Consider the following 69,371-nt stretch of genomic DNA (forward strand, 5'->3'; position numbering starts at 1 on the left):
AACCCCTGAGTTTACAGATTCATTAAAAATTCTTGCTAACGGACTTGCAATTTCTTTCTTTGTTTTCTTCTTATTTATATGGCTATAGAACCTTGTACTATTGGTTTTAATTCCCTTTGCAAGGTCCAACTCCTTTTGGCCTTTCTCACTTTATCCCTACATGTTCTGACATCAATAAGGTAGCTTTCCTTGCTGATCCCTCCCATCTTCCACTCCTTGTAGACTTTCTGCTTTTTCTTAATCACCTCTCTGAGATGCTTGCTCATCCAGCTTGGTCTACACCTCCTGCCTATGAGTTTTCCCCCTTTCTTGGGATGCAGGCTTCTGGTAGTTTCTGCAACCTTGACTTGAAGTAATTCCAGGCCTCCTCTGCCTTTAGAGCCACAAGTTTTTCAGTCCAATCCACTTCCCTAACTAATTTCCTTAATTTTTTAAAGTCAGCCCTTTTGAAATCGAAAACCCTAGTTGCAGATCTATTTTTGTTTATCCTTCCATTTAGTTTGAACTGAATTAGCTCATGATCACTCGAACCAAGGTTGTCCCCTACAGCCATTACTTCTATGAGGTCCTCACTACTCACCAAAACCAAATCTAGAATGGCATCCCCTCTTGTTGGTTCAGCAACTACTTGGTGAAGGAATCCATCAGCTATCGCATCTAGGAACATCTGAGCCCGATTATTATGACTAGCACTCGTCCTCCAAGTTAAAGTCTCCCATGATCACACAATTCCCATTAGTATTTACTTCTTTAAAAACATGAAAGAGGGCTCTATCCATATCCAGATCGGATCCTGGCGGTCTCTAGCACACCCCAAGCACTATCCCAGGGCAGGATCTAGTAGCTTTCTTCCCCAATGTGATTTTTGCCCAGACAGACTCTGTCTTGTCCATTCCATCGCTGATTTCTTTACATTCTACCTCCTCAGTGATAGACAATGCTACTCCACCCCCTTTGCCTTTATTTCGGTCTTTCCTAAACAGCACATCCCCTTCCATATCCGTACTCCAGTCGTGACGACTATTCCACCCTGTTTCTGGTCTCCTGGAGGCTCTGGTGGATGGGAATCTGGGAGGCAGTGACCATGAGTTGGTTGAGTTCAGGATCCTGATGCAGGGAAGAAAGGTAAGCAGCAGGATACGGACCCTGGACTTCAGGAAAGCAGACTTCGACTCCCTCAGGGAACGGATGGCCAGGATCCCCTGGGGGACTAACTTGAAGGGGAAAGGAGTCCAGGAGAGCTGGCTGTATTTCAAGGAATCCCTGTTGAGGTTACAGGGACAAACCATCCCGATGTGTCGAAAGAATAGTAAGTATGGCAGGCGACCAGCTTGGCTTAACGGTGAAATCGTAGCAGATCTTAAGCATAAAAAAGAAGCTTACAAGAAGTGGAAGGTTGGACATATGACCAGGGAAGAGTATAAAAATATTGCTCGGGCATGTAGGAATGTTATCAGGAGGGCCAAATCGCACCTGGAGCTGCAGCTAGCCAGAGATGTCAAGAGTAACAAGAAGGGTTTCTTCAGGTATGTTGGCAACAAGAAGAAAGCCAAGGAATGTGTGGGCCCCCTACTGAATGAGGGAGGCAACCTAGTGACAGAGGGTGTGGAAAAAGCTAATGTACTCAATGCTTTTTTTGCCTCTGTTTTCACGAACAAGGTCAGCTCCCAGACTGCTGCGCTGGGCATCACAACATGGGGAAGAGATGGCCAGCCCTCTGTGGAGATAGAGGCGGTTAGGGACTATTTAGAAAAGCTGGACGTGCACAAGTCCATGGGGCCGGACGAGTTGCATCTGAGAGTGCTGAAGGAATTGGCGGCTGTGATTGCAGAGCCATTGGCCATTATCTTTGAAAACTCGTGGCGAACCGGGGAAGCCCCGGATGACTGGAAAAAGGCTAATGTAGTGCCAATCTTTAAAAAAGGGAAGAAGGAGGATCCTGGGAACTACAGGCCAGTCAGCCTCACCTCAGTCCCTGGAAAAATCATGGAGCAGGTCCTCAAGGAATCAATCCTGAAGCACTTGCATGAGAGGAAAGTGATCAGGAACAGCCAGCATGGATTCACCAAGGGAAGGTCATGCCTGACTAATCTAATCGCCTTTTATGATGAGATTACTGGTTCTGTGGATGAAGGGAAAGCAGTGGATGTATTGTTTCTTGACTTTAGCAAAGCTTTTGACACGGTCTCCCACAGTATTCTTGTCAGCAAGTTAAGGAAGTATGGGCTGGATGAATGCACTACAAGGTGGGTAGAAAGCTGGCTAGATTGTCGGGCTCAACGGGTAGTGATCAATGGCTCCATGTCTAATTGGCAGCCGGTGTCAAGTGGAGTGCCCCAAGGGTCGGTCCTGGGGCCGGTTTTGTTCAATATCTTCATAAATGATCTGGAGGATGGTGTGGATTGCACTCTCAGCAAATTTGCGGATGATACTAAACTGGGAGGAGTGGTAGATACGCTGGAGGGGAGGGATAGGATACAGAGGGACCTAGACAAATTGGAGGATTGGGCCAAAAGAAATCTGATGAGGTTCAATAAGGATAAGTGCAGGGTCCTGCACTTAGGACGGAAGAACCCAATGCACCGCTACAGACTAGGGACCGAATGGCTAGGCAGCAGTTCTGCGGAAAAGGACCTAGGGGTGACAGTGGATGAGAAGCTGGATATGAGTTAGCAGTGTGCCCTTGTTGCCAAGAAGGCCAATGGCATTTTGGGATGTATAAGTAGGGGCATAGCGAGCAGATCGAGGGACGTGATCGTTCCCCTCTATTCGACATTGGTGAGGCCTCATCTGGAGTACTGTGTCCAGTTTTGGGCCCCACACTTGAAGAAGGATGTGGATAAATTGGAGAGAGTCCAGCGAAGGGCAACAAAAATGATGAGGGGACTGGAACACATGACTTATGAGGAGTGGCTGAGGGAACTGGGATTGTTTAGTCTGCAGAAGAGAAGAATGAGGAGGGATTTGATAGCTGCTGTCAACTACCTGAAAGGGGGTTCCAAAGAGGATGGCTCTAGACTGTTCTCAATGGTAGCAGATGACAGAACGAGGAGTAATGGTGTCAAGTTGCAGTGGGGGAGGTTTAGATTGGATATTAGGAAAAACTTTTTCACTAAGAGGGTGGTGAAACACTGGAATGCGTTACCTAGGGAGGTGGTAGAATCTCCTTCCTTAGAGGTTTTTAAGGTCAGGCTTGACAAAGCCCTGGCTGGGATGATTTAACTGGGAATTGGTCCTGCTTCGAGCAGGGGATTGGACTAGATGACCTACTGGGGTCCCTTCCAACCCTGATATTCTATGATTCTATGATTCCCTAGAATACCCGGGTTCACTTCCTGCTCCGGTAGTGCTAGTTCCTCCATTTTGTTACCCGGGCTCCTCGCGTTGGTGCACAAACAGCTTCATTTTTGCTGTTTGGCCTCGCTCACGTTCTGTACCCTATGAGGCACGGTCATTCTACAGCCCGTATCACCTATTGGACGGGTACCCACACTGCCCTTCCTCCTCATGTCCATTCTCCTACCCACGGCTGTCTCCTTTCTTACTTCGTTTTCTTCCCTCTCAAGGCTAAAATCCGGCGTGGAGATTACCTGGACATGTCCCAACCGACCATCCATCTCCCCCAGATTCCTAGTTTAAAGTTCTCTTAATCAGTTGTGCCAGCCTCCATCCTAGAAGTCTATTTCCCTCCCTACTCAGATGAAGTCCATCCGGAGAGAACTGTCCTCTGTCCATGAATGCCTCCCAGTGGCCACACATCCCAAAGCCCTCCTGACAGCGCCGCTGCCTAACCCAGCTGTGGATAGTCATAATCTTGTCACACCTTTGTTGCCCTTCTCTAGGAACAGGCAGAATCCCACTGAAGATCACCCGAGCCTCGATTTCCTTAAGCCCCCCATCCTCCCCCAGGCTTCAGAGACACAACACGGCACACCCCCTTCCCCCCCCCGCGCTGGGCTTGCAGGGGCCTGTCAAAGTGCAGCCCAGCAGCCATCCCTGGAGCTGGGCAGTGCAGGGGGCCGAGAGCGGCCGGAGGCTGGGGGCAAGCAGAGGGCGTGGGAGGAGGCCGGTGCTGCAGGCAGGGGGGCAGAGCAGGCCCAGAAGTTTGGCTGGCACCAGCATGTGAAGATTTATGACCAAGGACGGTCACTGAGTGGCGAGCCCAGGGGGGTGGGAGCCGGCCTCGTGCCGGTGAGAAGGGGGCCAGGCTGGAGTGGGGAGCCATGCTGCAGCGGGGCTGGGCTGAGCGGGGGGGTAGCACAGGGCCAAGGTGCAGAGACAGGGCAATGCCCATGCCCCACCCCGAGATGCTGCTGTGACGAAGTGGGACTGTTCTTAATGTTTCCTCTGAATACTGTAGGGGTGCCTCAGTTTCCCCTAGGCATTTCTTAAGTCTCTAGGTGGTGGGATAAGGGGGTGTAATTGTTGCAGAGCAAAGGGCCAGGGTACATAAATGGCCGACACTCTGTCTCCTGGCACCTGATGGCCTGGGCCCTTCCCCCCTGCAAGGTGAGAGCTAAAGGGTTGGAGAACAAAGGAATCCAGTGACCTCCTGGCCCGGAAAGGGACAAAGCCCAGGGGAGGAGGGGCTGGAGGGGGAGTCAGTTTGGGGCTGGCTGGGGATGAGGAGTGAAGGGCAGATGGGGTTGTCTGGCTCCCTGCACCCAAAAATGGACCCAGCTGAGGGATCCGGTTCTCTGCACCTACAAGCTCTGTGTTAGACCATGTTCCTGTCATTTAATAAACCTCTGTTTTACTGGCTGGCTGAGAGTCCCGTCTGACTGCGGAGTTGGGGGGCAGGACCCTCTGGCTTCCCCAAGACCCCGCCTGAGCGGACTCGCTGGGGGAAGCACATGGAGGGGCAGAGGATGCTGAATGCTCCGAGGTCAGACCCAGGAAGGTGGAAGCTGTGTGAGCTGTGTGTCCTGCAGACAGGCTGCTCACAGAAAGGAGACTTCTCCGGAGTCCTGACTGGCTTCATGGGGAGCAGTTCCAGAGCATCGCCCGGGGACCCCGTGACAGCTGCCCCCAGCAACATGGTGCAGGGATGGAGCCAGGGTGGCCCCAGCTGCCGTGCTCCCAGCACAGGATTGGCTCCATCCCTCCCACCGGTGTATCCCCCTGGGCCCCGGCCAGAAGGCAGCAAGGACGAGCCCCCTCCCCAGCGACACCTTCCTTTTCACCAGCAGCTGCTGAGCCTACCTGCCCCACTGCCCGCCCCCCACCATCCCCTCCTCCCTGCGCTGCAACCAGGGGCCTCCTGGGGCTGAAACCCACAGGAACAGCCTTCAGTGCTGCTGACACGCTCCCCACCCCCAGGGCTGTGCAATCCCAAGGACACAGATGGGGAAACCGAGGCACAGCACTGAGGGGCCTCACTTGAGGTGGGTTTTCCTGACTCACACTCCCAGGCCTGGCTGTGTCCCTGTCCTGCGACCAGCAAGACCAGCGCCGCCCCCACCGCACGGCACACACACAGTGGGTGCTGGGACAGTCACTTTTATTGGAACACCTTAAATAAGCCGTATATATTACTAGCAATTATCAATCATAATAAAAAACAAGAGTCTGCACGCACCAGGGCATCGTACACGTCGGCTGCGGGGAGCCCGGGGGCCACCCCAGGCAGGGACTGGGCAGCTTGGGGACGCAGCTGGGGGGGGCAAGCCCCAGCCACCATATTGCAAACAGACCTGCCCCGTTGGCCACTCCACAGCCGCCATGGAGGGGGCAGGGCCTGAACCAGGAAGTGATGGGGGTGGGGTGGGGGGGTGTATTTATCCCCACTTGCCAGGGACTGGCATCCAGCCTGCTTTGTGCCCGGCGGGCCGCAGGCCCTGCCCCCCCCCCCCCAGACAGGCAGGTTCCATGGGGGAGGGCATCGCGCTGTCTCCCCTGCTCAGCGCCCGGCTCACCCGTTACCCAGCCCCCTTACCCCTGTGTGTGATGGACAGAGGGGAGCCCCCAGTGCACACTGCTGCCCCCCAGGCTTGTGCTCTCATCGCCTCTGAGCACGGGGGCTGGGGAGCGGACGTGCAGGGACAAGCGACCAAGGAGGAGCCCCAGGCCCTGGAGTGACCCCCTGACTGCACCTGCTCAGGGGACACCCCTGCTCCTCTCCCCACAGCCGCGGGCAGGGAGGGGCGGCATGGAGGGCCGGCCCAGCCCACCTCCCCCAGCGAGCCTTCCCAGAGACTCCTGGGTGGCATCGCGCCCCGCTGGTCCATCAGCGCCACACCTGTGTCTGGTCACCAGAGCCCCCAGCTTTGAGTGGGGGTGCAGAGCCCCTCTGCCCAGCCACGTCCCCATGGTGGGACATGAACCGGCACCGCTCCCCCCTCCTAGGGGAAGCGCTGGCCCCGACGGGGTCGTGCGCACGAGGCCGCCATGTTATTGCACATCAGCCCAGCACGACTCGCCCACCCCCCGTGCCCCTGCAGGGAGCCAGCCCCGCACAGAGCCGGCTGCTGGGACTGTGCCCAGCCTCTCGCTCCCTGCACGAGGTCCCCCTCCTCCCCGCTCACACTTGGCCAGCCAGGACCCGAGCCCAGGTTGTGCGTGGCCTTGGCAATGGCTGACGGTCTCACCAACACGGCGAGCGGCCCTGAGGCGGCCCTAGGGGAGAAGTGGGGTCCCGGCCGGCAGGCCAGGTCCGGGGATTCCTGGGCTCCTTGCTCCGGGCCCTGCTCAGCGCAGGCCATGGGGGGAGCTGGAGCCGAGGCGGGGGGGGCTCGCCCATCTGTCCATCGCCCATCTGCCCCCCACTAGGACTGCGCCTCCGGCAGCTTGAGGCTGGGCTCGGGCGGGCGCTTGGGGTGGTGGCCCCGGTCCTGGCAGAGGAGGCTCTTGGCCTCGCAGGTGAGGTGCTGGTAGCGGGGCGGGCTGGGCGCGGGCCGAGGGCAGACGGAGGCGAAGCTGAAGCTGAAGGGGCCCAGGCAGCAGCCGGGGCAGGCCAGCACCTCGTCCTGCTCCAGCCCGGCGCTGGAGGCATGCCGGGGCAGCGTGCTCGAGTGCTCCGTCCGCTCCAAGGCCGCCGTGCGGGGGATGCTGAGCTCCGAGCAGCCGCGCTCCAGGCCGCGGCCCCAGCCGTGCGGGGTGCTCACCACCACGCTGTTGTTGTTGAGGGGCAGGCCGTTGGGGGGCCCCGGCGGCCAGGGCTGGGCGCCCGACGCCGAGGTGCTGATGAAGGTGCCGTTGGCGAGCGGCGGGGCGGGCGCCGGCTCGGGCTCGGGGCTGTCGGGGCTGCAGTCCATCTGCTCCACCGCGGGGGGGCTGGGAAGGGGCGAGCGCCCTGCCACCTCCCCCGTCGCCCCCCAGCTCTGAGCGGGGAAGGGGCTGTGAGGCTGGGGGCCCTCCCCACACGCCGGGGACTCCTGCCGCCGGCAGGCGCGGGCCAGCTCCCCCCACAGAGCCAGGCTCCCCCGGCGGGCCGGCTCGGGGGACGTGGGCAGCGAGCGGCTCTTGCCTGTCAGCACCAGGGGGGCGGAGAAGTCGCACTGCGCCTCCACCACGGGCTCGGGCGTGACGGGCGTGCCCAGCTGGTAGGGGGCGGGCGGCGGCAGGGCGAAGGACAGCGAGATGACCGACTTGCTGGGCGTGTCGAAGAGCTTGATCTTCCCGCCCTTCAGGTCCTCGCGCCGGGAGAAGGGGTTGAGGCGCAGCGGCATCTCCTTGGGGCGGGCGCCCGCGTCGGGCTCCTGGGGCGGCAGCAGGGCCGGGGACCTGGGGGGGAACATGTCCGAGCGGCTGCGGGCGAGGCGGGGGTCGGGCTGGAGGTGCGGCCAGCTCAGATCCCGCGGCGCTGGCTGCTTGGGGAGCGCGGGCTCGCTCGCTGCCTCGCCTGGCACAACACGGACAGCGGGTTAGCAGCCCCCCAGGCTGGGCCGGGCCCGCGGCCTCCAGCCCCTCCCGCCCGTTTGGAGAGCGCCTGGCTCCGTGCGCAGCCAGGGGCTCTGGGCACCGGGCGGGAGAACCCCCTGGGCACCCTGCTGCCCGGCCGTCTGCCCCGCCACAGCAGGCCTGGGTCACGCCAGCCCCCTGCCCTCCCGCCCCGCAGAGCGGGGCTGGCATTTCCGCCTGATCCCACCCCAGGGCTGTGGGGCCTCCCCATTAGTTCAGTGGGGTGAGAGACGGGTCCCCACGGGGGGGACAGCCAGCAAGCCGCCCGCGGACCCCTTTGCTGCAGCCCTCTCCAGCAAGCGCCCGGGGACAGGCTCAGCGTCCGCAGTGCCCAGCTCTGGCCACAGGGGGGCAGCACATGCCCTAAGGTCCCTTCAGCACCCGTAGTGCCCAGCCCAGTGCCAAGGGCTGCTGGGGGTGCCCGGGGGGGGGGGTCAGCAGGACGGACAGGCCCGGGGGAGGGGCAGTCACGGTACCGTTCGGCGTGGCCGGGGTCCCGGGCGAGGGCACGCTCTCCCCATCGCTCTGTGGGTCGGGGCCAGTGCCCCCCGCTCCCAGCTGGTGCTGCAGGATACCCTCCAGGCGCTGCGTGATCTCCACGAAGGCGGGTCGGGCCGTCGGCTCCATCTGGGTGCGGGAGTCGCCACATCACCGACGGCCACGGGCACCAACTCTCCCACCCGCCTGCCCGGCTTCACCGGGGCCCCGCCCCCGTGGGACTTGGGAGGGATTGCTGGGCAGGAGACGGGGGCAGCTTCCCCCCAGAGCAGGGGACAGCTTGCTTGTGCTGCCCCGTCCTGCACGCTGGGGGCGAGGGAGGGGAGAGCAGGCACAGATCCCAGTGGCTCTGGTGCCAGGATCCCAGTCCCATTCGGGGACAGGCTGGCCGGGGGGCAGGCCTTGGCACCAGGAATCTGAATTTCAGATGAGGGTCCCTGTTTGAGGCAATCACCCGGCTGCCTCGTCTCGGTGTCCGGGAGACGGGGGCAGGCCCAGGGACCCTGCCCAGGGGGAGGGAAGGGAAGAGAGGGACACGTACCCTGCAGCAGTGGAAGGCCAGCTGGAGGAAGGCCGCAGGGCAGTCGTCCCCCACCATGTTGCAGAAAGCGGCAACGTCCAGCCCAAAATCCTGCCCGGGGAGACGAGGGGAGGTCAGCAACTGAGCCCGAATCACGGGGTCCAGGGCAGGAGGCCTGCCCCCCTCCCCAGCGCCCCTCTGCATTGAGCTCCTGCCCCAGACGGCGCCCCAGGGGGATCCCAGCCACAGGTCAGGAAGTGCCCCAAAGCCCTGCCCCGCACAGGAGCCGTCCCTGGACCCGGGGAGCAGGGCCCGTGTCTCCGGGGGAGTGCGTGGCCTCCTGCGGTGCGTCTACACTGCACTAAAGGAGCCGTGGCACAGACGCAGCTGGCCCAGCTCAGCCGACAGGGGCTGCGGGGCGACGGGGAGGGTCCCAACGCCCACGCTGCTGTCTAGCCCTGCAGCCCGAGCCAGCTGAGCCGGCTCTGGGGCAGCGCCGCGGGTTTCTCTTGCAGCGTAGAGGTGCCCAGGGGGATCGGGGCCTCGGGGCGCAGGGTCAAACCAGGACCAGGAGTACAACTCCCCTGCCACGAGGAAGGGTCGGGGGCAGCCAGTGTCTCCTGGGCTCGGCCTCCCTCCCAGCACCGGGGACCCGGGCCCAGGAATTGCTTGGCCTCGGCCTTGCCTCCCGCTGTAGCTGGAGGCGGCTCCAGCTCGTCCCCGGCTCCCCGGACAGGGACAATGGGCAGGCTGGTCCGTGCTCTAAATGCTGGGTCCAGTTATTAGCACGGAGCAGCACGTCCCCCTGTCACCCCACACGTACACCAGGGGCAACGCAGAGGGGAGCAGCATCTCCACCCCTGGGCAACACAGCCACAGCCCGGGCAATGGGCTGGCACCCCCAGGGTCCTTGGGGCAGGACACCCCAGCTAGAGAGACAGCGACCCTAGCATGAGGGCTGCCCAAGCATCCCCACTCAGCCCCTGCCTCAGTCACCCACAGCTTGCCGGCTTTGCAGCATGACCCAGCTGGGCGGTGGGGTCTGCACAGCTCTCGCGGCATGTGGAAGCGCTCTCTTGGGGCTTGACGCCCATCACCCTGGTATCTGAGCTGGGGCGTGGCCCATAGGGAGGAGACGCACGCCGCGTGCTGGCGCTGAGTGAGCTGGGAGCCTGCGGAACTCCCTGCCGCAGCGCAGCGTGACTGGCGGGATCACTGACCAGTGTGGGCCAGCTGCAGGGGCCTCCCCTCAGGCCATGCTCACAGCCCAGAGACGCTCAGCGTGCACAGCCCGGCTGGCCCCGCGAGGGGACAGGAGGGGGCTCCCCACGCAGCCCTGGCCAGCCAGGGGAGAGGGCGTCTCGGGGAGCAGGTCAGTCTCTCGAGACGGGAAACGCCAGGGGGTGCCGGCCACGGTGCCTCTGCCCTGTTGGCGTTGTCTGAGGGGGTCCTGGCTGCCCGCAGAGAACACAAGAGCCTGGCCCCCAGGGGCTGCTCCCCGTACAGGTCCAGGTCACACGATCCCCTTGCGCTGGCTCACAGCTAGGCGGCCCCATGGGCTGGGTGCCCCATGGGCCGGGTGCCCCAGGGAGCCTGGCACCTGTGCTGCTGGCACATGGGGCAGAGTCAGGCTGCAGGGTTGTAGCGGGAGCCAGGCCGCATGCAGGCCTCTGCACCCCTGCCATGTGCCCCCCCGCCACGCTCCGCCTCGGCCCCCCGGCTCGCACCCAACCCCAGGGCAGGCCCTCGTCCCTCCCGGCACCAGGTGGCCCAGCCGAGCGTTACCTCGGTGCGGGGCAGGTAGTCCGGATCCGCGGGGACCCGCGCGATGGTCTCACACAGGATGATGCCGTAGGCAAAGACGTCAGCCTGCGGAGAGGAGCGGGAGGTGGAGGGTTTGGCAGAGGCGCTGAGGGGAACCCGACTGCCCTTCCGCTGGGCACGCATGAGCCAGGACATCCTCACGGTGCCCGCTGGGGCCACGGCCCCGCCGTACAGCACGGCACATCACGGCTTCCGCAGCCCCGGCCTCTCCCAGTGCGGCGGGGGGAGGGGGTGCTGGCTGTGGGGGGCTCCCGGCTACTCCAGCCTGGCCTCTCCCAGCAGGGTGTGTGTCGGAGGTGTGGTGGGTTGGCCAGGGGAGTGACAGGTTCAGGATGCCCTCCAGGAAACGCTGGAAGGACAGTGTCAGTGACCACTGTGATGAAGCGGGACTGTTCTTAATGTTTCTTCTGAATAGTGTGGGGGTGCCTCAGTTTCCCCTAGGCAGTTCTTAAGTATCTAGGGGGTGGGATAAGGGGATGTAATTGTTGCAGAGCAAAGGGCCAGGGTACATAAATGGCCGACACTCTGTCTCCTGGCCACTGATAGCCTGGGCCCGTCCCCCCTGCAAGGTGAGAGCTAAAGGGTTGGAGAACAAAGGAATCCGGTGACCTCCTGGCCCAGGAAAGGAACAAAGCCCAGAGGAGGAGGGGCTGGAGGGAGTTTCAGTTTGGGGCTGGCCGGGACATGGAGTGAAGGGCAGATGTGATTGTCTGGCTCACTGACCCCCCAAAATGGACCCGGCTGAGGGGTCCTGTTCTCTGCACCTACAAGCTCTGTGTTAGACCATGTTCCTGTCGTCTAATAAACCTTCTGTTTTACTGGCTGGCTGAGAGTCCCGTCTGACTGCGGAGTTGGGGGGCAGGACCCTCTGGCTTCCCCAGGACCCCGCCTGGGCGGACTCGCTGTGGGAAGCGCACGGAGGGACAGAGGAGGCTGAATGCTCCAGGTCAGACCCAGGAAGGTGGAAGCTGTGTGAGCTGTGTGTCCTGCAGACAGGCTGCTCACAGAAAGGCGACTGCCCCAGAGTCCTGCCTGGCTTCGTGGGGAGCAGTTCCAGAGCATCGCCCAGGGAATCTGTGACACCCACACAGCCCCCTCGCCCTGCCATCCCCCGGCACCCTCCATGTCCCACCACCCCCCATGCCCTCTGCACCTTGCCCCCACATTTCCCCCCTACCCTGCTGGCCCCCTCACCCTCCCCATGCCCTGCCGCCCCCAGCACCTCCCATGCCCCCCGCACCCTGTCAGCCCCCCCATGCCCTGCTGCCTCCCAGCACCTTCCCCCCCGCTGACCCCCAGGAGCCACCATCACACACACATCCCCCCGCTCCACTGTGGCCCTGCTGGCTGCCAGGCCGGCACTGCCCCTGGAAATGGCCGAGCCCAGGCGTGGCAAAGGCAAGCAGCCCCTGGTCCCGCCAGCCTGGCCATGCCCGGTGCCCAGCGCAGCGAGGGGAAGGCCCCAGGCGCAGGCAGCGAGTTACCTTCTCGTTGTACAGCTCCCCACGCAGCACCTCCGGGGCCATCCAGTACGGCGAGCCCACCACGGCCAGCGGCTCCTTCTGAGCGTCCTCGCTGGTGGGGCAGAGCCGCGGGGTTAGCCCCGGGCCCCGGCCCTGCCGGGCAACCCCGAGCCCCCACGGTCTCCTCCCCGACCCAGGGAAAGCCCAGCTCCCCTGCGTCCCCTGCCCAGCTGGGGCAACCCCCAGTTCTCCCCCCGGGTCTCCTCCCCCAGCCGGGCAAGCCCCAGCCCCACCGGGTCGCTGCCCGCAGCCCCCCCGCCCCCGGGTCTCCTCCCCGGGGTCCCTGCTCACAGCCGGGGCAGCCCCCAGCACCCAGGTCCCCTCCCCAAGCCAGGCAACTCCCGGTCCCCCTGGGTCCCCGCCCCAAGCCAGGGTCAGCTTGCAGCGCTTCAAATCCCTTCCCCGAGCCCTCCCCATCCCCCCTCCAGCCAGGGGCAACCCACACCACCCAAACGACCCCCCGATTTCCCTCCCCCAGCTGGCTCTGATCCCCAGGAGGGGGTGGGTGCCGCCCTGCCTTGGGGGTGGGAAGGGTCCAGAGGGGACTGCTGGCCCCTCTGCCTAGGCCTGCCCCGCTCCAGGGTGGGGGAGCTCCCCACGCACCTGTAGGTGGGAATCTTCTCTGCCAGGCCGAAGTCGCCCACCACGGCCGTGTAGCCGTTGTCCTCGCTCTTCACCAGGCAGTTCTGAGAGCCAGAGGAGAGGAGACGTCACGCCGCCTGCCCCGCCTGGCACCTGCCCCATGACACACTGCCCCCTACAGGCAATCGAGAGGGTCGCGGGCAGGGGCATTCCCACCCTGCTGTCCCGGGGGAGGGCAGCGAGAATCCGAGGGAGCGCAGGGGGTCCAGCTCGGCCCTCTCTGCGTGTGTGATGAAGTTGGGGATGTTTGTAGCGTTCTACACGAATAGCGTGTGCGCGCCTCAGTTTCCCTGTGTGCTGCATGTTTAAGAATGTGGCGGGAAAGGGGTTGTTGTTGTAAAGGACCAGGTGTGACCTCTCCAAGCAGCTGGGACCCCCAGACAACGGCCTGGAGATGGGGAACCCCAACAACTGCTGCCCTGGTGACTAAGAGGCCCACCCCCGCTCGGCAGTCAGCCGGTTCTGGCCAGTGGGAAGACACCGGGCTGCGGAGAGAGGACCCAGGAGACCTGACCAGCTGGTCCAGCCAGAAGGGAACAAAGGATAGATGAGAGCAGAGGAGACCAGGCAGCCTGTTTACCTGGGACTGAAGACAAAGGACAGGGGAGGAGCTGTTGGGGACGGGTGATATCAGATGCCCAGCTGGAGGGGGGGCGTCTCTGGGCTGGGAGGGGACAGCAGCCAGAGCCCACCTGGATGTGGGACGGCCCTAGATGTGCTGGGCTGAGGGAAGCCAGGCCTGAGGCCGGAGAGTTTCCTGTGCTGGGTTCAGACTTTCAATAAACCCTCCTGTGTTATGCTGGCTGAGAGTCGCTCTGGTCTAGAGATCAGGGGGATTATTCCCTCTGGCCGTGGAGGCCCCGGGGGCCCAGAGCGAGGCGACTCCCCGAGGGGGCCCATGGCAGAGACAGGCGGGCTAAGGCTCAGAGTGGTGCGGCTCCAGGAGGCAGAGGGGCTGGACCCCCGAGAGCAAGCGGACCCCCGCGAAGAGCAGTCGCACTGAGGGGGTCCCCCCAGGGACTGTACGGGGCCGGGACAACGTGCCCTTCACACCGTCCCGTCAGGGAAGCCCCCAGGCGGCAGAGCGAGGCTTGGGCTCAGCACCCTGCCAGCCCCGGCTCGTCCCGGGGCCCCCGCGGCTTCCACGGGGCCGGGCAATGGAGGGGCTGTTTCCTCCGGGACCCTGCGCCGTGGGTGAGCGAGCGAGGGCTCCGGGGGGCCGGGGAGTGCAGGGGAGGGGCTGGCAGCTGGGGGGGAGCGCGGGGGAGGGCACTGCCCACCTTGGAGGTGAGGTCGCGGTGGAAGATGCCCTTGGAGTGCAGGTAGCGCAGGCCGCAGGCGATGTCCAGGGCCAGCCGGATGCGCACGGCCCAGGAGAGCGGCACCGGGCTGTCCAGCAGCTGCTCCAGGTTCCCGCCGTTGATGTACTGCCAGGGAGAGGGGACGGGCAGCGTGCCGTCAGCCCCCCGCACCCCCACGGGGCCCGTTCCCCTGCCTTGCCCTGCCCTGTCGCCTCCCCCAGCCACCCTGCCCTGCCCACCTCCCCCATGGGGCCCGTCACCCGTCCTCCTGCCCTGCCCACCTCCCCACCGCCTCCCCCAGCCACCCTGCCCTCTCCGCCTCCTCCATGGGGCCCGTCTCCCCGTCCTGCCCTGCCCTGCCCGCCTCCCCACCACCTCCCCCAGCCACCCTGCCCTGCCCGCCTCCCCCATGGGGCCCGTCCCCCCGTCCTCCTGCCCTGCCCACCTCCCCACCGCCTCCCCCAGCCACCCTGCCCTCTCCGCCTCCTCCATGGGGCCCGTCACCCGTCCTCCTGCCCTGCCCTGCCCGCCTCCCCATGGGGCCCGTCCCCCCGTCCTCCTGCCCTGCCCTGTCCACCTCCCCACCGCCTCCCCCAGCCACCCTGCCCTGCCCGCCTCCCCCATGGGGCCCATCCCCCTCGTCCTCCTGCCCTGCCCTGCCCGCCTCCTCCATGGGGCCCGTCTCCCCGTCCTCCTGCCCTGCCCTGCCCGCCTCCCCACCACCTCCCCCAGCCACCCTGCCCTGCCCGCCTCCCCCATGGGGCCCTGTGACGATGTGACTCAGCAGGGAGGGGGGAGTGTTGACCTGGGAATGTGCCCTGGGGATGGGAGACCTGAGAGCCTGTCCCCTGAGCCAGGATGGGGACGGGGAGCTGACACCTCTGCCCAGGAATGTGAACAGGGGCTGCAGCAGGGAACTTGCTGGGGGAGTTTAGTTTCAGTTTGGGGCTGGGTGGAGGAACACAGGGAACCCCAGGGCTGGGGTCTAAGCTCCCTGCTCCCCCAGAAGGACGTGATTGAGGGGTCCTGGTTGTACCCACAAGCTCTGTTTTTGGACTGTGTTCCTGTTGTCCAATAAACCTTCTGTTTTACTGGCTGGCTGAGAGTCTCAGTGGATCCCAGGAAGAGGGGTGCAGGGCCTGGACTCCCCCACACTCCGTGACAACTGGTGGCAGCGGTGGGATCTACTGCACCCCGTGAACGGCGCTTCCTGCAGTAAGTGACTGGGGAGCAGTAAAACGAAGGGGAATTGACGGGGACCAGGCGTGCTGAAGATTCAGAGAGAGACGGTTTCGGGGGGCGGTTAACCCCTGGGAATGTGTGACCAGAGAGAAAGACTTTTGCAGTAACAGGGTCCCCCGGGGGATTGCAGCGAGCGGTCCCAGGGGCGGAGGAATCTGCAGCTCGACCCTGGCAAAGAGGTGGTGACCTCGAGAAGGACTGGCACACGAGGGGCTTTTCCTGGAAACCGTGGGAAGCTGCCCGGCCTGCGAGGGGCCAGCAGGGAGATGTACGCTAAACGCCTGAAGAGCGACCTGGTGGAGCTGTGCAGGCAGAGGGGGCTGCGCATCGGGAGGTCCACCAAGGAACAGCTGATTGCCCAGCTGGAGGAGAGGGATCGCTTGGATGACCCGATCCCTGTCCCTGAGGGAAGCTGCCTGGGGGACGCAGCGTGGGCCCTGGGGCCTGACCGGGCTGGGAGGGGTCAGACTGCTGCTGAGGACATCCCGAGACCCTTCCTACCTATGTCCGGGGGAGGGGTTGGGGGAAGCCCAGCGAATACCGAGGGCACCCTGACCCCGGCACCCAGCAGGGGATCCTCCCGGCGGAGCTCCCCATCCCTGGAGCGGAGGCGGCTGGAATGGGAGAGGGAGATGAAAATGAGGGAGCTGGAGGATCATGAAAAACAACGTCAACATGAGCAGGAGGAGAAGGAGAAACAACGTCAACATGAGCGTCAGGAGAAGGAGAAACAAAGACAGCATGAACTGGAGCTGGCCAGGCTGAGGAGCAGTGGGGCCCCGGCTGCGGCTGCGGTGAGTGCGGGGGGACCCAGGACGGCAAGGAACTTTGATAAGTGCTTCCTGGCCCAGCGGAAGGAGGGGGAGGACATAGATAGCTTCCTGACGGCCTTTGAGAAGGCCTGTGAGATGCACAGGGTTGACCCTGCAGACAGGCTCCAGTTCCTCACCCCCTTACTGGACCCCAAAGCCGTGGAGGTGTACAGCCGAATGACAGGGGCGGAGGCAGGGGACTATGAACTGTTCAAGCAGGCCCTGCTCCGTGAGTTTGGGCTGACCCCCGAGATGTACCGGAGAAGGGCTGGAGGCTCTGGACTCAGGGTGCTCAGTTTACAGGGTGGGCGCGGGGCTGTCCCTCCGGAGAGAGTGCCTTGTTCCCCTGGAGGTGGATGGGAGGAAGGTCAATGGATACTGGGATACGGGCGCGGAGGTGACGCTGGCCCGGCCCGAGGTGGTGGCCCCAGATCGGGTGGTGCCCAACACCTATCTGACCCTGACAGGGGTGGGCGGGACCCCATTTAAGGTGCCCGTGGCAAGGGTACACCTGAAATGGGGGGCCAAGGAGGGCCCCAAGGATGTGGGGGTACACCACCATTTGCCCACTGAAGTTTTGATGGGGGGAGACCTAGAGGACTGGCCAAGCAAGCCCCAGACCGCCCTGGTTGTGACGCGTAGCCAGAGCCGGCGAGGGGCACTGCGCCCTGACCTCGGGGAGGGTATCACACCAGAGGCGCCGGACCCTACCCTGGTGGGGAGGGAGGGCCGAGGGGCACGGCTCAGAGAGGCGGAGACCTCGGACCTGGCCAGCGAGAGGGAACCGGGCCCCATCCCTTCCCCAGCCGCTGAGTTCCAGGCCGAGTTGAGGAAAGATCCCTCCTTGCGGAAGCTCAGGGACCTGGCCAACCTCAGTGTGGTACGGACCATGAGGAGAGGCTGCCAGGAGAGGTTCCTGTGGGAGAAGGGGTTCCTGTACCGAGAATGGGCTCCCTCAGGGGAAGTAGAGTCCTGTGGGATCAGGAGGCAGCTGGGGGTCCCCCAGAAGTATCGCCGCAGGCTCCTGTACCTGGCCCATGACATCCCCCTCGCAGGGCACCAGGGAATCCGGCGCACCCGGCAGAGGTTGCTACAGAACTTTTACTGGCCCGGGGTCTTTACCACGGTCCGGCAGTATTGCCGATCCTGCGACCCCTGTCAGAGGGTGGGGAAGGCCCAGGACAAGGGGAAAGCGGCTTTGAGACCTTTGCCCATCATAGAGGAGCCTTTCCAGAAGGTGGCCATGGACATCGTGGGGCCTCTCAGCAAGACGACCCGGTCGGGGAAGAAATACATTCTGGTGGTGGTAGATTTTGCCACCCGCTACCCCGAGGCAGTGCCCTTAGCTTCCATTGAAGCAGACACCGTGGCCGATGCGCTCCTGACCATTTTCAGCCGAGTGGGGTTCCCCAAGGAAGTCTTGACAGACCAAGGCTCCAACTTCATGTCGGCCCTGCTCCGGTGCTTGTGGGAGAAATGTGGGGTCCGGCACGACTGGGCCTCAGCGTATCACCCCCAGTCCAATGGGCTGGTGGAGAGGTTTAACGGGACGCTAAAGATGATGCTGAAAACCTTTATGAACCAGCACCCGCAGGATTGGGACAAGTACTTACCTCACCTGCTGTTCGCGTACAGGGAGGTGCCCCAGGAGTCGACCGGATTTTCGCCTTTCGAACTGTTATATGGCAGGAGGGTGAGGGGCCCCCTGGACCTGATGAGAGACGAGTGGGAGGGGAAGGCCACTCCCGATGGAGAGACAGTGGTGGAGTATGTCCTGATCTTCCGAGAGAGACTGGCTGAACTCATGGGCCTGGCCAGGGAGAATCTGGCCAGAGCCCAGAGGAAGCAGAAGGTCTGGTATGACCGCACGGCGCGGGCCCGTGCCTACGCCACCGGGGATCCGGTGATGGTTCTCATCCCCGTGAGAAAGAACAAACTACAGGCCGCCTGGGAGGGCCCTTTCAAGGTCGTCAAGCAGCTCAATGAGGTAAACTATGTGGTGGAGCTGTCGAACCGGGCGCACCACCGCCGGGTGTACCATGTGAATATGATGAAGCCATATTATGCCAGGGGGAACGTGGTGTTGGCCGTGTGTGGACAGTGGGAGGAGCAGGGAGACGACCCTTTAGTAGATCTATTCCCTGGGACCAGAGCTGGTTCCCCCCTGCAAACAATTCCCCTCTCAGATCAGCTAACCCCTGCCCAGCAAGCTGAGGTCAGGGAGGTGCTGCATCCGTACCGACAGCTGTTTTCCAACCAGCCTGGACGCACTAATCTGACTGTCCACCGGGTGCAGACAGGGTCGCACCCGCCGATAAGATGCTCCCCCTTCCGAGTCACAGGGAAAACTGCTCAGGACCTGGAAAGAGAGGTCCGGGACATGCTGGCTTTGGGGGTGATCCAGCCATCTGCCAGCCCTTGGGCCTCGCCGGTGGTGCTGGTCCCCAAAAAGGACGGGTCGGTCCGGTTCTGTGTGGACTATCGGAAGCTCAATGCCATCACTGTATCTGATGCCTACCCCATGCCCAGGCCGGACGAGCTCCTAGACAAGCTGGGAGGAGCTCGGTACCTTACCACCATGGACCTTACAAAGGGCTACTGGCAAGTGCCGCTGGATGCAGATGCCCGACTGAAATCGGCCTTTATCACCCCTCTGGGGCTCTATGAGTTCCTGACCCTGCCTTTCGGCCTCAAGGGAGCGCCGGCCACCTTCCAGCGCCTGGTGGACCAGCTCCTGAGGGGGATGGAGAGTTTTGCCGTGGCGTATATTGATGACATCTGTGTCTTTAGCCAGACCTGGGAGGACCACGTGTCCCAGGTTAGACAAGTGCTGGACCGACTCCAGGGGGCTGGGCTGACTGTAAAAGCGGAGAAGTGCAAGGTGGGGATGGCGGAAGTATCTTACCTGGGCCATCGGGTGGGGAGCAGCCGCCTAAAGCCGGAACCAGCCAAGGTGGAGGTGATCAGAGACTGGCCCGCTCCCCACACCAAAAAGCAGGTCCAAGCCTTTATTGGGATGGCAGGATACTACCGAAGATTTGTGCCCCACTTTAGCGCCATCGCCACCCCCATCACAGAGCTATGCAAGAAGGGGAAGCCAGACAAGGTGGTCTGGACCGAGCAGTGCCAGGTGGCTTTCCGGGCGCTGAAGAAGGCTCTGGTCAGTGGCCCAGTTCTGGCAAACCCAGACTTTGACAAGCCCTTTGTGGTGTTCACCGACGCCTCCGACACGGGACTGGGGGCGGTGTTAATGCAGGAGGATGAAAAGGGGGAGAGACACCCCATCGTGTACCTGAGCAAGAAGTTGCTACCCCGGGAGCAACACTACGCGGCCATCGAGAAGGAGTGCCTGGCCATGGTGTGGGCCCTCAAGAAACTAGAACCCTATCTCTTCGGGCGGCACTTCACCGTCTACACCGACCACTCTCCCCTGACCTGGCTGCACCAGATGAAAGGAACCAACGCCAAACTCCTGAGATGGAGCCTGCTCCTGCAGGATTACGACATGGACGTGGTCCACGTGAAGGGAAGTGCCAACCTGATAGCGGATGCGCTGTCCCGGAGAGGGGGCCCCGAACTTCCCCAGGTCACTGGTCAGCGTGACCCCGCTCAGTTCAGTCTCAAAGGGGGGAGAGATGTGACGATGTGACTCAGCAGGGAGGGGGGAGTGTTGACCTGGGAATGTGCCCTGGGGAGGGGAGACCTGAGAGCCTGTCACCTGAGCCCGGAGGGGGAGATGACACCTCTGCCCAGGAATGTGAACAGAGGCTGCAGGAGGGAGCCTGCTGGGGGGGTTTAGTTTCAGTTTGGGGCTGGGTGGAGGAACACAGGGAACCCCAGGGCTGGGGTCTAAGCTCCCTGCTCCCCCAGAAGGACGTGATTGAGGGGTCCTGGTTGTACCCACAAGCTCTGTTTTTGGACTGTGTTCCTGTTGTCCAATAAACCTTCTGTTTTACTGGCTGGCTGAGAGTCTCAGTGGATCCCAGGAAGAGGGGTGCAGGGCCTGGACTCCCCCACACTCCGTGACAGGCCCATCCCCCTCGTCCTCCTGCCCTGCCCTGCCCGCCTCCCCACCACCTCCCCCAGCCACCCTGCCCTGCCCGCCTCCCCCATGGGGCCCGTCCCCCCGTCCTCCTGCCCTGCCCACCTCCCCACCGCCTCCCCCAGCCACCCTGCCCTCTCCGCCTCCTCCATGGGGCCCGTCACCCGTCCTCCTGCCCTGCCCTGCCCGCCTCCTCCATGGGGCCCGTCACCCGTCCTCCTGCCCTGCCCTGCCCGCCTCCCCACCGCCTCCCCCAGCCACCCTGCCCTGCCCGCCTCCCCCATGGGGCCCGTCCCCCCGTGCTCCTGCCCTGCCCTGTCCACCTCCCCACCGCCTCCCCCAGCCACCCTGCCCTGCCCGCCTCCCCCATGGGGCCCATCCCCCTCGTCCTCCTGCCCTGCCCTGCCCGCCTCCTCCATGGGGTCCGTCTCCCCGTCCTCCTGCCCTGCCCTGTCCACCTCCCCACCGCCTCCCCCAGCCACCCTGCCCTGCCCGCCTCCCCCATGGGGCCCATCCCCCTCGTCCTCCTGCCCTGCCCTGCCCGCCTCCCCCATGGGGCCCGTCCCCCCGTCCTCCTGCCCTGCCCGCCTCCCCCATGGGGCCCGGCCCCCGATCACAGAATCATAGACTATCAGGGTTGGAAGGGACCTCAGGAAGTATCTAGTCCAAGCCTCTGCTCAAAGCAGGACCAATCCCCAATTAAATCCGATCCTCCTGCCCTGCCCTGCCCGCCTCCCCCATGGGGCCCATCCCCCCAGCCACCCTGCCCTGCCCACCTCCTCCATGGGGCCCGTCCCACCTCCCATCTTGCCTTGCTTGCCTCTCCACCGCCTCCCCCTGCCACCCTGCCCTGCCCACCTCCTCCATGGGGCCCGTCCCACCCTCCATCTTGCCTTGCCCTGCCTGCCTCCCTGCCAGCTCAGTGCCCACCAGCCCCAGCCCATGTGCCCCTGCCAGGGCAGGCACAGCTTCATGGGCCCCTGTGCAGCATCCCTAGGACCCCCTGGGCGACCCCCTCTTACCTCCGTGAGCGCGTGCAGCTGCCCCTGGTGCACACAGACCCCCATGAACCTGAGACACAGAGGGGGGCGGGTTAGACCAGCAGCGCCAGGGACCTGCCCCCTGGACGGGCCAGAGCCGCTCGTAGAGAAGAGAGAGAATCCACGAGGCGGAGAAGGGACCGGCTCCCTCCGCCCAGCACATGCCAATCCGGGGCAGGGACCTCACCCCCCAGCCCGAGCTGGCTTCCCCTTGCCCTGGGCGGACGCACACGGGCAGAGCCAGGGCCTCCACGAGGGCCACAGAGCCAGGCTCAGCAGCCAGGCCGGGCCAGGAGGGGCCACGCTCGGCTGGGAGCAGGGCTCGCAGAAGCCAGCTGCTCCTCTCCGCAGAGCAGGGCAAGGGCCGCCCGGGTGGCAGGGGGCGACGGGGGGGTCACTGCGGGCCCCTCACCTGAGGATGTTGGGGTGCGAGAGGCGGTTCATGAGCTGCACCTCCCGCAGCATGTTCCCCCGGTTGCTCATCAGCTTGTTCATCTTCAGCACCATGATCTGGCCGGACTGGCGGTGCCGTACCTGGGGGGAGCGGAGAACGAGGAGTAATGGTCTCAAGTTGCAGTGGGGGAGGTCTAGGTTGGATATTAGGAAACACTATTTCACTGGGAGGGTGGTGAAGCACTGGAATGGGTTCCCTAGGGAGGTGGTGGAATCTCCATCCTTAGAGGTTTTTAAGGTCAGGCTTGACAAAGCCCTGGCTGGGACGATTTAATTGGGGATTGGTCCTGCTTTAAGCAGGGGATTGGACTAAATGACCTCCTGAGCTCTCTTCCAACCCTGATCTTCTATAATTCTAGGGGTGGGACATAGCATGGCCTAGCGGGCAGAGCACAGGACTGGAAGCCAGGATGCCGAGTGCTGAGATGGACCTGCTGGGTCCCACCCTGCCAGGAGCCTCAGTTTCCCCATGTGAAGTGGAGAGGAAGGTCTGCAGAAACACTGCGGATGGCTGGCTCTGGGCACGTCAGCGCCGTTGTATTAACAAGGCCCCTTAGCAGAGGACTGAACAGCCCCTGGAGCCCGGCAAGGCTCTCGGGGGCGAGGGGAGGAGCCGGGAGCTCAGCACTCTGCAACTGACCAGAACCACTTTCCCAAAGCGCAGCGTCGGCCCCGAGCCTGCAGGCTCAGCACCAGGCCCTGGCGGACCCGGGAGCCCTGCCTGGGTGAGCAGCTGGCCGTAGGGAGCGGGGGCTCGGCGCCCAGCCCTGGCAGCTGTAGCAGGGCGCTATATTTAGCCTGCTCTGAGCGGAGGCCACCACGTGATCCGCGTTACTGGGGCTGCTCCAGGGAATCCCAGAGGGGCGGTGGCTGCCGGGGTCCGTCCTCCCAGCACACACGGAGCCCCCGTCTCTCGCACACAGACCCCGCCACACGCACACACGGCAGACACGCACACGGAGCCCCCGCCACACGCACACACGGCTGACACGCACGCACACACGGCTGACACGCACACGGAGCCCCCATCTCTCGCACACAGACCCCGCCACACGCACACACGGCTGGCACGCATGGACATGGAGCCCCCGCCACACGCACACACGGCTGACACGCACACACACGGAGCCCCTGCCACACGCACACACGGCTGACACGCACACACGGCTGACACGCGCACGGACACAGACCCCGCCACACGCACACACGGCTGACACGCGCACGCACACGAAGCCCCGCCACACGCACACACGGCTGACAGGCGCACGGACACAGACCCCGCCACACGCACACACGGCTGACACGCACACGGAGCCCCCGTCTCTCGCACACAGACCCCGCCACACGCACACACGGCTGGCACGCATGGACATGGAGCCCCCGCCACACGCACACACGGCTGACACGCACACGGACACGGAGCCCCCGCCACACGCACACACGGCTGACACGCACACACGGCTGACACGCGCACGGACACAGACCCCGCCACACGCACACACACGGCTGACACGCGCACGCACACGAAGCCCTGCCACACGCACACACGGCTGACACGCACGGACATGGAGCCCCCGCCACATGCACACAGACCCCATCACACACACACAGCTGACACACGCACGCACACGGAGCCCCCGCCACACGCACACGGAGCCCCTGCCACACGCACACACGGCTGACACGCACACGCACACAGAACCCCCCGCCACACACACACACGGCTGACACACGCACGCACACGGAGCCCCCACAGGCTCAGAGTCTTCCCCGGGGGTTCCAATTCCCTAGGGGGGTCCCTGGGCTCTGGGGGTGCTGGGAAGAACCGGGGGCCTCGCCCCATTTCCAGAGAGCAGTGCAGAGCACCCCCCAGCCCAGCTGCCCACCGGGCGGGGCCCTGCGGTGGGGCCCAGCCGCTGAGGGAGGAGCCCCAGCCCCCAGGGAGCCGCAGCAGGCTCAGGCATTCCTCAGGGCTGCTGTCAGCTCCCCACGTTTGCCCTTTTTAGTCAATGCAGCTCTGAGTCCCTGTGGCTGTGCCAGGCCCCGGCCCGCCCCCAGCCAGGCCTGCCCCCCCCCGCGAGGGGCTCTGCTGGGCTCTAGGCAGAGTCTGCCTCCCCCAGTCAGTACCGGCAGGGCGCGGGAGCTGTCTGGGGGGCAGATGTAGACAGGCCCTGAGCAGTTCCCAGGGCAGAGGCAGGAGGGGAGCAGGCCCCTCGCAGCACAAGGCCGTCCGCCTCCCTTGCTGTCCTGAGCAGTTGGGCAGTGTTGCTGTGCACTGTTAAGAGAGCTGCCAAGCCTGCCCCAGAGGTGGCTGCATGCCAGTGCTGGGCAGGGGTGCCCCACATACCGTGTGTGCAGCACTTTGGCTGAATGGGGCCAAGGAAATGATAGTTACACTGTGAACCTGCCTCCTTCTGCTGCCTGCCCCCTCCCTCAGCACAGGACCCGAGGGCGTCATCCTGTGGGGGGTGCCCCATCCCACAGGGACCTGCGCAGATGCCTGTGCCCCCCTCCTGCCCCCCAGTGCAGAGCGGGGCACGTGGTGATCCCGGCACAGCCTCCACCACGGGGCGAGAGCCATGCGGGTACCGGATACTGCAGCTGGCAGGCCAGCCAAGGTTGGGGAGCGGGGGCCAGGGGGTTCTGGGGGGAGCCTGCCTCAAACCCAGCCCCTTCTCTGGGCTGGAGAGTGAGGGGTCACACAGAGCCCCCTGCCCCCACCGGGCGCTCCCCCGCACACACAGCACACAGGAGACGTAGCCAGGAGGCGCCATGCTCGGCCCGGGGGCACTGTGCCCGGGCGTTGCCGTGCCTTGCCCAGGAGGCGCTGGGCCCAGCCAGACTAAGTGCCCCTTCCCTACAGATGTCCGTGGCCATGCTCGTGGTGCACAGGGCCTAGGGTAGACGCACCCTCCCCATGGTACCCTGTGCTCGTTCCCACGGCTTTGGGGGGCTGGGGGGGGGCAGATTCAGGCTACAGCCAGAGCACCCCCCAGGCTGGCGCCCCGTGTCCCAAGGCCGGGTGTCTCCCCTGGGCCCCCAATGGCCTCGCCTGCGCCTGCCTCTCCATTCGGCCCTCCCCCGGGCCCTGCATTATTCAGCAGCCCCTCGGCCTGGGCGCTCGCGTTTCACCGGCGTTGCCTTCCCAGCCAGCTCCCCGCACCTGTGCCACCGAGGGGCCCGGGCGCTAAGGGCAGCTCCCTGCTTAGCACCCACTCTCCTCCGGAGCCACCTGGCCCAAGAGCAGCGACCAGACAGAGACCCAGGCCTGGCCACTCCCAGGGGCACCCTGGGGCACCCTGATTCCTGATACCCCCCTCCCCAGCCAGAGTACCCGGGGCAATCGTGATCCCTGACCACCCCATCTCGCCCCCGCGCACCCCGGCTCCCCTGCCGGAAGCACCCGTCAAGCAGCGGGCGCTCTCTCCCCACCCAGCACTCCCCGCAGAGGGGGCTCCCGGGGCTCCCGCAGGGAGGGCACGAGCACAGCTGCCCCGGCACACAAGCGCCAGCTAAGCCCATTGGCGCGAGAGGCAGGAGCAGGTTCTGCTGCTACCCCCCAGCAGAGGGCGCACAGGGCGCGGCAGCTCTCCCAGGCCCAGTCAGCACCGGGCCCCATTGTGCTAGGAGCTGCACGCACTCGCTCGCACAAACACGTATGTACACACGCTCGCACAAACCTGTGTGCACACGCACGCCCGCGCCCTGGCCTGCTGTTCACAGCAGTGCGCTCTGGGGGAGTGCGGGCCCCTCCCCATCGGGCAGGGGACTGGGATGCACGCCCAGGTGCCAGGCCTGCGAGAGCCCAGCTCCCAAGCAGGGGATGTCCCAGCCCCCCTGCACCCCGCCAGGAGCAGCAAGGCCCCCGTCGTGCGCAGCCAGCCCAGGTCCCAGCAGGGGAGCGGGGGCTGTGCAGACGGGCCCAGGCGCCCCGATGCCCAGGGGACCCCAGCAGCCGGGGCAGGGAGCAGGACCCCACATGGGTCGGGAAGGGCCCAGGGACAAGTGGGCAGCCTCCTGCCATGGGGGAGGGGTGAGCTCCTTCGGCTCTGCTGGCCGGGGAAGCCCCCCGTCCTCATTCCCTCTAATAAGCCTCCTCCCATGGTAATTTGCCAGGACAGATGGAGACTAATGCGGCCTTATCCCCTTGTACAGGGGCAGGGAGGGGGAAGGGAGGCTCCCAAGTGCTGCAGGACTGGGGGAAGGTGAGGGCCAGCACATGGCAGGGCCCCCCAGGAGGAGCTGTCTGAAAAGGCGGGGGGCAGACAAGACACTCCCCTTGCACTGCGGGCAGGTCCTCCGGGATCCCTGCATATCTCTGGGCCCTGCCCACCCAAGGCAGCAGGACAGAGCAGGGTAGGGTGACCAGATGTCCCGATTTTATAGGGACAGTCCCGATTTTGGGGTCTTTTTCTGATATAGGCTCCTATTACCCCCCACCCCCATCAGGATTTTTCACACTTGCTGTCTGGTCACCCTAGAGCAGGCGTGTGGGGCTATCTCCAAGGGGTCAGCTAGCTGGGCACAGACCCCTCCCTGGCCCAATTTCTTCCCATGGACCGGCCCAGTCCTGCCCCATCTCCTGCCAAGGACACTGCACCCCCCCCACTGCACCCCCCCTAAACCTTCCCAAACACTCCCCTCCACACCCTGGGGAACAGGCACCGAGAGATCCCAGCTCTGTGCCCCCCTGCCACTCCTCCCATGTCACTGGATCCCGTAACAGGATCCCACAGTGCGGAGGGGGGGGGGCAGGGCACACGGCTGCCATGCTCTGCTGGCCAGGAGCCAGCCTGGGTAGCACAGGCAGGCAGGAGAGCGCCCGAATTCCCACTGATTGGGCAGGGGGCTGCCATGGGACAGACAGAGCCTGCACCCCACACCCCACTCCGCTACCAGAGGGCTGGGCAAACCCAGCACCCCAGAGCCAAGGCACCCCCAGCTGGCTGAGAGCAGGTTCACCCTGCCTCCTGGGCCCTCTCCCCAACCGTCTCCCTGCAGAGCACACCCCAATGCAGCCCTCCTTATAAGCCAATATTTAAGAAATAATTCACTGCCTGCCAACTGATCATAAATCCCCCCCGTGATCTGGTGATCCTCATGGAACACCGGCCGAATCTTAAACCCCTTAAAAATACCAGTATGAGCGCCTGGGAAGGGGAGGTGGGAATTAAAGTTCAACTTATAAACACCACAGAAATACCAAACCACTGGGGAACAGGGGTTAAAATAAGGAGTCCCTATGAAAATACCACCCGACACTCCAGCTACCCACAGTGACCCTATCAATAAAATCAGCCAGTTAAAACAGGAACAATATGAACAGTTCTTGTGGGATCCTGCCCAATACCCCGTAGTAAACTGACCCTATGGTTCCCAAACACATGCACCAAAACCTAAACCAAAAACTATACGTTCAAAAAAGGCACCCCAATTAACATAGACACACCAGAGTTGTTTGTAACTCAAAGTGATCCAGTAAAAGTCTTGTTAAATCCACTATTAATAAACATAAAAATTGGTATACATTAAACTCAGCTAAACATGTCTAAATTGGAACCCAAATAAAAACACATCCACACCCCAATGGCCGAGCAAGACAAAATGTAGTAAACGCCACAGCAAAGAAAGTTAAATTTAAAGCAAAAATTACAAATACTGTAACCCTAACGGTAACTAAAACAAGTTACGTTTCTTGTCACACCTGCAAACTAGTCTCATTCGCAAGCAGGCAAATACTACTAGGAATTTGGTACAAAGAGGCCTAAACCCCTAAAAGCCACATAAGACCCCTCTGGCGGTGGCTAACCAGCACCTCTCAGCTGCGAGAGAAACAAACCATGCAATTAGGAAGTAAAACTGCCTTGGGCATAGAAGGTACCAAAATGGGACAGCGACGGCCCGTGCCCTGCCCAGCCCCAGGAAGCAGGGCCCGCTGGGCTCCCCGCAGACCCCCTGCGACAGCTCCCCCAGCATGGAGAGGTACCAGCTTGGCCCCCATACGACGCGCCCCCCCAGGGCATTGTTCCCTGGCCCCTCCCTCTGCTAGGACCTCCACCATGGCAACCCCCAGGAGAAGGCTCCCCAGGCACCCTGTGAACACACTGAGCAGAGGCAGCTCCTGCCCCTCCCCCTCCCTCACTAAAACGTGGGAGACCCCCCCAGGACCCCATGTCGAGCGCCTCTTCCCAGCTGGCTGCCTGAGAGGCTGCCAAACCCTACCTTGGGGAGACCAGCTCCCCCCCACATCCTGCTCCCCCCCCGGTACCCAGCGACCAGCCGGGCCCCCCAGAAACCCCTCTCCATGCAGCTCCCGCACGCCTAGCACATCACTACTGTTCCCTGCCCCAGCACCCCCAGCATGACCCCCCCAGCCCGCGGGCACCCTGGGCCAGTGGTGAAGGGGTTAAGCGGTGTACGTGCAGCCAGCCTCCCACACACGGCAGTCAGTGGCTGGCGCCCTGCTCGGCTGTGCCGGGAGCGTGGGGCGTGGCCGCAGCACCCCCCAGCCCAGGCTCAGCTCCAGGGAGCGGCCAGGGATCGGGTGCCCCTAGCGGGGCTGCCTGACCCCCATTCCCTGCACCTGCCCACTGGCATCGGGGCACCTCCTCTGTCTGGCACCCCAGCTCAGTTACAGCTCCAGCTGGGCCCCACACCCGCTAGGCCCCCAAACCCCTGCTACCCAGGACCATGGGGGCACCTCACCCGTCAGGGCCCACCTCAGCATGGCCCCCAGAGAGAGGAAACCCCAGGGCCATCGCTGGTCCTGCAACTCCAGCTCCCTCCCCACACTTCCCCACTGGGAGGTGCTGTGGCCGTGTGCAGAGACAAGGCTCCCCCAGCTGCATGCTCACTCCCCAGTGGGCAACATCAGGGAACAGGCAGCCCCGGCCAGGCACGACCAGGGTCTAATGCACCGTCAGCCCCGGGACAGCCTTCAGCAGGGGCAGCCCCGCGAGATGGGAGCCGCGGGCAGAGCCCTTGTAGGCAGGCTGCCTGATCCCTTGCAGCCCACAGCGCGGGTGGCGGGGAGGGGACGGGGGGGCAGAGATAAGCTACGCCACCCGCCCTCGCCTCCCCATGCGGTGGCACCATGCCCTGGAATCCCAGCACATTCCCCAGAGCTGAGCTCTGCCGGCAAGCACATGCGGCCCTGCTCTGGGTGACGGGCAGGCAGCCTGGTCCTGCCCACCACCCACAGGGCTGGATGGGCCCTTCTGCTCCTCCCTACGTGACACCCGCCTGGCACCCAGTGCCCCCGGCCTGGCACCCCGCGACTCCCCCCACCCCCACAGCACTGGCTGCCCGCTCTAGTTCATCCAGCACTTGGACGCCAGCACCGGGCCCCCGGCACACGCTAGCTCCAAGATCCATCCCCTGCCACGCCACCCGGGCAGCAGGGAGCTGAGCTGCCCTAGCAGCAGACATTAGAAATGATTAACGAGAACGTTAATGAGAGCGAGCAGACGGCCCATGAGCCGCAGCCTGGCCCCCCCTTCCCCAGGGATCAGTCCCCTTCTCCCCAGCAGAGCCCAGCAAGGTGCCATCCCAGCAGGGCTTAACTGCCTAGGCACAAGCCTGGGGGCCATGCTCTACCTCCCCCTCTGCACCCGGGGCCTGTCCCTGCCTCAACCCCCTCCTCCTGCAAGACGGGACAGTCCTGCCCCCGGGGGCGCGGGGAGACCTGCTCCAACAGCCGGTGACTGGACAGCAGGCAGATTCCAGGGAACCTGCCCACTCGCCATGGATGGACACAGAGCGCACTCGGGCACAGGGTGGCAGGTCTCTGGGGGCCTGGCTCTACGCCCCAGCTGGGAGGCGCACCGGAGTCGCCCGGGTCCAAGTCCTGCTTCGAGCAGGGGGTTGGACTAGATGACCTTCTGGGGTCCCTTCCAACCCTGATTATTCTATGATTCTATGATTCAAGTGTCGCACCCACGGGCCAGGCGGATCCGGCCTGCTAGGATGGAGCCCGAGTGTGGGATCCCCGTCAGCAGCCTGTGGCTCCCCTGCCAGCCTTCTTTGCTCACAAGTCTCCATGCCTGGGCTCAGCACTGCCTTGGGCCCTTCGGTGCTGCGGGCACCTTGCCCTCCCATCCCCATGGTTACCAGCCGCTTGCCATGCTCCAGGTTAGCCTCTCTGGGCTCTGGCATTCAGCACCTCCTCTGGGCACGGCCAGGCTCTGGGGAACTGCAGCTGGGGTGTTCCCCAGTTCCCTTCGGTGCTGCGGGCACCTTGCCCTCCCATCCCCATGGTTACCAGCCGCTTGCCATGCTCCAGGTTAGCCTCTCTGGGCTCTGGCATTCAGCACCTCCTCTGGGCACGGCCAGGCTCTGGGGAACTGCAGCTGCGCTGTGCCCCCCGGCCCTCACTGGGTCCCAGAGCATGAGCCATGGGGTTCTGCAACATGGCAGGTAGCTGTTAGCTGCAATATGGACACACGCCCCAGCATGCATTCCTGACCCTAACGGCCAGGGATCCTTATGTGCTTAGGCATGGGGGCCAGTCTGCCCCTCAGGCTCTAGGCATGTTCCCAACATGGGCTAAAACCCATCCAGGTTCAGACACGATGCGAAGGCAGCAATTAGAAATAAAAAGGCAATATCTAACAAATGGAACTAAGAGGAACAGAACGGGAATGGGAGCAAGCAGATTGCAACTGATATAAATGAGAAGTTATGCAGAATGGAAAATTGATAAGGGAAGCTGAAGACATCAGGGAAAATATCCATGGCTGGCTGGGCCAAGGACAATAAAAAGGAGGGTTTTTTTAAGGTATGTCAGGAATAAAAGAAACCCTAGCAATGGCAGAGGCCCATTATTAGATGGAGATGGCAAAGTTTTTCACAATGACACAGAAAATGAAGAAGCATTCAAAAATATCTCTGTTCTGTATTTGGAAAGAAGCAGGATGATGTACTCATATCACACAAGAATGAAGTACTACCCAGTCCAGTAGGAACTGAGGATGATGTTAGACAACATCTACTAGGGATAAACATTTTTAAATCAGCGGTCTTGGTAACTTGCACCCAAGAGTCCTAAAAGAGTTGGCCTGCTGATGATAAATGTTTAATAAATCCCAGAATACTGGGGAAAATTCGGAACACTGGAGAAGTGCTAATGTTGCATCAATATTCAAAAAGCTCAAGCAGGATGACCCGGGTAACAATAGGCTGGTTAGCCTGACATAAATCCCAGACAAAATAATGGAAAAACTGATATGGGATTCAAGTGACAAAGAATGGAAAGACAGGAAAACAGGTTTTATGGAAAACAGGTCTTGTCAACCATATCTGATTTCATCCTTTGATGAGATTCCAAGTTAACGAAGGATGGAACAGACTGTTGGAAGGTGTGTGACATTCTGGTTAAAAACGAGCAGTGTACACTATCAATAAGGCACATGCTAAATAGCTTAAGGACTGGCTAACTGACGGATCTCAAGAAGCGGTCACTGATGTGGAATCACTGAACGGGGGTGTTTCTAGTGGGGTTCTGCTGGGATTGGTACTATGCCTGACACTAGTCACTGTAAGAGGTGGCCTGGCCAAGTGGCTAGAATACTGGAATAGTGCACTGGGCTGGGTCTCAGAAGAGCTGGGTTCTAGCCTGAGCTTGGCCACTGGCCTGCTGTGTGACCTGGGACAAGTCGCTTCCCTGCCCAGTGCCTCGATTTCTCCACCTGTAAAACTGGAGACTGATCCTGCCCTCCTTTGTGCAGAGCTACTGAGGAAAAGGCCAGGGATTATTACTGTCATCAGCAATCTGGGGAGATCTGTGGAGAGCAGCCAGACGGGAGGGGCAGCAAGTAATGAGGACAGGGTGACACTCGCTAAGCTGGGCCCATTCAAACAACATGGGGTTCAAAACAGCCAAACGCAAACAGCGACTCGAAAAAGGATCCGGGGCCCACAGTGGACGAGGAAGAGAACAAACGCTTCCAGCGCGATGCTCTGCTGCAAAGGGCTAAGGGTATGAGCAGGAGCGGGGGGATTTTACCTCCGTACACAGCGCTGCTGAGACGGATGCTGGATCCTGCGTCCAGCTCTGGCGGCCATAGTATTAAAAAGACGTTGAACACTTGGAGAGGTGCAGAGAAGAGACACACAAATTATTTTCCACTGCATGCAGCCGATGAAGTGAGCTGTAGCTCATGAAAGCTTGTGCTCAGACAAATTGGTTAGTCTCTAAGGTACCACAAGGACTCCTCGCTGCTGTTACAAATTATTCCAGCACTCGTGAAAACGACGAGTGAGAGACAAAGGGCTGGAAGCTGAGGCCAAAGAAATGCACATTAGAAACAAGACCCAAATGCGTGCCAGGGAGGTGGTTCCCGCTGGCACAGACGGCCAGGGACTCCCCGGCTCGGGTTGCCGATCCACGCCGGAGCCCTTCTGGAGGGGGCTTTGGTCCAACCAGGGACTGGGCTCAGCACAGGGGTAACAGGTGAGATTCCCCAGCTGTACTAAGCCAGGACCCCCGTGGTATGGAACGACACCTCCCCACCACACACTCAACGCCGACCGGCCACCCTTCCCCCGCCGCTGACACCCGAACCCCCGGCCCTTCCCCCGCCGCTGCCACCCTAACCCCCTGCCCTTCCCCCAACGCTGCCACCCGAACCCCCGGCCCTTCCCCTGCCGCTGCCACCCGAACCCCTGCCCCTCCCCCAACGCTGACACCCTAACCCCCTGACCCTCCCCCGCCGCTGCCACCTGAACCCCCATCCCTTCCCAGGCCGCTGCCACCCGAACCCCTGGCCCTTCCCCCGCCGCTGCCCACCCCCACCTGCCCCTCCCCCGCCGCTGCCCACCCTAACCCCCTGCCCATCCCCCGCCGCTGTCACCCTAACCCCCTGTCCCTTCCCCCAACGCTGCCACCCGAACCCACATCCCTTCCCCCGCCGCTGCCACCCGAACCCCCTGCCCCTCCCCCGCCGCTGCCACCCGAACCCCCGGCCCTTCCCCCAACGCTGCCACCCGAACCCCCTGCCCTTCCCCCGCCGCTGCCACCCTAACCCCCTGTCCCTTCCCCCAACGCTGTCACCCGAACCCCCTGCCCCTCCCCCTCACTGACACCCTAACCCTTGTCCCTTTCCCCGCCGCTGACACCCTAACCCCCTGCCCCTCCCCCGCCGCTGCCACCCTAACCCCCTGCCCCTCCCCCGCCGCTGCCACCTGAACCCCCATCCCTTCCCCCGCCGCTGCCACCAAAACCCCTGGCCCTTCCCCCGCCGCTGCCCACCCCCACCTGCCCCTCCCCCGCCACAGCCACCCTAACCCCCTGCCCATCTCCCGCCGCTGCCACCCTAACCCCCTGCCCCTCCCCCACCGCTGTCACCCTAACCACCGGCCCTTCCCCCGCCACCTGAACCCCCATCCCTTCCCCCGCCGCTGCCACCCTAACCCCCTGCCCTTCCCCCGCCGCTGACACCCTAACCCCTGCCCCTCCCCCGCCGCTGCCACCCGAACCCCCGGCCCTTCCCCCGCTGCTGCCCACTCCCAACTGCGCCCTTCCCCCGCCGCTGCCACCCGAACCCCCGGCAGGGGGCGCAGGGCACGTGTATCCCACCAGCTGGGGGCGCGGATCCCGCCGGCTGGCAGGAGAGTCGTTATTAGATGGAGCCGTATTCCCTGAGCAGCCAACCGCCCGCCTGGCTGTGTTGAATGCCACCCTTAGCCTGCCTGGGCCAGCCTCTCGCGGGGACGGCCAGCGTCACCAAGGCAGCAGCTGCTCCCCACGGCAGCCAGCCCTCCTGCGGGGCCCTGGGGCGGGGAAAGGACGCCAGACCCAGATCCCTGCCAACCGGCCCCAGGTGCCAAGGCCACAGCAGGAGGCCGGGGCAGGGGGACCTTCAGGGGGCTCTTCCAGGCATGGAGCTAGCGAGCTCCCTGGGACCCAGGCTGACCCCGCGCCCCACCGGAGAGCTGCAAACGGGGGCTGGAGCTCACGCTGTCATGCTGGGCAGCACCCACAAGCACCCTGGGGAGCCCCTCTCAGCTCTGCTCCCCCCTGAAAGGACCCCAGGGATGAAGCCGCATGGGGCCAGGCATGGGGGGGAGGGTGTTACGACCCGTGGGCGCCTCGAACACCTCGTGCCATACGCTGCCAAACCGTCTCGGGCAGCCGGGCAGGCTCACACTCGCAGGCTCCTCTGCGGAGGGAGGGGCAGAGAAGGAGCCTCCCGCCCCCAGCGGCCCCTCCCCACCCCGCACCAGGACAGCTGCTGTGAAAACGAGCAGGGCCCTGTGGCCGTGAGACAGGCTGTGCGGAGAGCCCAGGCCAGACCCTGCCGCTCCCCCCTCCAGAAACCCTGCGGCGGGCACGACCCTGGCCCCATGGCCCCTGGCGAGATGGGCCGCCCCTGCGGCCCACGAACCCCGCGGCGGGCACGACCCCGGCCCCACGGGCCACGACCCCCGCGGCGGGCACGACCCCGGCCCCACGGGCCCTGGCCTGATGAGCTCTAGAACCACAGGGGCAGGGCCCGACTCCCTGCAGCCCACGGCACAGACACACCACCACAGCCAGCATCAGGGCCCCTCTGCTGGGCTGCGATTCGATAATCAAACTGCTTCCCCAAGCCCCAGCCATCACGCGGGACGGCGATGCCAGCTGCCCCCCGGCACCCTGGGCACTAGCCTTCCCCTGTACCCCCGGCAGGCAGAGCGCCCTGCCCGCGACTGGCCCCGCCACCGCGCTCAACAGTGGGTGGGACCCAGGTCATCGATGGGCCCAGCACCCCCATCCCATTCTGCCCAACGCCACCTGGGCCCACAGCTGCACCCCGCTAAGCTGCCGTACTGAGGTGCAAAGACGTCGCTCTTCCCTGACCTGCCCCACAGAATTACAAGGGACCCCCTGTCCCCCACTCGGCCCCATTGGCTCCGCTCACACCCAGAGCTTCCTGGCTTGGCTTCCCACTGTCCCTACAGCTGTAAACAGCCTGGACACGCCCCACACCCTGCAACACACAATCCTGTGCTCCGGCCCCAGCTGCCAGCCCTCTGCCCTGGGAGCCCAGGGCAGGGGCCCCCACAGCTCAGCCACTGCAGCCCCCTCCCCTGCGGCTGGGCAGACACACACACTGCCCCTCTGCCCTGGGAGTCCCGACACCCCCACACAGCCACGGACACACACTGCTCCTCTGCCCTGGGAGTCCCGACACCCCCACACACACTCAGGAGCTCAGCAAGGGAGGGGTTCTGAAGCACCCGAGACCCAAGGGGACGGGACACCCCAGCTAACAAAGCCCCCTCCTCGTGCCCAGGCCCTGTGGTGCCTAAGAGCCCAGGGCCCAGCAAAGAGCGTGTGGTGTCTGGCGCGTCCCAGAGCCCCGAGGTGAGGTTGCTCTGGGTTTGCAGAGGGGAAGCACTGCCCACAGCAGAGCCGCCTGACCCAGGTCCCCGCGCCAGGGACCCTGGGCTCCCAGGTTTGGGTGGGGGAGGGGAAAGCCACTGTCCTGGAGACGAGGTGCGGGGTTCAGGGTTCCCCGGCCACGCCGACCAGCCTTGCTGAACTCCATACCTGGCCAAATGCCAGGGCCAAGGCCTGAAGACCAGAGGCCAGCAGGAGCCTGGGGGAAGCTGTGCCAGGGACCTGGGAGAGGGAGTGGGGTGTCCCCACAATAGCCCAATGGCCGGCGCTCCCTGGCACCCAGCCCCCATGGCTGGTGCCCACTGGTACCCACCCTCCTATCTTCTAGCCCCTGGCCCACAGCCCAGCCCACGCGCCCATGGCCCAGAGGAACTGGAGGAACGGCTCTGACAGGTTGCTGAGCCGGCCCTCTCCACCCCCAGCCAGAGGCCTTGAGCCGGGGCATAGGACAAGGAAGAGGCAACTGCCACAAGGCAACCATGGTCCCTGTCCCTTGTGCGGTCCCCACACTGCCCAGTTTCCCACCCCTCCAAGGCACCATCCCCATGGAGCCCTCCCATCCCCATGCACCTGCCCCACCCCTTTGAAGCGCCAGTCTCCTCAGAACCCTGCGCAAACGACCATCCCCATGGCACCCAACCCTTACCCCTCTGAGGTGCCCAACCCATGCACCTGCCCTGTCCCTGAAGTGCCCATCCCATCCCATGCTGCCCATCCTCACATGTCCATCCTGCCCTGCCCATCCCCAGGGGCCCGTCCCCGTCCCGCACTGCCCGTCCCCAGGTGCCCGTCCCCGTCCCGCACTGCCCGTCCCCAGGTGCCCGTCTCCGTCCCGCCCTGCCCGTCCCCAGGTGTCCGTCTCCGTCCCGCACTGCCCGTCCCCAGGTGCCCGTCTCCATCCCGCACTGCCCGTCCCCAGGTGCCCGTCCCCGTCCCGCACTGCCCGTCCCCAGGTGCCCGTCCCCGTCCTGCCCTGCCCGTCCCCAGGTGCCCGTCTCCGTCCCGCACTGCCCGTCCCCAGGTGCCCGTCCCCGTACCTTGAAGACCTCGGAGAAGAAGCCGGCTCCGATCTTCTCGCAGTAGAAGTCGTCGATGCGGGCCAGGGTGGAGACAGCGCTGCGCAGGGCCCGGTACGAGGAGGGCCGGAGGCGCCCACAGCCCTGCCAGGCGGCCAGAGGCTCCCCGTCACCCTCGTCCAGCCGGTCCACCCGCAGGGAGAGCCCGGGCCGCCGGCTCAGCTTCTCCCAGTCCATGTCGGGCGCGCTGAGCACCCCCAGAGCCATTCACATAGTGCTCGGCTCGGCCCCCTGCCTGGGCACAGCTCCCCTCGCCCCCAGCTGGGAGCCCAGTGTCCTGCCCGGGCGGGGGCACAGACAGGCGCAGGGCCTGGGGGCCTTCAGGGGCCCCAGGACCAGAGGGGATCCAGGGGAGTTGGGCACCAGGGGCAGGGGAGGGGGCAGCCCCTGGGGAGGGGTGGGGATGGGGGGGTCATGCCCTGGGGTGGGGCCGGGGGGCTGCAGCAGGCCCGGGGCAATGGCCGGAGTGGGGGCGGGGGCCCCGGGTGGAGCCGGGGCAGGGGATCGGGAGCAGGGCGCTCCGGCGGGGGGCAGCCCCGGGGCGCAGCGGAGCTCGGGCTCGCCAGGGGCCCGGCCGGGCTCGGTTCCGCCGCTCCGTGTCTCCGCTTCTCTGCGGCTCCGAGCGCGGCCCTGAGAGCGGAGGGGACCGGAGAGGCGGAGCCGGGGCGGGGCGAGCCCTTAACTCCTTGGGTACCAGCCTCCCAGTCCGCTGCTGCCGCGCTCCCCGGCTCCCTCCCGGCCCCGGCCCCAGCCCCTGCCCCGCTCCCCGGCTCCCTCCCGGCCCCTGCCCCGCTCCCCGGCCCCCGGCTCCTGTCCCGTCCCCCTGCCCCGCTCCCCGGCTCCCTCCCGGCCCCTGCCCCAGCCCCGCTCCCCGGCCCCCTCCCGGCCCCTGCCCCGCTCCCCGGCCCCCTCCCGGCCCCTGCCCCGCTCCCCGGCCCCCTCCCGTCCCCCGGCCCCTGCCCCAGCCCCGCTCCCCGGCTCCGTCCCAGCCCCAGCCCCGCTCCCCGGCCCCCTCCCGGCCTCTGCCCCTGCCCCGCTCCCCGGCTCCCTCCCGGCCCCTGCCCCGCTCCCCGGCCCCCGGCTCCTGTCCCGTCCCCCTGCCCCGCTCCCCGGCCCCCTCCCGGCCCCTGCCCCGCTCCCCGGCCCCCGGCTCCTGTCCCGTCCCCCTGCCCCGCTCCCCGGCTCCCTCCCGGCCCCTGCCCCGCTCCCCGGCTCCCTCCCGGCCTCTGCCCCTGCCCCGTCCCCCGGCTCCTGTCCCGTCCCCCTGCCCCGCTCCCCGGCTCCCTCCCGGCCCCGGCCCCTGCCCCTGCCCCGCTCCCCGGCTCCCTCCCGGCCCCTGCCCCGCTCCCCGGCTCCCTCCCGGCCCCTGCCCCGCTCCCCGGCTCCCTCCCGGCCTCTGCCCCTGCCCCGTCCCCCGGCTCCTGTCCCGTCCCCCTGCCCCGCTCCCCGGCCCCCTGCCCCGGCCACCGGCCCCAGCCTCTGCTCCGGTTCAGCCTCTGACCTGACAAGCCGCAGGCCCTGCAAGGGGCCCCACATCCCAGAGCCTGGCCGGGACGGGCTCCCCAGGGCATGTGGGGCCCTGCCCCCAAGGGCACCTAGCGCCTGCCTGGGCAGGGTCCCCCGTGCTTAATGTTTAGTTATTAAGAGGGAAAATGCCATGAAGCCCCTGTAGAAATCCCCCGTCCTCACCCCGTGAACGCGGCGGGCAGGCCTGGTCGCCCCAGCCCCAGCCGGGACATTCGAATGGGAAAGGTTCAGAGGAGGGTGACAGAAATGGCCCCTCGGTGTGGGGGTGTCTCCACTACAGGCCTGGACGGGTCTTAGACCTGCCCTCAGGTCCCAGCCCCCGCCGAACCGGCCGCCAGCCCCCGCCATGTCCTGTCAGCCTTGCTCCGTCACCCAGGACTCTGGGCTCCACTTCCCCGCCGGCCTCCCCGGCCTGCTGTGCCCAGCCCCAGCCATTTACAGATGGCCCCGAGTGGGCTGAGCACACCCTGCGCCAGGAGGGCAACTGGACTCCATGTCTTTGGGAACGGCAGCCCAGCAACCCCCTGGCCGAGCTGGCACAGCCCGCAAGACCGCGTGCTCCTGCCAGGGCCATGGTGTTGAGGGCAGAGATTCTCCCAGCGCCGCTCTGGCAACTTGCTCTGGGGAGGCCCCGTGGGCTGGGGGACGGGGCCCCGAAACCCATCGCCAAAGAAGGGGGATGGTCTGTAATGTCTGGATGACTCCTAGGCATGCCTCGGTTTCCTGCCGCACTTTGCGTTGTTACCCATGGGGGGGTAAGTCTGCTCCAGGGTCAGCGCAGAAAAGGAAGTGGGTGTCCCGGGGCCGTCTGGGCCGCAGTGCAGAAGGTTGTTAAGGAGCTGGCCGCACCCCATGGTGATGCTGGATCCCAGCCAGGCCATGGGACCCCAGTGCCCAGCACCTGGACACCCAGGGACCCACAGGCAAGGGGCAGGAGGTCCCCCCAGCTCTCAGCAGGGAAGCTGGGCAGAGATCCCTGCTGGAGGACAAAGGGCTGAGACAGGCCAGGCAGGGGGTACAGAGCAGGCTACTGGAGGGAACTGGCTGCTCGCACCTGGGACTGACCAGCCGAGGGAGCGAGAGAGGGCCAGGGCCTGACCTGGGGCCAGGCCAGCCCGGCTGGGGAGCTGCTCTGCTCGGCCAGGTGGACGATGCTTCAGCCTGCAGATCTCTGGGCTGAGCTAAGGGCTGCCCATGGGGGCTCCAGGTGCCTGACAAACGCTGCTCTGGCTGGAACAGGCTGCCGGGCAGCACTGCAGACCCTGGCAGGGGGCATCGGTCCCTGCGGAGGAGACATGTCTTGCCCAGGGTCTGGCTGGGACTCGCTGGGCAGGGCTCTGGGGGTGGAGCAGGAGGCTGGGGCCCAGGGGTTCAGATTCAGAGGCGATGGGGCTGCGGGGCTGGGGGAAGGAAGAATGGCCAGACCAAAGGTCCATCTAGCCCAGTATCCTGTCTCCCGACAGTGGCCAAGGCCAGGTGCCCCAGAGGGAATGAACAGAACAGGGAATCACCCCTTCCCAGAGCAGGGCCCTGTGGGAGTCTGGCCCTCTGAAGGGATTCTCCAAAGGACTGTTCACAACCTGGGGCATAGCACACATCTTGTGGATCCATGACACTAGATAGAGCGGGGATGGGGGCAGGACTCCTGGGTTCTATCCCCAGCTCTGGCAGGGGAGTGGGATCAAGTGGTTAGAGCAGGGACCTGGGAGCCAGGACTCCTGGGTTCTCTTCCCAGCTCTGCCATTCACGCAGTATGTGATCTTAGGCAGGCCACGTCCCTTCTCTGAACCTCAGTTTCCCCTTCTAGTCACAGCGCCTCTCCTAGGGAGTGGGTGAGGTGTAGGGAAGGGCGAACTCTTGTTATTTGCCAGGGAAACTGTGAACTGGGCAAACTGTATATGTGCCTGGCAGGTCTGCCCATGCCCATCCCACAGGGGCTGCATGCTGCGTGGCCCCCTCATGGGCAAATAACAGCAGCTCCGTCCTGTGGCTTGTGGCTCGGAGGATGGGCTAGATGGGCTAAGGATGGCAGGTGCCAGGGGAAGGGGCTGCCATGGGCCCTGTTTACCCAGCCGGGCTAAGGATGGGCTAGATCGCCTGACGGGCTGTCCCCCCCGACTTCAGCAACTCTGATCAGTGAACTATGGAGGAGGGGTGGCCGTAGCCGGGGCCAGCTGGTCCTGGCTTTCTCAGCGCCGCCTTGGCAGGCTGGGCTGGCTGCATAGACACAGCTCAGACCAAGGCCTGTCCCGAGAGCCTGAGGGGCTGCTGGGCCAGGCCTGCTCATCGGGGCTCAGGGTTAGGGCCAGTGTGGGTTCTCGTGGTGCCCGTTGCATGCAGAGCACTGCGGTCCCGTCGCTCGCTGGAGCAGAGGATGTACAGGGGGCAATCGCGCCGAATCTGCCTGGAACCACGTGGGTCCCTGGCTGCTCCTGGTGCAGCTCGGAGCCCAGAGGCAGCCCTGCCCATGGGGTGCAGGGACTGGCATCGCATGCGACAGCAGGAGATAAGAGCGGCTCAATCTGCAGGAGGCTCATTAACCAGATGGCACTGCAGGTTCATGCCCGAGTGACTGATAACAAACCCCGGGCTGATAACAAACGCCCTGGAGCTCCCAGCCACTCCCCCAGCAGAGTGACCCCGTCTGCCCGGCCTGGCAGCTGGCACGCTGGTGGGAGTCACTCGCTGGCACGGGGCGAGGCTGAGCCCTGACCCAAAGCTCGCTGCTGGAAGCGGATTGCAGAAGCTCATGGCTAGACGTGGGGGGAGACTGCAGATCCCAGCATGCAGCGGGGCCAAGCTGCTCAGAGCTGGCTGATGCTTTGCATGCCAGGGCCCCTGGTCTCCATGGGTCCCCCATCCCAGAGCAGCCTTGGGGCCCCGTGCTACCTGGAGTTTAGCCAGTGAAGCTGGGACCTTCTCCCTAGGCCAGGGCCCCTCACGCTGGTCTGGCTCCTGGTCCCTTGCCTGGCACGTACAGCAGCAGAGATGCTCAGACGGGAAGAAATGTGCCAAGGACAAAGCTCCAAATACAGCAGGAGACTGGGCACCACAATGTGGGGGATGCAAAGGGGAAGTTGGGAGGGGGCCCAGGGGGCTGCTGGGGACATAGGGGTCCCTGGGGTGGGGTGGGATCTGGGGACTGCCAGGGACATAGGGCTCCCTGGGGTGGAATCTGGGGACTGCTGGGGACATAGGGGTCCCTGGGGTGGGGTGGGATCTGGGGGCTGCTGGGGGGGTGAGCTCACTTGGGGTGGGCCTGGGTGCTGCTCACATTCTGGTGAATTTCAGGTTGTTTTCTTCTGAGACAGGTGAGAGAAAACAGCTGAGACCAACCCTCCCCCTGCCCTCCAACTCCACTCCGCTGGGGGGCCCTGCCCTGGGGATAAGTGAGAAACCCTCCCTTGTGTGCCCACGTGGGGCCTGCCTGTGATGTCGGGGTGACCCCTGAGCCTGGCAGTGCCTGGCTGGATAGGGGATTGCTCCCCAGTGGGCAGAGCGGGAGACAGGGGTGGGGTGGGTCATGTGACCATCAGGGTGGGGGTGCATGGGGTGTTAACAGTCTGGCTGGAGCCAGCCAGACGGATGGAGGATCCCAGAGCACAAGGGGAACCTCAGTGACAGAACGAATCCCCTGCAGGCGGAGCCCGTGACCCAGCCTGGGGCTCCGGGGGCCAGTGGCCTGAGATGCCAGGAGGTGTCTGTGTTAAGAGCTGAGCTCTCGCTGGGACTGACTGACAGACAGGCAGAGCCAGGGAATGGATCCTGCAGCCCCCTGGCTACAGACTAACACACCTGCTCCGGCTGGGCCAGGCTGCCGGGTGTCCCTGCAGGGCCGAGCTGGGCGCGTCAGTACCAGGGTCTGGCTCAGTGGGCAGGAGTCCGGGGGTGGCAGGAGGCTCAGCCCCGGTCCACACTGCAGAATTACTTCGGTGTAGCTCCGTCGCTCGGGGTAACCCACATGCAGTCACACCGCCCTTGGCCCCGTACAGGCCGCGCTATGGCTTCTCCCGCCCCTCGGGGAGAGGGGTTCACCACGCCCACAGGGAGTGCTCCCCCCCCGGCTTGCAGTGTCTGCCCTCAGTCTCGGAGGCCAGCGGGTGCTGGAAGGAAGAGCGGCCCCGGGGGGATGGTCCTGACCTACTGAAGGGATCCTCCGAGAGCCCGTTTCTAAGTTGGGGCTCAGCCCCGATCCTGTGGGCCTGGGACACTTGACACAGTCCTTCTCCCAGAGATGTTAAGAGTAACAAGAAGGGTTTTTTCAGGTATGTTGGTAACAAGAAGAAAGCCAAGGACAGTGTGGGCCCCTTACTGAATGAGGGAAGCAACCTAGTGACAGAGGATGTGGAAAAAGCTAATGTACTCAATGCTTTTTTTGCCTCTGTCTTCACGAACAAGGTCAGCTCCCAGACTGCTGCGCTGGGCATCACAACATGGGGAATAGATGGCCAGCCCTCTGTGGAGATAGAGGTGGTTAGGGACTATTTAGAAAAGCTGGACGTGCACAAGTCCATGGGGCCGGACGAGTTGCATCCGAGAGTGCTGAAGGAATTGGCGGCTGTGATTGCAGAGCCATTGGCCATTATCTTGGAAAACTCGTGGCGAACCGGGGAAGTCCCGGATGACTGGAAAAAGGCTAATGTAGTGCCCATCTTTAAAAAAGGGAAGAAGGAGGATCCTGGGAACTACAGGCCAGTCAGCCTCACCTCAGTCCCTGGAAAAATCATGGAGCAGGTCCTCAAGGAATCAATCCTGAAGCACTTGCATGAGAGGAAAGAGATCAGGAACAGCCAGCATGGATTCACCAAGGGAAGGTCATGCCTGACTAATCTAATCGCCTTTTATGATGAGATTACTGGTTCTGTGGATGAAGGGAAAGCAGTGGATGTATTGTTTCTTGACTTTAGCAAAGCTTTTGACACGGTCTCCCACAGTATTCTTGTCAGCAAGTTAAGGAAGTATGGGCTGGATGAATGCACTACAAGGTGGGTAGAAAGCTGGCTAGATTGTCGGGCTCAACGGGTAGTGATCAATGGCTCCATGTCTAGTTGGCAGCCGGTATCAAGTGGAGTGCCCCAAGGGTCGGTCCTGGGGCCGGTTTTGTTCAATATCTTCATAAATGATCTGGAGGATGGTGTGGATTGCACTCTCAGCAAATTTGCGGATGATACTAAACTGGGAGGAGTGGTAGATACGCTGGAGGGGAGGGATAGGATACAGAAGGACCTAGACAAATTGGAGGATTGGGCCAAAAGAAATCTGATGAGGTTCAATAAGGATAAGTGCTGGGTCCTGCACTTAGGACGGAAGAACCCAATGCACAGCTACAGACTAGGGACCGAATGGCTAGGCAGCAGTTCTGCGGAAAAGGACCTAGGGGTGACAGTGGACGAGAAGCTGGATATGAGTCAGCAGTGTGCCCTTGTTGCCAAGAAGGCCAATGGCATTTTGGGATGTATAAGTAGGGGCATAGCGAGCAGATTGAGGGACGTGATCGTTCCCCTCTATTTGACATTGGTGAGGCCTCATCTGGAGTACTGTGTCCAGTTTTGGGCCCCACACTACAAGAAGGATGTGGATAAATTGGAGAGAGTCCAGCGAAGGGCAACAAAAATGATTAGGGGACTGGAACACATGACTTATGAGGAGAGGCTGAGGGAGCTGGGATTGTTTAGCCTGCAGAAGAGAAGAATGAGGGGGGATTTGATAGCTGCTTTCAACTACCTGAAGGGGGGTTCCAAAGAGGATGGCTCTAGACTGTTCTCAATGGTAGCAGATGACAGAACGAGGAGTAATGGTCTCAAGTTGCAGTGGGGGAGGTTTAGATTGGATATTAGGAAAAACTTTTTCACTAGGAGGGTGGTGAAACACTGGAATGCGTTACCTAGGGAGGTGGTAGAATCTCCTTCCTTAGAGGTTTTTAAGGTCAGGCTTGACAAAGCCCTGGCTGGGATGATTTAACTGGGAATTGGTCCTGCTTCGAGCAGGGGGTTGGACTAGATGACCTTCTGGGGTCCCTTCCAACCCTGATATTCTATGATTCTATGATTCTATGATTCCCTGCGGCCCCAGCCTCGCCCGCCTGCTCCCCGGCTCCTGCTACACTTGCTGTCGCTTGCGAGGCCTGGCTGTGCTCCCTAGGGCGCAGCCATCTTCCCTGCTGGCCCCTGGCTTCCAGCGCATCTCCCCGGCGCTGCCCCCTGGCCGTTCCCCTCCTCTGCCTCAGGGTCTCATGCGGCTCTTGTCCCTCTGCTCCCTACCAGGGCCCCCAGCAGAACCGTCTCCAGCTCCCACGCCCCTGCGAGCCCTGCTGCATGGCGTGGGATGGGAACCCGGGCGCAGACTCCGCCATCGAGAGGCTGCTGCTGGAGGTGTTACCTCTCCGGGACCTGCCCTGGGCTTTGGCGATGGGGTAAGCCAGGCCTGTGCCCCAAGGAGCGTCCCAGCGGTGGGGCCGAGGGACCGAGCCGGGGGAGCCGGGAGAGTTTGTCCTCTCACACGCTCGGTATTATCTCACCTCGGTGTTGAGCCACCTACATCTTACATCCCCCCACCGTGGTCCTGTGCCATCACTCGGGGGAGCCGGGGGGTCAAGGTGAATCGCTACCACCTGCTCGCAGCGCGAAGGCGTCTTGTCTGAGCCCACCAGAGGAGGTTCCCCCAAAGCTACCGGCTGCCGGCTACACACGCACCCCACTCCGGGCTGCCGCAGGCCCTGCCCTTTCCCTCCGCAGGCTTGCAGCTTACACACCCTGCTTTGCTACACTCAAGTGCCCTGTCCCCTATGTTCTGGCCACCGCCATGCCCACCGACCCACTGCCCTCAGGGAAGCAGTGTCCCCTGGGCCCCGTCTCACCTCAGCTCAGCTCTCCTAAGCACCAGGCACCTAGACCGGTTCATAGTCAATCCCAACTGATGTTTATTTACCAGAGCCTGAGACAGAAATTCAAACAAAAGGGTTTGAAAAGATCTGTCTGCAGAGAACAGAAAAACATACTGTGCAATGTAGAGCCCGCACCTCTTCACGCAGTCCTGCCCGGTCTAACAAGGAGCTTCCCCCGCCCCGCCAGTCAATCCACATGGCACTTGTCCCCTCCTGAGAGCTGGGATCCGCCTTTTATGAGCCACCCCTGCCGGCAGAGTGTCACTTCCCTAACGGGTAATCTTTGTGCCCTCTTCCTTCTCTTCTGGTAGCAGCCCTTTGGTTGGATCAGCACTCAGCCTGCATCTCCCCCGGCCATAAACACAGAGCGGGGCTAGGTCAGGGATCTCAGCTGTTCTCACTGAGCCAGATGACAGGTCTCACCTCCTCCCGCATTCACCAGGTCCCAGAGTCCTGCCGATGTTCGCTATGCTAGGATCCATCAGTGACTGGGAAACACCTAGTTCTGAGCTCTGGGCAGACCCCCCCCCCCCCGGCCGCCTGTGACCCGATAGCAGATGTGATGCACCAGCCAGGGCCTGTCTGCAGCCAGGGCCTGTCTGCATGGCGGGTACCCAGGTGTGAGCCCAGGAGCAGCCCAGATGGGAGGAGGCCCAAGGACCAAGCTCTGGGGTGAGACAAGGTGCCAGGCATGCAGAGGGGGCTGCTCTGGGCATAGGAGCCCCGTGGGTGTGACGATGTGGGACTGTTCTTAATATTTCCTCTGAATACTGTAGGGGTGCCTCAGTTTCCCCTATGCATTTCTTAAGTCTCTAGGTGGTGGGATAAGGGGGTGCAATTGTTGCAGAGCAAAGGGCCAGGGTACATAAATGGCCGACACTCTGTCTCCTGGCCACTGATGGCCTGGGCCCTTCCCCCCTGCAAGGTGAGAGCTAAAGCGTTGGAGAACAAAGGAATCAAGTAACCTCCTGGCCCGGGAAAGGGACAAAGCCCAGAGGAGGAGGGGCTGGAGGGTGAGTCAGTTTGGGGCTGGCTGGGGACATGGAGTGAAGGGCAGACGTGGTTGTCTGGCTCACTGCCCCCAAAATGGACCCGGCGGAGGGGTCCTGTTCTCTGCACCTACAAGCTCTGTGTTAGACCATGTTCCTGTCGTCTAATAAACCTCTGTTTTACTGGCTGGCTGAGAGTCACGTCTGACTGCGGAGTTGGGGGGCAGGACCCTCTGGCTTCCCCAGGAGCTCCGCCTGGGCGGACTGGCTGTGGGAAGCGCACGGAGGAGCAGAGGAGGCTGAATGCTCCAAGGTCAGACCCAGGAAGGTGGAAGCCTGGTGAGCTGTGTGTCCTGAAGACAGGCTGCTCACAGAAAGGCGACTGCCCCAGAGTCCTGCCTGGCTTCATGGGGAGCAGTTCCAGAGCATCGCCCGGGGACCCCGTGACAGTGAGGTTGGGGCCAGCTGGGCTCAGGGGGCAGAGTGAAGGTGAGTGGTACTGACAGTAGAAGCCGAGAGTAGGGCAGGGCTGAGGATGAGGGGCTAGAAGGTGAGGCACAGGCTCAGGGACAGGAAGTCACAGCAGAAGAGGAAGCCGATCTCACCTCTGTTTGCCCTTCACTAGCCAGGCAGCCCCAGGCTCAGACAAGGGCAGGAGCTGGGCAGCCTGGCTGTGGGGCGATTCTTTCATGGGTCCGTGCTGAGCCCCCACAAGCTGCCAGCTTCTTGGACCCTCTCCCCGGCCCAGAAGAAAGCTCCTAGGATATGGTGCATTTCACCTCCTTACTCCTCGCTCCATCCCCTCCCTGGCTGAGGGTGTTAACCCAGCACCGCCCGGCCTGAGGCTGGTGCCTCACCCCCTCCCGTGGGCCAGAGGGGGCATCATGTGGGCAGGGCATTTTTGGGGATGTTGCTAAGGAACCACCACAAACGGAGAAAGCGTTAGCGTAAGGCACCCAGCCCCCACGCTGCCCACAGCGGCTGCTTCCTGTGCCAGGAAGGGGGCAGAGAGCCCCGGGGAGAGCTGCTGGGCTCGGCCCTCCAGCTCCCCGAGAGCGCCCCACTGACCATCACAGAGCCCAGAAGGGCCCATCCCGCTCCGATGCCGCAGAGCTGAGTGGGCGATGGGACGAGGGGGGCGGGCTGGCCGGGGACTCTGCTGCTGCTCAGAGCCAATGCAGGCTCTGCCCTTTATTGCCTCTCCCGGCCTGGCAAATCCCATTTAGAGCTTAATAAGCAACCACGCGGCTCGCTAACATTTCTCATCCTCTTCTGCTGCTCCACGCTGAGGCAGCCCCCGGCGTGAGCCGAGCATGGATCAGAACCAGCCGGCCCGGGGAAAACCTGCCTCCCGCAGCTGCTGCAGTGGCCGAGCCCCAGGCTGGCTGCTAGGAACATCCCTCGCCCCTCCACCTGGCCAGATGTGCCAGGCTCGCACAGCCTGGGCAGACGGAGATCCTCTGCAGGACGGTCTCTCTGACACTCTGAGGCCAGAGAGCCGCTCGCTGCACTCCCCAGGCAGGCTACAAATGGGGAAGGAAAAGGGTTCAAACAGCACCCGTGGTCCCAGCTCCCCAGGAAGGTGTGGGCTGTGTGGGGCACTGGGTGAGAGAACAGCCTGGTGCCACCCATGGCCGGAGCCCCCAGTATCTGTGTCTGGGCTAGTGCAGGGGGGCCGCTAGTGTAGACAGGAGGCCAGCGCTCTCCCTGCCCGATAGTGGGGCCTGTCTCCCACTGCGTCTGTGCAGCAGCTGGCAGAGCGCCCGGTGCAACAGGGCCCTGCTCCCCGCTGGGGCTCCAGGGACCTCCATGACATGAATAAATACCCAGACTAGCCCTGGCCTAGTTTCTCTCCTGTCCTATTTCAGGATGTCAGTTACCCCACCCTGCTGATCCCTGCCTGGGCAGGTTCCGCTGGCTCTGGACAAACAGGTCTCCGACTGGCTCCCAGAGGAAATTAACATCCTCCAGGCCAGGGGCTTTTACAAGTGTGTGTGCAAGCCAGTGCTCACGGTGAGCCAAGTGCGTCAGCACTGGCTGCAGGGCAGGGGAGCGGCCCGTGACAGATACCCAGGCAAAGGGGCGCTGGGGCCCCTGGCAGGGCAGGATTGTTACCTCTTTGCCTTTCAGCAGCACCCCCAGGCCCTGAGCAGGACCAGGCTCTGCTGTACTGGGTGCCTTGGCACAGAGGTGTCCAGGACCCACAGGGTCGGTGCTAGGTCCCAGCTTTGCAATGGTCTGTAAGAGGAACCTGCCAGAGTGCCAGACCCCTCGGGGTCTTGCTCTTCTTCCTCCAGGGTGAGCCACGCAGTTTCACCGCCTCCTGCAGCCCCCCTGCTCCACCCCATGAGCTCCGCTCAGTGAGTCCCACTGAGACAGAGCCCAGTGGAGACCTGTCCACTCCGCAGGGATTAATGCAGCTCGCCCAGCATCTGGAGTGACACTCACACAGCGCTGCCAGAGCCGTCGGGTCGATCAGGCACCTGGACACAGCACAGGGAGCCCTCAGGGTAGCAGTAACGAGGCTGGTTCTGGCGGGACCCCACGGAGAGTGCCAATTCAGGACAAATGGCTTCAAGCAGGGCAGTCACAGCCCCAGGCTGGGGTTTCTGTGCACACCAAGGCAAACCAAACCAGACAGACAGAGAGGACTTTGGTTTTACCCCACTGGCTAACCACACGTCACACAAGCAATTCCCTTAGACACTCCGATGAAGTGAGCTGTAGCTCACGAAAGCTCATGCTCAAATAAATTGGTTAGTCTCTAAGGTGCCACAAGTCCTCCTTTTCTTTTTGCGAATACAGACTAACATGGCTGTTACTGGGAAACTGGACAGGTTTCAGAGTATCTCCACCAGTGCCACTCGTTATGAGGACAGATGGTTATGAAAACCAATACCCCCGTAAAAGAAAAAAGGTTCCCTCAATCCCAAAGGACCAAGCCCCAGACCTAGGTCAAAATACAAATCAGATCTTACCCACAAATCACGCTGTTGCCCATCCTTTAGAATCTGAAATCTAAAGGTTTATTCATAAAAAGAAAAAGAGAGAGACGAGAGCTAGAATGGGTTCAATGGAATCAATGACATACAGGAATGGCAAATTTCAGAGGAACAGCCGTGTTAGTCTGTATTCGCAAAAAGAAAAGGAGTACTTGTGGCACCTTAGAGACTAACCAATTTATTTGAGCATGAGCTTTCGTGAGCTACAGCTCACTTGCTGTAGCTCACGAAAGCTCATGCTCAAATAAATTGGTTAGTCTCTAAGGTGCCACAAGTACTCCTTTTCTTTTTAGGAATGGCAAAGTTCTTGGTTCAGGCTTGTAGCAGTGACGGAATAAACGGCAGGTTCAAATCTAGTCTCTGGAGAACATCCCCAGCTGGGATGGGTCATTCAGTCCTTGGTTCAGAGCTTCTGTTTGTAGCCAAGTCCCTCCAGAGGTCAGAAGCAGGACTGAAGACAAGATGGAGGAGCTGCAGCAGCTTTTTATAGTCTCTTGCCATGTGGTCTCTGCTTTCTTTGTCCCAAGGACAAGCTGCCCATCACCTGGCCTGGAAACACCTCAGAGTTCTCTCCATAGGCAGGTCCCTGCACACCTTGCTGAGACCCAAGGTGTATCTGCCTTCTCTCAACGGGCCAGGTGTGTAGCTGATGGTCCTTAATGGGCCGTCCAGCAGGCTAGGCAGAGCTGACACCAACGTGTCTGGGGTGTCCCCCAGAAGCACAGCACAAGTTTGAAAAACAGACAGTCTAGAGCCAATACTTATAACTTTAACTACAAAAATGATACATGCACCCAGATAGCATAATCATAATCAGCAAACCATAACCGTGTCTTAGACACCTCATTTAACCCCCTTTATACAAGATTTGGTGCCAGTGCATGACCTTGGTTGCAACAATGATCTATACAGTCCCAGATGATGTCAATAACATCACAGTAGCCCAGAGAACTGATGGTTGGAGCATCGTCCAGTCTGGTCAGCCCAGAGCCCAGCCAAGCTGTTGGGAACCCCTTGGGTCAAGCTCTGTCTGATCTCATAGATCAGACTCCAGGTGAGAGCCTGACTCCTCCCAGCTGCCAGCTTTGATCCTCCACCTTGTTGCTCCCCAGTCCTTTGATCTCAAGCTGGGGATTATTCAGTTTCCCTAAGGAGAGGCGGGACAGTCCATATCCTCTGGATCACTGGTTGCTAGGCGCCAGTGTCCTGTTGATTGGAGTTGCTCTCTCTTCTCAGGCCCAGACAGCTGGGGACACCCACACCTATGTGTGTCAGCCTGCCCTGAGAACAAGCAGTCCCCTTCCACCCACCAGGTAACAATGCAGCATATGGGGAAACTGAGGCACAAACAGGCCTCATAAAAATATTACAAACTGTTCCCACTTTGTCACACCCTGCCCATGGAGCGTCCTGCAGATGAATTGGTCCCACACTCCCTTTCCCGACAGAGTGATGCCAACTGTTCCCAGCAGGTGGAAGTGCAAGGGAAGGTGGGAGGAAGGCAAGTGCCTCTGGGGAGTGGGAACAGGGCTCTAGATGCCCCAAGGACTTCCACCTGTGCCTTCCCTCAGCCAGCAGGTGTGGGTCTTTGCTTGGCCAGCCAGCATGGCTCTGTCCTCCACCCAGCAAGGGGAGCCCTAAGGGGCCCCTGTTGGCAGAACAGAGGTTGGGCTGGCCTGATGGGGACCCCCGGGCAAGGGCTTCTGTGTGAGCCAGGCTAGCCCAGCCAGGAGCTGAAATGACCAGCTCACCCCAGAGGGACCCCTGAGGCCCCTGAAGCTCAGCCAGCCATGTCCTCCAGTGAAGGGGTCGGGGGGCACATGTCCTGCAGGATGCCCTGCGTGGCTGCCATGGCCGTGACTCCCGGTCACACCCCGTGTCTGTTCGGGCTGCGGGTTCAATGGCTGCTGAGCGAGAGGCCCTGCCCCCACCCCTTCTGCCCGAGGCCCCAACCCCTGCCCACCAGAGCCCCAAGCGCCCCCCCCGCCCGCAGCCGGAGGAGTCTCAAGCGCCCCCCAGCCGGCCACTGGCTGGAGCTGAGCCCCCGCCGTCTTCAGGGGAGAGGGGAAGCGAGGTCAGGGCCTTGGGGCAGAGCATGGGCAGGGCCACAGCCTGGGTTGGGGCGGCTCAGCCTCCCTGGCCTTCTGGACCCACCGCTCAGGCCTAAGCCCCAGTCCAGTGTCGTCAAAGAGGCTGAAGGCGCGTGGCTGCAGCCGGCAGGAGGTGGCTGACTTTGACCTCTCCCGGGACAAGCCCGAGCCCCGGGTCCAGGCCATCCAGGCCCCTGCCCTTCGTGCTGAGCTCCGAGGGTCACTGGCCTTTGTTTACTTCCTCCCAGCCGGCTCCTCCAGAGACACCAAACCAGCACCCCTGCCAGCCAGGGTGACCAGATGTCCCAATTTTATCGGGACAGTCCTGATATTTTGGGGTAATAAGCGCCGATTACTCCCCACCCCGTCCCGATTTCTCACACTTTCGATCTGGTTACGCTACTGCCAACCTCCCCCCGGCCCTGCCCCTGGAGCAGGGCAGAACAAGCAACTGCCTGGCCCCAGCCCCTTCCCGCAGGCTCCTCCCAGCATGCTCTGCAGGGCCACGCTCCTGCAGACTCGGCCAAGGCGGGCGTGGGGTGAAGCCCACAGTTGAAGGGCCCGCACGGCAGGGCCCTGCCGGCAGCCTCCCCTCTGCTAGGGTGACCCGGTGTCCCGTTGTTGACCGGAACACCCCGTCAAAAAGGGACCCTGGCGGCTCCGGTCAGTACCACCGACCGTGCCGTTAAAGGTCTGCTCGGCCGTGCTGTGGTGCTAAGGCAGGCTAGTCCCGACCTGTCCTGGCTCCGCGCTGCGCCCCGGCAGCAGGTCCAGCTCCTAGGCAGGGGGCCACAGGGCTTCGCGTGCTGCCCCCACCCCGAGCACCGGCTCCGCACTCCCATTGGCTGGGTACCGGCCAGTAGGAGCTGGGGGGCGGTGCCTGCAGGCAAGAGCATCATGTAGCTCCTCCTGCCCACCCGCCTACTAGTGCCGGACCTGCTGGCCACTTCTGGGGCACACGCAACAGGGTGTCAGGACAAGCAGGCAGCCTGCATCAGCCCCCCTGCGGTGTCGCTGACCGGGAGCGGGCCAAGGTAAGCCCACGCCCCAACCCTGAGCCCCAACCCCGTGCCCCTGCCCTGAGCCCCCCCAAACCTGGAGTCCTCCCCTGCACCCCAAAACCCTCACCCCCAGCCCCAGCCCAGAGCCTGCACCCCCTCCCACACCCCAACCCCCTGCCTCAACCCACTGGCCCCTCCCACACTCTGAATCCCTCAGCCCCACCTCCCAGCCTGGAGTCCCCCTCTGCACCTCAAACCCCTCATTCCCAGCCCCACCCCAGAGCCAGCACCCCCAGCCGGAGCCCTCACCCCCTCCAGCATCCCAAGCCCCAACCCCAGCCCAGTGAAAGTGAGTGAGGGTGGGGGAGAGCGAGCCACTGAGGGAGGGGGATGGACTGAGTGGGGCGGGGCCTCGGGGACAGGTGGGGTGTGATGGTGCTGCCCGTGGGAGCCAGCTGAGGTCACTCAGTCAGGGTGATCCGCAAACAGAGCAAATCAGACAAACCCCAAACGCTGGGGGATATTCCAGTACTGGGATTTACCCAGCCAGCCCAAACCAGCTTCTCTAGCCCCTCCCTGGGTGCTCAGACGTCCACACAACGCAGTTCCCTTAAAGTACCAGCCTCCGGCCTCCATCCAGACACACACGTCAAACAGAGGAGGATAAACTCTGAAAATCTTATTTCATCATTGTCACGGAGTCCCCGGGCGATGCTCTGGAACTGCTCCCCACGAAGCCAGTCAGGACTCTGGGGCAGTCTCCTCTCTGGGAGCAGCCTGTCTGCAGGACACACAGCTCACCCGGCTTCCCCCTTCCTGGGTCTGACCTCGGAGCATTCAGCCTCCTCTGCCCCTCCGTGCGCTTCCCACAGCGAGTCTGCCAAGGCAGGCTCCTGGGGAAGCCAGAGGGTCCTGCCCCCCAACTCCGCAGTCAGACGGGACTCTCAGCCAGCCAGTAAAACAGAGGTTTATTAGACGACAGGAACATGGTCTAACACAGAGCTTGTAGGTGCAGAGAACAGGACCCCTCAGCTGGGTCCATTTTGGGGGGCAGTGAGCCAGACAACCCCATCTGCCCTTCACTCCATGTCCCAGCCAGCCCCAAACTGAAACTCCCTCCAGCCCATCCTCCTCCTCTGGGCTTTGTCCCTTTCCCGGGCCAGGAGGGCACCTGATTCCTTTGTTCTCCAACCCTTTAGCTCTCACCTTGCAGGGGGAAAGGGCCCAGGCCATCAGTTGCCAGGAAACAGAGTGTCGGCCATTTATGTAACCTGGCCCTTTGCTCTGCAACAATTACACCCCCTTATCCCACCACCTAGAGACTTAAGAAATGCATTTTTATTCAATATCTTCATAAATGATCTGGAGGATGGTGTGGATTGCACTCTCAGCAAATTTGCGGATGATACTAAACTGGGAGGAGTGGTAGATACGCTGGAGGGCAGGGACAGGATACAGAGGGACCTAGACAAATTGGAAGATTGGGCCAAAAGGAATCTGATGAGGTTCAATAAGGATAAGTGCAGGGTCCTGCACTTAGGACGGAAGAACCCAATGCACAGCTACAGACTAGGGACCGAATGGCTAGGCAGCAGTTCTGCAGAAAAGGACCTAGGGGTGACAGTGGACGAGAAGCTGGATATGAGTCAGCAGTGTGCCCTTGTTGCCAAGAAGGCCAATGGCATTTTGGGATGTATAAGTAGGGGCATAGCGAGCAGATCGAGGGACGTGATTGTTCCCCTCTATTCGACATTGGTGAGGCCTCATCTGGAGTACTGTGTCCAGTTTTGGGCCCCACACTTCAAGAAGGATGTGGATAAATTGGAGAGAGTCCAGCGAAGGGCAACAAAAATTATTAGGGGACTGGAACACATGAGTTATGAGGAGAGGCTGAGGGAGCTGGGATTGTTTAGCCTGCAGAAGAGAAGAATGAGGGGGGATTTGATAGCTGCTTTCAACTACCTGAAAGGGGGTTCCAAAGAGGATGGCTCTAGGCTGTTCTCAATGGTAGCAGATGACAGAACGAGGAGTAATGGTCTCAAGTTGCAGTGGGGGAGGTTTAGATTGGATATTAGGAAAAACTTTTTCACTAGGAGGGTGGTGAAACACTGGAATGCGTTAGCTAGGGAGGTGGTAGAATCTCCTTCCTTAGAGGTTTTTAAGGTCAGGCTTGACAAAGCCCTGGCTGGGATGATTTAACTGGGAATTGGTCCTGCTTTGAGCAGGGGGTTGGACTAGATGACCTTCTGGGGTCCCTTCCAACCCTGAGATTCTATGATTCTATGATAGGGGAAACTGAGGCACCCCTACAGTATTCAGAGGAAACATTAAAAACAGTCCTACTTCGTCACAATCATATAAAAGAAAAGGTTCTCCTGACCCCAAAGGACCAAGCCCCATTCCCAGGTCAAATAATAACTTAGATCTTACCCAAAATACATGCTATAGTCAATTTTTGTTAACTAAACTAAAATGTATTAAAAAAAAGAAAAAAAGAGGTGGAGAGTTGGTTAAAAGATCAATACACAGACAGACTTGAATTCAATTCTTCAGGTTCAGCTATACAGCAGAGATGAGCTTGTAGTTGCCAAAAGTCCTTTTAGAAATAGTCCATGGGTTATAGTCCAATCTTCATGTTCAGGGTGACTCCAGTCAGTGACTGGGGATCTCAGTCCTTATGGCTTAAGGTTTCCCCCTCTTGAAACCCAGAGCAGATCTGAGATGAAGAAGGATCATGTCCCAAGGTTTTTATACATTTCCTGCAGCCTTTTGGCCTGAGAAAACAATAGGCTTAACTTTCCTTCTTCCAAACATCCTGGCCATTAGCACAGGGTAACTTATCCATTAACATTTCAGACACAGGTTACCACAACCTTCAAAGAGACATAGACAATAACACTATTGCACTCAAGTACAACAAGGAGTCCGGTGGCACCTTAAAGACTAACAGATTTATTTGAGCATAAGCTTTCGTGAGAGTCTTTAAGGTGCCACCGGACTCCTTGTTGTTTTTGGGGATACAGACTAACACGGCGACCCCCTGATACATTTCACTCAAGTGTCTTCCTAAATGTTAATATTCCTTTTGTTGATCTTTGAATCAAAGCTACAGGGACTTGTTTGCGGACATCACAAGCCCTGAGCACACAGCTCCCCTTCTCTCTCTCACAATGCCGGCTGCATTTCACAGCTCTCTCCATTTCCATCTCTTCCTAACCAGACCCTAAAGTCCGGCCCTGGGTCAGGTCAGTCTGGGAGGTAATTAACTCTTTCTGGCCCTGTCACCTTTCAATGAGATATTATATTACACTCTGAACGTCACAGCAGGGGTAGCTTGTTCAGTTTTGTATGATTAGAAAGTTGGCAACCCTCCCCCTCTCCGACACTCAGGGGGCCGTGGGTCAGACTGGAGCTGTTGCTACATGGCCCAGGGAGGGGTGGCTGCCAGCAGGCAGGGCCCTTGACATCAACGCAGTGCCAGAGGCCTGATTTCTCCCCCCTTTGCCATCCTGCCCCCGGGCTTGCCACGTGCACCAAGGCCCGGCTGTGTGAGCAGCGCAGGGCACCGTGGGGCTGCGCTGTAGGGCAGCAGCACCCCATGGCCACTGGTGATTAACAGCTGGCTTTTGGCCCGGATGCCTGGGTTCACGCCCTGGCTTTGACGACAAGCGCCCGAGGGCCTGTAATGCCCCGAGTGCTCCTGCTCCCGCCTGGAGGCCTGGGCCGAGCAGAGGTGCCTGGAATTCTCTGGCCAGGCACAGGGCCAGTCCCAGAGACCCCTGCATGAGCGAGGGGGGTCATTGCTCCAACCCGGCCGGGGCAGGGGGAGGACAGACCTGTCTGGAGGGTGCTGAGAAGGAGGGTGGAGCAGCCCCGAGCGCCCCAGCTCCGCTGCTGTCTGTCCGACCCCTGGTCCCAGCCCGCTTGGGAAGCAGCTGCTTGGCTTTTCCTTCCCTATTCCATCCGGACCCTTCTGGGCACACGGTATTTTGGGCACTGCCCTGTTCCCACTTACCCTGGGTGGCTTCTGGGCACCTGTTCATCACTGGGAGCTTGGCCAGGCTGAGACGCGAAAAGGGGAAACGCCAGGCCCTGGGTACCAGAACTCCGGCCCTGTACAGGAAACGGGGGTCCAACCTGGGACCCCAGCACCAGCCAAGCCCCTGGGGCTGCTCTGAACTCTCGCCCTGCCTGGGGCTGGCCACTACCGGCGTCTGGGGACAGCACTGGGGGCAAGGGCGGGGACTATGGGGCAGAGCACTGGGGGCCGGAGCCCTAACATAGGGTGCCATCTGTGCAGGGGGCGACCGGAGGCAGCTTCACCCAGGGAGTCCAGGGCAGAGCCTGCTGCTCACCCTGGGGGGCAGAGCTGGCACGTAGAGGAAGGGGGTATCGGGCAGGGGGGCGATGGGGAGGGCAGTCCCCATTGGGGAGGGGACACAGCTGGGCTGGGAGAGCAGGTTGGAGATGTGTCCCCGGTGCCGTGAGCGCATCTGGAGCCCGGGGTTCTGGGGCAGCAGCAGAACTAGGTACAGGGCATTTCTGAGAACACGGGGGGCAGGAGAGCTCCTCCCCCAGGGCCTGGCCTGGGGTGTGTGTGGGGACTGACCCCCTCTCACCAGGGCCTGTCGGGGGTAGGGGGGAAGGGATCCCTCATGCCAAGACCTATCAGGGGATGTGGGAGGAGTGGACCCCTCATGCCCGGGTCTGTCGAGGGGTGGCAGGAGCAGCCCCCTTGCACCAGGCCCATCGGGGGCTGGGGGGAGCGGACCCCTTGCAGGCATTTCCATGGCAATGGTGATATTTGGTGAGATTTAGGAGCCCACAAAAGGCAGCTGTTGTATCCTCTGGGCCAAGGGCCTCCCCCTTCTGTGTGTAGAACCTGCCACCACAAGGCGTGATGGAGGGCAGTGTTCCCTCTAATATTTTACATCCATGTGCGGAATGAATTTTGTTATGTGCACCAATATGGAGGGGATGTGTGGCGGGGCTGGGGCCAAGGGGGTCGGAGTGTGGGAGGGGGCTCAGGGCTGGGGCAGGGGGTTGGGGTGCAGGATGGGGGTGAGGGCTCCAGCTGAGGGGGCAGGCTCTGGAATGGAGCCTGGGATGAAGGGTTTGGGGTGCAGTAGGGGGATCCAGGCTACGGCAGGGAGTTGGGGTGCAGTGAGGTATAGGCTCTGGGCTGGGGGTATGGGCTCTGGGGTGAGGTTGGGGATGAGGGGTTTGGGGTGCAGGAGAGGGCTCTGGGCTGGGGCAGGGGTGCAGTGGGGTATAGGCTCTGGCCTGGGGGTGCAGGCTGCGGGTGGGGCCAGAAATGGGGGGTTCAGGGTGCAGGAGAGGGCTCCAGCTAAGGGTGTGGGCTCGGGAGGGAGCGGGGATGGAGGATTTGGGGTGCAGGCTGCCCTGGGGCTGCGGCAGGGAGAGATGACTCCCCGCAGCCCTTGCGCTCTGCAGCAGCCTGGTGCCGGGGGAGAGGCGCTGCTCCAGTCCAGGCCCCTGTGGCTCTGAGCCTGCACGCCCTTGATAGCCTGATGCACGGCCACGCAGCTTAGAGGGAACTTAGGCGGGCACCACCCTGCCAACCCCCCTGCTCGGGATAATCGATACCCAACCTTCCATCCATAGAGAAGAGGGCAGCAGCAATGACCCCCAGGCCCACCATCTGGCACAGATCCAGCACCCATCCCCGCCCCCCCCCCTTGAGCCAGCACCCTCTGGCACCCACTGCTCCCAGTGGGGCAGGAGGGGCAGGAGACTCGGGCTATTCCAGGCCAACGGCCAGAGCTCACGCCAAAGGGGGGAGCCTCCGGAGCCTTCCCCCCTTATCGCCAGGGTCTGGAGTGACTACACACCCCATGAATTGGGGGCACTCCTGGGCACCGGTCAGTGCGAAACGTGGCGTAGGCATCCATGGCAGTGGGGGTCAGCCGGATGTGGGGAGAGATGGAGCCAGAGAGTGAACCAGAGCAAGACGCAGGGCTCCCGTCCCCAGGCAGTGGGCAGAGATCTGCCCTGACGGTCACTAGCCCAGGGTGTGGGAGCTGGACAAGCAGCTGCCCCCACTCCAGACCCTGTCCCCCAGATGCTGGGGAGTTGGGACGTGTACGTCACATCCACACTGCCCCCACCCCGAAGCTGTCAGACCCGCTGCAGGCCCCAGGACGTGGTGCTGGCCAGGCTAGGGTTGCCAGTTTTGGTTGGACATATTCCTGGAGGTTTCATCACATGACATAGTCTTTAATTCAAGATTAATCTTTAATTCCTGGAGACTCCAGGACAATCCTGGAGGCTTGGCAACTCTATGGTCAGCAGGAGGATTTGGGTGTGTGCGGGGGTGTTCCCAGGCCTCAGAGCTCTGTTCTCCCTGGCCCACGGGGGTGGGAGGGAGGGCGAAGCAAGAGCTGGGCCAGGCCAGGGCCACGCCCAGTGTTAGACCTGGCAAGCCAGACGAGGGGGTGGGGCAGTCAGTTCCGGCTGCCCAGGGGTCAGAAAACCCATTTGCCCCCCAGCCCCGCAGAGGCCGGCAGTGCTGGGGTTCCTGCTGGGCAGGGAAGGAGAGACTCTTGTGCCCGCCGTGTCGCGGGCAGGGGCCCGTCCATAGCACAGGCTGTGTCTGCAGCTGGGCCCCAAGCCAGACGCCAAACGGGAGGGAATCGGTGCTGTGCCAAACTGGTCACAGCGGGGAGCCCTCGGCCCAGCCAGGAGCCCCCTGCGCCTGGCCAGGCTGGGCCGTGCTGGGCTGGGAAGCCGCCCCAGATCTCACAGCTCCACCCCGCTGGGTCCAGCTGGGGTCACGTGTCCGAGAGCGGGTGCGATGTGCAGCAGCCTGCTCTGGGAAGAAGCGTGGGAACTGCTCACAGGCCAGTCAGAAACCCCATCCTGCAGCCCCAGCTTCCCCAAACCCAGCCTGGGGCGAGCGTCCCCCTGCGTCCCCAGCCCCCAGCCCGGGCTGGGAACTTCCCCTTTCTCACTCTTGGTTTTGTTACAACCGATTTCAGTTAAATCTTGTGCAATAAAAATATCTCCCCGCATGGGCTGGCGAGAGTGTGTGTGCTGGGGGCTCCGCTGCAAGGGGTGGGAGGTGCAGCCAGGGTGGGGTAGGGCTTCAGCACAAGGGGACGTAGGGTGGGCCCCTGGGGGGGGGGTGCCCAGGGTGGCCGAGGGCTGCAGCCGTGCGAAGCAGGAGCGTGCTCCGAATAACCAGCTGCCCTCCCGTCCCCAGGACAGGGTCTGTCCTTGCGCCAGGCCGGACATAAAACAACCCCGCGCAAGGGGGGCACAAGCAAAGGGGGGGCACAGCTAAAACCAGCTTCGCGGCTCAGCCCCAGCAGTGGGTTCAGCAGCGCGTCTGGCTCTCCAGCCGGGCCCCCGCAGCCAGCGAGAGATCGGCCACGAGCCTTTTCAAGAGTAAAATTCAAGATGTTCAGAACATGGAGCACGTACATTCCCCTGGGTGACCCCGGCCCCAGAGCCCTGGGACGGAGACGCCGGCTCTCCAGACATAACACGGCACCGCCAAGCACCGGGAAGGGTGTCCTTGTCCCCCGTGGGACGCAGCGTCACGAGTTGGTTGAGTTCAGGATCCTGACGCAGGGAAGAAAGGTAAGCAGCAGGATACGGACCCTGGACTTCAGGAAAGCAGACTTTGACTCCCTCAGGGAACGGATGGCCAGGATCCCCTGGGGGACTAACTTGAAGGGGAAAGGAGTCCAGGAGAGCTGGCTGTATTTCAAGGAATCCCTGTTGAGGTTACAGGGACAAACCATCCCGATGAGTCGAAAGAATAGTAAATATGGCAGGCGACCAGCTTGGCTTAATGGTGAAATCCTAGCGGATCTTAAACATAAAAAAGAAGCTTACAAGAAGTGGAAGGTTGGACATATGACCAGGGAAGAGTATAAAAATATTGCTCGGGCATGTAGGAATGACATCAGGAGGGCCAAATCGCACCTGGAGCTGCAGCTAGCAAGAGATGTCAAGAGTAACAAGAAGGGTTTCTTCAGGTATGTTGGCAACAAGAAGAAAGCCAAGGAAAGTGTGGGCCCCTTACTGAATGAGGGAGGCAACCTAGTGACAGAGGATGTGGAAAAAGCTAATGTACTCAATGCTTTTTTTGCCTCTGTTTTCACTAACAAGGTCAGCTCCCAGACTGCTGTGCTGGGCATCACAACATGGGGAAGAGATGGCCAGCCCTCTGTGGAGATAGAGGCGGTTAGGGACTATTTAGAAAAGCTGGACGTGCACAAGTACATGGGGCCGGTCGAGTTGCATCTGAGAGTGCTGAAGGAATTGGCGGCTGTGATTGCAGAGCCATTGGCCATTGTCTTTGAAAACTCGTGGCGAACGGGGGAAGTCCCGGATGACTGGAAAAAGGCTAATGTAGTGCCAATCTTTAAAAAAGGGAAGAAGGAAGATCCTGGGAACTACAGGCCAGTCAGCCTGACCTCAGTCCCTGGAAAAATCATGGAGCAGGTCCTCAAAGAATCAATCCTGAAGCACTTGCATGAGAGGAAAGTGATCAGGAACAGCCAGCATGGATTCACCAAGGGAAGGTCATGCCTGACTAATCTAATCGCCTTTTATGATGAGATTACTGGTTCTGTGGATGAAGGGAAAGCAGTGGATGTATTGTTTCTTGACTTTAGCAAAGCTTTTGACACGGTCTCCCATAGTATTCTTGTCAGCAAGTTAAGGAAGTATGGGCTGGATGAATGCACTATAAGGTGGGTAGAAAGCTGGCTAAATTGTCGGGCTCAACGGGTAGTGATCAATGGCTCCATGTCTAGTTGGCAGCCGGTATCAAGTGGAGTGCCCCAAGGGTCGGTCCTGGGGCCGGTTTTATTCAATATCTTCATAAATGATCTGGAGGATGGTGTGGATTGCACTCTCAGCAAATTTGCGGATGATACTAAACTGGGAGGAGTGGTAGATACGCTGGAGGGGAGGGATAGGATACAGAAGGACCTAGACCAATTGGAAGATTGGGCCAAAAGGAATCTGATGAGGTTCAATAAGGATAAGTGCAGGGTCCTGCACTTAGGACGGAAGAACCCAATGCACAGCTACAGACTAGGGACCGAATGGCTAGGCAGCAGTTCTGCAGAAAAGGACCTAGGGGTGACAGTGGACGAGAAGCTGGATATGAGTCAGCAGTGTGCCCTTGTTGCCAAGAAGGCCAATGGCATTTTGGGATGTATAAGTAGGGGCATAGCGAGCAGATCGAGGGACGTGATCGTTCCCCTCTATTCGACATTGGTGAGGCCTCATCTGGAGTACTGTGTGCAGTTTTGGGCCCCACACTTCAAGAAGGATGTGGATAAATTGGAGAGAGTCCAGCGAAGGGCAACAAAAATGATTAGGGGTCTGGAACACATGAGTTATGAGGAGAGGCTGAGGGAGCTGGGATTGTTTAGCCTGCAGAAGAGAAGAATGAGGGGGGATTTGATAGCTGCTTTCAACTACCTGAAAGGGGGTTCCAAAGAGGATGGCTCTAGACTGTTCTCAATGGTAGCAGATGACAGAACGAGGAGTAATGGTCTCAAGTTGCAGTGGGGGAGGTTTAGATTGGATATTAGGAAAAACTTTTTCACTAAGAGGGTGGTGAAACACTGGAATGCGTTACCTAGGGAGGTGGTAGAATCTCCTTCCTTAGAGGTTTTTAAGGTCAGGCTTGACAAAGCCCTGGCTAGGATGATTTAACTGGGAATTGGTCCTGCTTTGAGCAGGGGGTTGGACTAGATGACCTTCTGGGGTCCCTTCCAACCCTGATATTCTATGATTCTATGATTCTATGACAGAATGAGGAGTAATGGTCTCAAGTTGCAGTGGGGGAGGTTTAGATTGGATATTAGGAAAAACTTTTTGACTATGAGGGTGGTGAAACACTGGAATGCGTTACCTAGGGAGGTGGTAGAATCTCCTTCCTTAGCGGTTTTTAAGGTCAGGCTTGACAAAGCCCTGGCTGGGATGATTTAACTGGGAATTGGTCCTGCTTCGAGCAGGGGGTTGGACTAGATGACCTTCAGGGGTCCCTTCCAACCCTGATATTCTATGATTCTATGATTCTATGATGAAGTGGGACTGTTCTTAATGGTTCCTCTGAATAGTGTGGGTGTGCCTCAGTTTCCCCATGCAGTTCTTAAGTATCTAGAGGGTGGGGTAAGGGTGTATGATCCTTGCAGAGCCCTAGAGGGCAGGTATGTGCAGGGGTCTGGACACAGAGAATGGCCGACACCCTGTTTCCTGGCAACTGATGGCCTGGGCCCTTCCCCCCTGCAAGGTGAGAGCTAAAGGGTTGGAGAACAAAGGAATCAGGTGACCTCCTGGCCTGGGAAAGGGACAAAGCCGAGAGGAGGAGGGGCTGGAGGGAGTTTCAGTTTGGGGCTGGCTGGGACATGGAGTGAAGTGCAGACGTGGTTGTCTGGCTCACTGCCCCCCAAAATGGACCCGGCTGAGGGATCCTGTTCTCTGCACCTACAAGCTCTGTGTTAGACCATGTTCCTGTCGTCTAATAAACCTCTGTTTTACTGGCTGGCTGAGAGTCCCGTCTGACTGCAGAGTTGGGGGCAGGACCCTCTGGCTTCCCCAGGACCCCGCCTGGGCGGACTCGCTGTGGGAAGCGCATGGAGGGGCAGAGGATGCTGAATGCTCCGAGGTCAGACCCAGGAAGGGGGAAGCTGTGTGAGCTGTGTGTCCTGCAGACAGGCTGCTCCCCGAGAGGAGACTGCCCCAGAGTCCTGCCTGGCTTCATGGGGAGCAGTTCCAGAGCATCGCCCGGGGACTCCGTGACAGGGGGTTGGTGGGTCTGTGGAATAGATGCCACGGCTGCTGGTGCCCAGTGCTTGGCCAGAGCCCAGTGGGTGCCAGCAGCAGCCCCCGGCCTGGCCACCTTTGCTCCCTGCATAGCCCGGGGCAGGAAGCAGCCGCCCGGGGAGGGGACGTGGCCTGTGGATCCGGAGAGACACCTGGTGGGCAATGAGGAGATGACATGCTATGACCGTGCCACCCTGCCCACACCCCTTCACAGCTGGCCTGGCCCCCACCGGCTCCCGGGCAGCCTACCGGAAAGGTTCACCCACCAGGGACCGGTGTCGCCCCTGGGAAGGGACAGGGGAGGTGCCCGGGGCCCCGTGGCAATAACAAGCTGTGGAGCTCCCCAAGCCACCTCCACTCTCGGGGTCAGGGGGCGACCCCGCTGAGGAGGACATGCCAGGCGGGGCCTGTCGGGGTTCAGAGGCTCAGAGGCAGGCAGGAGGAGGAAGAGGAGGGGAGCACCGCAGCAGATGGGGCCAAGCGAGACCCTCTCAGGGAGCCCTGGCTCCTGCATGCGCAGAGCAGTGGGGGAGGCCGAGCAAAACAGGGAATCATCAAGTGATCCATCCCCTATCTGCTCATTCCCAGCTTCCGGCAAACAGAGGCTAGGGACACCAGCCCTGCCCATCCTGGCTAATAGTCATAGAATAACCTATCCTCCATGAACTTACCTAGTTCTTTTTTGAACCCTGTTATAATCTTGGCCTTCACAACATCCTCTGGCAAGGAGTTCCACAGGTTGACTGTGCATTGTGTGAAGAAATATTTCCTGTTGTTTGTTTTAAACCTGCTGCCTGTTCATTTCATTGGGTGACCCCCTGGTTTCTGTGTTACATGAAGGCGTAAATAACACGTCCTTATTCACATGCTCCACACCCGTCACAATCGTATAGACCTCGATCACATCCCGCCTTCGCCGTCTCTTTTCCAAGCTGAAAAGGCCCAGGTTTATTAATCTCTCCTCGTACAGCAGCTGTTCCATACCCCAAATCATTTTTTGTTGCTCTTCTCTGTACCTTTTCCACTTCCAATAGATCTTTTTTGAGATGCCAGTTGTCACAGAGTCCCTGGGCAATGCTCTGGAGCTGCTCCCCATGAAGCCAGGCAGGACTCTGGGGAAGTCTCCTTTCTGTGAGCAGCCTGTCTGCAGGACACACAGCTCACATGGCTTCCACCTTCCTGGGTCTGACCTCGGAGCATTCAGCATCCTCTGCCCCTCCTTGCGCTTCCCACAGCGAGTCCACCAAAGCAGGCTCCTGGGGAAGCCAGAGGGTCCTGCCCCCCAACTCTGCAGTCAGACGGGACTCTCAGCCAGCCAGTACAACAGAAGGTTTATTAGACGACAGGAACATGGTCTAACACAGAGCTTGTAGGTGCAGAGAACAGGACCCCTCAGCCGGGTCCATTTTGGGGGGCAGTGAGCCAGACAACCACGTCTGCCCTTCACTCCATGCCCCAGTCAGCCCCAAACTGAAGCTCCCTCCAGCCCCTCCTCCTCAGGGCTTTGTCCCTTTCCTGGGCCAGGAGGTCATCTGATTTCTTCGTTCTCCAACCCTTTAGCTCTCACCTTGCAGGGGGGAAGGGCCCAGGCCATCAGTTGCCAGGAAACAGGGTGTCGGCCATTCTCTGTGTCCAGACCCCTGCACATACCTGCCCTCTAGGGCTCTGCAATGATCATACACCCTTATCCCACCCCCTAGATACTTAAGAACTGCCTAGGGGAAACTGAGGCACCCCCACACTATTCAGAGGAAACATTAAGAACAGTCCTGCTTCGTCACAGCCAGATCCACAAGAAGTATTCAAGCTGTGGCTGTACCATGGATTTAGATATAGGCAATGTGAGCAACAGGAGTGATGTAGTGGTGGGAGTCTGCTATAGACCACCAGATCAGGGGGTTGAGGTGGATGAGGCTTTCTTCCGGCAGGGCAGCTCGCAGAAGCTACTAGATCGCACGCCCTTGTTCTCATGGGTGACTTTAATTTTCCTGATATCTGCTGGGAGAGCAATACAGCGGTGCACAGACAATCCAGGAAGTTTTCGGAAAGCGTAGGGGATAATTTCCTGGTGCAAGTGCTAGAGGAGCCAACTAGGGAGGGAGCTTTTCTTGACCTGCTGCTCACAAACCGGGAAGAATTAGTAGGGGAAGCAAAAGTGGATGGGAACCTGGGAGGCAGTGACCATGAGTTGGTTGAGTTCAGGATCCTGACACAGGGAAGAAAGGTAAGCAGCAGGATACGGACCCTGGACTTCAGGAAAGCAGACTTCGACTCCCTCAGGGAACGGATGGGTAGGATCCCCTGGGGGACTAACATGAAAGGGAAAGGAGTCCAGGAGAGCTGGCTGTATTTCAAGGAATCCCTGTTGAGGTTACAGGGACAAACCATCCCAATGTGTCGAAAGAATAGTAAATATGGCAGGCGACCAGCTTGGCTTAACGGTGAAATCCTAGCGGATCTTAAACATAAAAAAGAAGCTTACAAGAAGTGGAAGGTTGGACATATGACCAGGGAAGAGTATAAAAATATTGCTCGGGCATGTAGGAATAGAATCAAGAGGGCCAAATCGCACCTGGAGCTGCAGCTAGCAAGAGATGTCAAGAGTAAAAAGAAGGGTTTCTTCAGGTATGTTGGCAATAAGAAGAAAGCCAAGGAAAGTGTGGGCCCCTTACTGAATGAGGGAGGCAACCTAGTGACAGAGGATGTGGAAAAAGCTAATGTACTCAATGCTTTTTTTGCCTCTGTCTTCACTAACAAGGTCAGCTCCCAGAATGCTGTGCTGGGCATCACAACATGGGGAAGAGATGGCCAGCCCTCTGTGGAGAAAGAGGTTGTTAGGGACTATTTAGAAAAGCTGGACGTGCACAAGTCCATGGGGCCGGACGAGTTGCATCCAAGAGTGCTAAAGGAACTGGCGGCTGTGATTGCAGAGCCATTGGCCCTTATCTTTGAAAACTCGTGGCGAACGGGGGAAGTCCCGGATGACTGGAAAAAGGCTAATGTAGTGCCCATCTTTAAAAAAGGGAAGAAGGAGGATCCTGGGAACTACAGGCCAGTCAGCCTCACCTCAGTCCCCGGAAAAATCATGGAGCAGGTCCTCAAAGAATCAATCCTGATGCACTTGCATGAGAGGAAAGTGATCAGGAACAGTCAGCATGGATTCACCAAGGGAAGGTCATGCCTGACTAATCTAATCGCCTTCTGTGATGAGATCACTGGTTCTGTGGATGAAGGGAAAGCAGTGGATGTATTGTTTCTTGACTTTAGCAATGCTTTTGACACGGTCTCCCACAATATTCTTGTCAGCAAGTTAAGGAAGTATGGGCTGGATGAATGCACTACAAGGTGGGTAGAAAGTTGGCTAGATTGTCGGGCTCAACGGGTAGTGATCAATGGCTCCATGTCTAGTTGGCAGCCGGTCTCAAGTGGAGTGCCCCAGGGGTCGGTCCTGGGGCCGGTTTTGTTCAATATCTTCATAAATGATCTGGAGGATGGTGTGGATTGCACTCTCAGCAAATTTGCGGATGATACTAAACTGGGAGGAGTGGTAGATATGCTGGAGGGTAGGGATAGGATACAGAGGGACCTAGACAAATTGGAGGATTGGGCCAAAAGAAATCTGATGAGGTTCAATAAGGATAAGTGCAGGGTCCTGCACTTAGGACGGAAGAACCCAATGCACAGCTACAGACTAGGGGCCGAATGGCTAGGCAGCAGTTCTGCGGAAAAGGACCTAGGGGTGACAGTGGACGAGAAGCTGGATATGAGTCAGCAGTGTGCCCTTGTTGCCAAGAAGGCCAATGGCATTTTGGGATGTATAAGTAGGGGCATTGCCAGCAGATCGAAGGATGTGATCGTCCCCCTCTATTCGACATTGGTGAGGCCTCATCTGGAGTACTGTGTCCAGTTTTGGGCCCCACACTACAAGAAGGATGTGGATAAATTGGAGAGAGTCCAGCGAAGGGCAACAAAAATGATTAGGGGTCTGGAACACATGAGTTATGAGGAGAGGCTGAGGGAGCTGGGATTGTTTAGCCTGCAGAAGAGAAGAATGAGGGGGGATTTGATAGCTGCTTTCAACTACCTGAAAGGGGGTTCCAAAGAGGATGGCTCTAGACTGTTCTCAATGGTAGCAGATGACAGAACGAGGAGTAATGGTCTCAAGTTGCAGTGGGGGAGGTTTAGGTTGGATATTAGGAAAAACTTTTTGACTATGAGGGTGGTGAAACACTGGAATGCGTTACCTAGGGAGGTCGTAGAATCTCCTTCCTTAGAAGTTTTTAAGGTCAGGCTTGACAAAGCCCTGGCTGGGATGATTTAATTGGGGATTGGTCCTGCTTTGAGCAGGGGGTTGGACTAGATGACCTCCTGAGGTCCCTTCCAACCCTGATATTCTATGATTCTATGATTTTTTGTCTTGTTATTTATCGCTTTCCTAGTGGTTCCGAACAGCTTTCCCCAGAGCTCCTCTAACCTCCTGATCACCCCTGGACTCTCCCTCACTGGCTCTCCTGGACCTTTCATTCCCCCAGCTGCTGCCCTGCCCTCTTACCTGGGCAAAAGGGAGCAGCTGCTCTGCACAGAGAGCTGGCCTTGCTCCATTTTCTTGGGCCGCCTGCCTGTGACTGCTGCATCCCCCTGAGGAGCTGGAGGATGTTCCATGTGCAGGGATCTCTGCATAGGGCACAAGACTGGAAGGGACCCTGCTGGGTCATCGAGTCCAGCCCCTGCTATCACAGGCCAGCACCTCACATAAACCCCAGGCAGAAGCTTACATAAAACTCATTAGGTGGTTTGCCAGGAGGAGGCTGGTCCAATTTTACCCCACTGCATCCCAGACTTTGGTTTTACCCCATCGGCTAATCACAAGTCACCCAAGCAATTCCCTCAGACACTCCAGTTTCCCAGTATCTCCACCAGCGCCACTCGTTGTGGGGACAAATGGTTATGAAAACCAACACCCCAGTAAAAGAAAAAAGGTTCCCTCGATCCCAAAGGACCAAGCCCCAGACCCAGGTCAATGTACAAATCAGATCTTACCCACAAATCACACTGTTGCCAGCCCCTTAGAATCTAAAATCTAAAGGTTTATTCATAAAAGGAAAAAGAGAGAGATGAGAGCTAGAATGGGTTCAATGGAATCAATGACAGACAATAATGGCAAAGTTCTTGGTTCAGGCTTGCAGCAGTGACGGAATAAACGGCAGGTTCAAATCTAGTCTCTGGAGAACATCCCCAGCTGGGATGGGTCATTCAGTCCTTTGTTCAGAGCTTCTGTTTGTAGCAAAGTCCCTCCAGAGGTCAGAAGCAGGACTGAAGACAAGATGGCAGAGCTGCAGCAGCTCTTTACAGTCTCTTGCCGTGTGGTCTTTCTCTCTTTGTCCCAAGGACGAGCTGCCCATCCCGTGGCCTGGAAACACCTCAGAGTTGGATCCATAGGCAGGTCCCTGCATGCCTTGCTGAGTCCCAAGGCGTATCTGCCTTCTCTCAACGGGTCAGGTGTGTAGCTGATGGTCCTTAATGTCCCATCCAGCAGGCTAGGCAGAGCTGACACCAACGTGTCTGGGGTGTCCCCCAGAAGCACAGCACAAGTTTGAAATACAGACAGTGTAGAGCCAATACTAATATCTTTAAATGATACCTGCACCCAGATAGCATCATCCTAACCAGCGAACCATAACCCTCCCATAGACACCTCACACGACAACCTTGGTACAATATTTGCTGCAAATATAGAACAGTGGTTGCAACAGTGATCTATACGGATACAGATTCTGCCAATAACGTCACACAGCCTGACAGCGATCCCAGCAAAGTACTGGGATGGCTGATCTGGGATTCGATTCATAAACATACAAAGAGGGTAATGGAATTAATGCCAAGCCACAGAGGGTGGTAGAGGATAGATCCTGTGAACCTAACGTGATCTCTTTTTGATGAGATTTTTCGGTAGCGATAGGTACCAGTGGTGATGTAATGTACTTAGATTTCTGTAGGGCATTTGACTTGATACCACATCACGTATTAAGAAACTAGAATGCTACAAAATGAACGGTTTCAGAGTAGCAGCTGTGTTAGTCTGTATTCGCAAAAAGAAAAGGAGTACCTGTGGCACCTTAGAGACTAACCAATTTATTTGAGCACGAGCTTTCGTGAGCTGCAGCTCACTTCATCGAATGCATTTAGTGGAAAATACAGTGGGGAGATTTATATACACAGAGAACATGAAACAAGGGGTGTGACCACGCACACTGTAACCAGAGTGATCAGGTAAGGTGAGCTATTACCAGCAGGAGAGCAGGGCGGGGGGCTGGAACCTTTTGTAGTGATGATCAAGGTGGGCCATTTCCAGCAGTTGACAAGAACATCTGAGAAACAGTGGGCGGGGGGGGGGGAATAAACAAGGGGAAATAGTTTTACTTTGTGTAATGACCCATCTACTCCCACTGTATTTTCCACCGAATGAATCTGATGAAGCGAGCTGTAGCTCACGAAAGCTCATGCTCAAATAAATGGGTTAGTCTCTAAGGTGCCACACGTCCTCCTTTTCTTTTTGCGGATACAGACTAACACGGCTGCTACTCTGAAACCTGTCTAAAACAGAGCTTGTGGGTACAACCAGGACCCCTCAGTCAAGTCCTTCTGGGGGAGCAGGGAGTTTAGACCCCAGACCTGGGGTTTCCTGCGTTCCTCCATCCAGCCCCAAACTGAAACTAACCCCCCCCCCCCCCAGGAGGCTCTCTCCTGCAGCCTTTGTCCAGTTTCCGGGCAGAGGTGTTACCTCCCCCACCCCCTCCTGGCTCAGGTGACAGGC

General features: G+C 60.9%; 1 protein-coding gene across 2 annotated transcripts; it reads right to left on the reverse strand.

Annotated features, from left to right (window-relative positions):
• Positions 1-5,488: 5,488 nt before the first annotated feature.
• On the reverse strand, positions 5,489-36,973 carry TESK1 (testis associated actin remodelling kinase 1). 2 transcript variants are annotated; one of them, XM_073343284.2, is made up of 10 exons: positions 36,215-36,969; positions 21,756-21,877; positions 21,326-21,374; positions 14,187-14,333; positions 12,868-12,950; positions 12,226-12,316; positions 10,703-10,786; positions 8,939-9,028; positions 8,376-8,526; positions 5,489-7,840 (listed from the first exon to the last, which is right to left on the reverse strand). In XM_073343284.2, exons 1-10 carry the CDS (start codon positions 36,458-36,460, stop codon positions 6,765-6,767), a joined length of 2,139 nt encoding a protein of 712 aa, XP_073199385.1. In that variant the 5' UTR covers positions 36,461-36,969; the 3' UTR covers positions 5,489-6,764. The 2 variants fall into 2 exon arrangements, with proteins under 2 accessions (XP_073199385.1, XP_073199386.1); XM_073343285.2 differs by lacking the exon at positions 12,226-12,316 and having other exon boundaries at positions 5,489-7,722; positions 36,215-36,973.
• Between the last annotated feature and the right edge of the window lie 32,398 nt (positions 36,974-69,371).

The sequence above is a fragment of the Lepidochelys kempii genome, chromosome 5, assembly GCF_965140285.1.
Source record: "Lepidochelys kempii isolate rLepKem1 chromosome 5, rLepKem1.hap1, whole genome shotgun sequence".
Lineage (NCBI taxonomy): Eukaryota > Metazoa > Chordata > Testudines > Cheloniidae > Lepidochelys > Lepidochelys kempii.

What these genes read in the sequence shown, in the direction of transcription:
- TESK1 (XM_073343284.2), bottom strand. Translation starts at nt 36,460, where the DNA reads ATGGCTCTGGGGGTGCTCAGCGCGCCCGACATGGACTGGGAGAAGCTG. An exon ending in ACTACCTGCCCCGCACCGAG is followed by an intron (nt 9,029 to 10,702) that starts GTAACGCTCGGC and finishes CTCCCCGGGCAG; the next exon opens with GATTTTGGGCTGGACGTTGC. An exon ending in GACCCCGGCCACGCCGAACG is followed by an intron (nt 7,841 to 8,375) that starts GTACCGTGACTG and finishes GTGTTGTGCCAG; the next exon opens with GCGAGGCAGCGAGCGAGCCC.